This window comes from Pantherophis guttatus, chromosome 4 (assembly GCF_059756535.1).
Source record: "Pantherophis guttatus breed Tessera chromosome 4, ASM5975653v1, whole genome shotgun sequence".
Taxonomy (NCBI): Eukaryota; Metazoa; Chordata; class Lepidosauria; order Squamata; family Colubridae; genus Pantherophis; species Pantherophis guttatus.
The window spans coordinates 159,638,201-159,699,148 of NC_142066.1; the positions used below are offsets into that span (position 1 = coordinate 159,638,201).

Here is a 60,948-nt window from a genome sequence, read left to right on the forward strand (position 1 = left end):
ACTTGCTCAACCTTAGGAGGGGGAGGTCTTCTAAGAGCAGCTTCCAGCTCCTGATGTTCCTTGAGGACCTCCATGGTCAAGGTTAAACTTTTGGTTTCCAGCATCACTAATGAGTCAAATAAATTCTTCATGCTCTCAGTGCTCATTTTCCAGAACATTTCGGCAACAATATTAGGGCTTCCTCCATATTCTCGGGGAGCAAAGAGGGCTGAATGGTTGAGTCTGAAGTGCAGAGGGATTCCCGACTCATTCTGAGTACACGGCAGGTCAGTCTCCTTGAGGGCCTCCAGGACAGGTGGGGTCCCCCCATCCGCAAAGGTGATCAGGAGTTGGATGTTTTCCTTCACGTCTTTTCCCAACATGGAGAGCATGGAGTCAAAGACACATTTTTGGATGTGAGTTGAATGGGCAAGGAAGGCCTGGGCCACCAAGCAGATGGCATCCACGTGGTCAATGCCCCCTGGGGTGGAGAAAAACTCCAGGAGCTGCTTCTCCACCAGTTTGTCTTGCTCTGCATCTCTTGTGCCTCCAAATCCTGGAGTGTCAATGATTGTGAGAGAAAAGGGAATTTGGAAACCCTTCCGATGGTTCACCACAAAGGCTTTGACTTCAGAAGTCCTCCTTCCAGCTTCGCTTCTCTGGGTGGTTTCATGAATGAGTTTGAATCTAAAATTATCTTCCCACTGGACACCCACAATATAATTGATCATCCCGTTGATCAGAGTGGTTTTCCCACACCCTGTTGCTCCCATCACCAGGATCACTTTGTTGGGCACTTCTGGGTTCTCCTTTCCAACCTGGTACATGAAACAGGATCTGGAGGAATCTGAGGGGACTTTCTTCAGAGGCAGGGTGAACATTAATGGCTGTCTGTCCTCCACCAGGGAGCTTTCCTGAAGGAACTGGCGAGCTACATTATCTATACTTCCTTCCTCCAGTGATGTGGAGACCTCCATCTCCTTGCTAGGGACACCCAGAGCTCCATTATCACACATGGCTGACACCCGTATTTTATACACTGTCTGGGGCTTTAGACCTTCAATGGGATAAAATTCTGTTTTTCTTCCAGTCCTTTTTTCAGTCCACTGGACACTCCCAATTCCAGCCTCCACCATTCTGTACTCCACCTTATACTCCTTGACCATAACTCCTGAAGCAACGATGCTGGGACTCATCCAGGCCACAGAGATGACAGAAGGTGCTGCAGTGACCATTCTTAATTTCTCAGGAGGGCTGGTGGGAAGGGTCTTAATGGGTGGGCTCAGGTCACTGGATTTACTAAGGCCTGGCTTGCAACAAGCAGCATACTGGAACTGGTACTCTGTGTTTGGAGGCAGATCTTTCAGCAGGAACATCTCCTTGGTGTCCTCTGTCCTCACAGTCTTCCAGTTTTCGTCCCCTGCAACCTTGTACTTTACCAGATAGTTGGAGATGGAAGCCTTTCCATATTCAGCTGGCTGAAACTTCAGTTGAATGCTGTCGTGTCTCAGTTCACAGATCAGGAAAGGGAGAGGTTTTGAGGGCAACTCAAAGTTCTTGCTGACCAGCTCTCCATCTTCATAAAGGTATATTGAGGCTCCTGGTGTGGCCAGATCTGGGAGAGAGGCCACGACATAGCAGACCTTCTCATTGGATTGGTTGATACTGAAATAGTCTTTAATGGATTTGGCAGCTTGGCGAGCATTGCGGGTCCATCCCTTGTCATCAAACCATGCTGTGTCTTCCTCCTGACCAGAACTGGATCTTGTGGACTTAGCTGATTCTTGCAAGAATTGCTCCCCAAGCCAGTCTTGTAAGCTCAACAGAAATGGCTCATTTTTATATAAAGAAGTGAATATAAAAGAGACCACATATACATTCTGGGGGTCCAGAACTATTTCTTCCAACTTGTTCTGACATGAGATAACTTGCATTTCATTTAGAATAGTCAGATAAGATTTGACAAAGTTAATTTCTCTTTTTTTGCTGTCCAGAAATCCACGGAGTCTTTGGCTGTTGAAAGGCGACTGGTTGATGGACATCAAGAGGTCCACCAGGATCCCTTCCTCCTGCCCTCCTCCCCGGATGGAAGGCAACATTCTAGCCAGCTGTTTCTGGAAAGTCTGCCTGTGTTGCTTGCAGAGATCCTTGAACTGCTGGATCTTCCTCTTGATCTCAGGGAAGGTCTCAGCAATGGGATTCTTGGCTAGATCGTTGCTTTGCATCCGGATTTCATTGAGTTCCTCCAAGATCTTTTCAGCATCAAAGATCAATGCTAGGCTGATTTCTCGGACCATCTTAGCTGCTCTGGTGTCTAGCTTGGTCAGCGGGTAGAGCCAGATCCTCATAGGCACAGCCTTCTCCCCGTGTTCCCCTAACAATTTTGGGAGAGTTTCATAAACTTTCATGGCATCTTGGAAAGTGACTGGATTTTTCTCCAAAGAAAAGTCTCCGTGGAACTTGCAACTAAACTTCAGAGCATTCTCTTTCTCCTTCTCAGTCAGTTTGACCTCTGCTTCTCCTGTGATGGATATCAACTTCTGGACTGTAAGCTGGAGACTTCCTTGAATATGTTTCACTGTCTCTGTTGAAGAAACTTCTCGGTCAAAGACAAAGAAGGCCTGGGCTCCATAGAGGATGGCAGTGACCACATGGGTGGCTGTGCCATGCTCAAAGACAGCTGGGTAAGAGACATTCTGGATTCCTAGGTGGCTCATTGTCAGCTGTTCATACTTGGTGGTGGTTTTGTACTGAACAGTGACTCTGGCCTGTTGCTTGGACTGCTTGGTGTCGTGAAGATACTTGGCCGACCCTCCCACTTCAACCAGCCCTCCCAGGAAACTGGCCTTGAGGGAGGCTGAGATGTCCAGGGTGGAGGCCTTATCATCTATGCTATCAGAAGCAATGATTTCTGATTCTGTCTTTGGTTGAGGTTTGATGGTCAGATCCTTCTGAAGAGAGCTGTAATCCCAAAGGGTGACTCCTGCATGAAACAGAAGAAAACATGAATTGAACACCATCTTCCAAAACATCTGCAGCTGGAAAAAGAAGTTCCAGAGAGGTGAGACAAGTGAGACATTATTGTAGGGTTCCCTCATTTGTTCTGTCTGGGGATCACCAGGGAAGCTTCATTCCCATTTTGCAAAAAACAGCAAAATCTAAAGGCTTTTGACTGAGTAGAGAGGAATGGGAATTGCTCTGCACATCTTGCTCTTGTGGCCTATTTCCAACTCCCTGGAGAAACCACGTCATTCAACAGGGGTTCAGAGGCTTCTTCTCTGTTTAGACCGCCCCCCACCCGCCCAAGAAAAGCACCAGTACCACAACCTGAGAATTTTACCCCTCATTTCAGCCCCTTGGAAATTTCACTCCTTTTTAAAGCCATTTTCCAAATCATTTCACTGACATTGGTTTGGAAACCTACCCTCTGATTGGTAGTCAAGGCCAGCCCTCCTGTCTGCCTGGCCAAGGGATGGATATGCATTCCCAGCTAGAAGGTCCTACTTAGTTAGCTGCTACCAGCAGGGCATGTGCCCAGGAGCTCAACTCTGGGCCTGGGCATTTCTGGCAGCACCCATCTCCCTCCTTCCTTCCCTCCCAAGACCCATCAACCTCTTCGGTAGCTCCTACCTGGGATAAGGGCATCCTTGCGACAGTCGTAAAGCATCCCCAGCTGGAAGGGGCGGCCCAATGCTGGGGTCTCAATGGCATCCTCTGTCTGGGCCATGCTCGGTTCCTGCGTATTGCTGACTCTTCTACTGACCTGCAAGAAACAAGAACCATCCATAGGAGGCCATGACCGACTGATGTCTCTGAGTTGTGCTGGGGACACCTTCTACCCCTTCCTGAAGCCCCTTCCCCAGGTTTCTCCCCCGTCTCCAACACCGAAAGCTGTTCCAAGAAAGGGCCTTTGGGTACAAGACCACCCAAAGACCACCCTTGTAAAGAGTTTGGGGAAGGGCATTCCTGTCAGGGAATTGGGCCACCAAGTCCAAATGGAGTCAGAGAGACTGACATTGAACATGATTTTGTGTAAATGAATATCTTTATGGTCAACAAGAGAGGCAACCAGGAGTATTGTTCGATAAATTAACACAGCAGGAACATCATGAGGTAAATCTCGGAGAGCAGACTGCAGTGGTTCCCAATCTTTTGGACACCGGGGACCAGTTTTGTGGAGGACAATTTTTCCATGGACTCAGGGAGCAAGGGTTGGGGAGGATGGTTTCACACGCTACCTAGATTCCTCATACGCACAAATGAAGCTTTGCTCACTTGCATGGAGCAGTTCTTAACAGGCCACGAATTGGTATCAGCTGGGGACCACTGGCATACAGGACACCCAGGGCATAAAGGTGGGAAACAAGGAAACACCCCCTTTTCACTCAAGGCAACCAATCACAGCTCAGATTGCCTCATGCAGTAGCCAGCTCACTTTAATCCAGGGGTGCCCAGTCTGTGTTGCCTTGAGTCGAACGGGCACTAGAGATGCCATGTCATATCGCCAGGAGCATGACCCCCCAATCGTGCTAGTGTTCCGGTGTCATGCCGGTGCTAGCGATGACATGAGTCATGTAGGCTCTAACGTCGCCCTGAACACACATCCCCCCCCCTCATGCTAGCACTATGGCGTTGCGTGGGCACTATCATTGTCATAAGTGCATGTATCCCCACTCACACTAACATCACAGGGTCCTATGGATGCTATCATCGCTATGAGCACATGCCCCCAGTCATGCTATGGTCATAGTTTCGCACGGGCACTAGCATTGCCCAAACATAGTTGTTAGGAATATGCCTATTATCTAACTTGTTGGGTTGGCAATATATAAATTATCAATGTAGCTTTAAGATTGCATCATACTGTGTCCTGATTGGTTGGCTCTGTTGCTAATGTCCTTAAGAGGGAACTAGAAACATGGCTTGTTCTCTTTGTTGTTCTTGCTCTCTGATATTTCTGTATTCTACGGTTTGCAAATCCAGAAGACCTGTTTACTGTGAATGACTAAGACGACTGGTAAGAAGACTTTGTTATTGGATTATCCCTGGACTGTCCTTTTGGCTATCTCCTGATTAATATGTGTATGACCTGGACTGTTTATTTGACTGTGCTTTACTTTTTCCTGAAAGTAAACTATAACACAACTCAGTGTATCTGTATGGTGACTGTGCTTATTCATAACTACTCTCAACTGCTTTCATGTGCACACCCTTGCTACTCAAGGGTTACACTGCAAATTCCTTAACAACAGTTCAGGCACTAGCGGCCCTATTCTTGTGCACGCTCATGGCCCCATTTGGCCCCATTCTCCATTCTCCTCTTCATGGGCACTCACATGGCCCAAAGGCCCCTCCCCCTCACGCCACCAACCCAGAAAGGATGGGGACCCCTGCTTTAATCAATCAGCAATCACTTTGTGTTGTGACTCTTTACACAACTTTCACTTATAAATTTAAATATCTTGACAATTTCTTTACGTGTGTCTCTTGCAGACCCCCAAATGTGGTGGGCAGCTGAAGGGCCACTGCAGGAGCCAGCAGAACCAGGACTTCCCAAGGGGACTGCGGTGGACACAGGCCTCACTCACTCCACACACTGAAGGTGGTACAGTTTCTGAGTGGGCAGAGTTGCCCATCTATGTTTGGCAGAGCAAGGGCCCATCCGCACAGAGCAGTGGGGCAGGGGCAGCAGTCACCATGGTGGCACTGCTGAAACTGCCTTGAGGTTCCCATATAGAGGGGCCCTTTTTTCTTCAGGTTACAGGCAGGATTGAAATGCTACTGGTTCAGACCATTTCTCCTGAACCGGTAGTAATAAATGCTACCGGTTCACATGAAAAAAAATGCTACCGCTTCGGGTGAACCAGTATTTCGGACGATCAGCTGTCCCGCGTGATTTTTATTCGCTAGCAAGCAGGAAATCCTGCTTTCTAGCGGATCTAAATAGCGCAGCACAGCTGTTCCCCCCTTGTTATTCTACTTACATTTGAAGGCTCAGAAAAGGCTTCTAAATCCTCCTTTTTCAGCACTGCATGGTAGCACCTGCAGTGTGCATGCGCACGAAGTGCACGTTTGGCACACACCACACATGCACACGCAAAGCGAACCGGTAGCGAAGTGAACCGGTAGCAAACTTCAGAACATTTCACCCCTGGTTACAGGTAATCCTTAATTTACAACCACAATTGAGCCACAAATTTATGTTGCTAAATGAGAAATATGATAAGTGAGTCCCCATTTTATGACTTTTCTTGCCACATTTGTTAAGTGGATCACTGCAGTTCTTAAAGTAGTCACAAAGTGAATCCGATATCCCCATTCACTTTGCTTGTCAAAAGGGGATCACATGACCCTGGGACATTGCAACCGTCAAAAATGTGAATCAGTTGTCAAGCCTCCCAATGTAAATCACGGGACCACGGGGATGCTAAACGGTCATAAGTGTGAAAAATGGTCCTAAATCACTTTCTCCATTGCTACTGAATCTCTGAATGGTCACTAAGCAAACCCAAGACAGAAGCTTGTCCACCCCTAAGATAAAACACCCAGACACAAATTGAGCAATGTGGTATATGCAGTACAATGCAGTGAGCCATGTGCAGATCTGTACATTGGGGAAACAAAACAGCCAATTCACAAATGTGTGGCACAACATAGGAGAACAAGCCCATCCGGACTAGATTCAGAAATCCATTTGCATTTGAAAGAGAAAGGCCACTCTTTTCAAGACAGCAAAGTCCACATTTTGGACAGGGAGGACAACTGGTTTGCAAGAGGGGTGCAAGAGGCCATCTATGTCCAAATTGAACAACCCTCTCTCGACAGAGGAGGAGGAATGCGACATCATCCATCTCCAGTCTACAACACAGTCTGTCAGGGTTCCAAGTAACACCCCCAAAGAAATCAAACTCTGAGGCTTGAAGTTCCTCAAAGGTAACTTTTATTAGGGATGCCATATTGGCACATCTGGGGAAACCCGAATCTAAAAGCTTCCGGGTTTTCCTCACGCACAAGAAAGTTCAAGACCTTGCCCACATCTCCCACATGTCCACACAGTTCCAATCAGTTCTTTCCTGAACAGAAGACATCCTCCCATTTCTCCTTTGCACAGCTGCCGGACACCATGGCCTTGAACTTCTCTTAGAGCAGTTTGCTATGCCTATCTCTACTTCAGCCACGCAATCCCCCCTCCCAACGACCCACGGTATGATTGTGGCAGGCCTGGATCCTCAAGGCACACAGGTAATATGGCTTCCAGGCATGACAGGCGCTCCCCCCCCAGAAGAGACACGTGTCCTGTAAAGAAAATAGCATTTAACCACCCCTCCCCCCCCAAGGGGACCCTTTGGCTTATCTGGGTATTTATCATGGAATTGTTTAATAAGTCTATCTGCTTTGACGTTCCATCTTTTTACTCAGGTGGCGTCAGACAAAGGGTACCCTTTCCATTGTATTAGGCATTGCAACTGACCTCTATACGTTCTGGAGTCTAATATCCTCTTTATCTCCTAATGGGTCTCTCCTTCCAACCACAATGGGGGGAGGAGGTGGTTGGGTCTGGGGTCTTATGTTAGATCCAATGGAAACTACAATGAAATAGGGGGTGTATTTTCCCTTATATGCGAGGGGGGCTTAATTGCACTGTCACAGGGTTAATTATTTTTACTGTGGGAAAAGGGCCTAAGAACTTTGGTCCCAATTTTATGTACAATTTAATTAATTAAATTAAATTAAATTAAATTAAATTAAATTAAATTAAATTAAATTAAATTAAATTAAATTAAATTAAATTAAATTTAATTTAATTTAATTTAATTTAATTTAATTTAATTTAATTTAATTTAATTTAATTTAATTTAATTTAATTTAATTTAATTTAATTTAATTTAATTATTTAATTTAATTTAATTTAATTTAATTTGTTCCACCGCCCCTCTCCGAAGACTCAGGGCGGCTCACAATGCATTTAAAAACATTATAAAAAACATTTAAGAATTAAAAACATTAAAAAATTTAGTGGAGAGAAAAACTTTCTTCCGCACCCAAAAGAGGGGCTGAAGCGAGCGGTGCTTATCTGCTTGTTTTTTATATCCAGCCGCTGCTTCGGAGAGCGCTTTTTCTGTATTCTCCCACCCCTTTCTCAATGAATCCATCCATTCCGTCAATGACATGGAGGAGGGGGCTTCTCTCAGCAGTTCAGGCACGGGGGCAAATTCCATGCCGCTGGTAACTTGGAAAGGAGTTAGTCCAGTGCTAGAATGCACGGCTTTGTCATACGCCACTTCTGCGAACGGCAACAAGTCCGCCCAATTTTCAGCACAGTCCTTTCAGCCGCTCCAAGAAGGCCCCACACCCACCTGCCCCACTCAGGTGACCCTGAGGACACAGAGAAAGTGTCCTCCAAGGGGCCTCAATGGCTCCCTAAAACAGGGGCGTCAAACTCAAAGCCCACAGGCCACATCTGGCCCGCGAAGTAGTCGGATCCGGCCGCGGGGCTGTCCTGGTCTACCCAATGTGAGGAGGAAACGTGGGGAGTGGTGGCAAGCTGGCCCCGCCCACCCAGTTGGCCCCGCCCACCCAGTTGGCCATGCCTGCCCAGCCCTCCGAGGTCAACTACAGCCCAGATGTGGCCCTCAATGAAATTGAATTTGTCACCCCTGCTCTAAAAGGATGCAAATGAGCAGCTGTCTGCAAGGAGGATCAATCCTTCCCTTCCCCACCACCCAGTCAGAGCTGAGGAAGCTCCTTGGATGAGAAGCAAAATGTCTTCAGAGAAAGAAAAAACAAGGAAGTCCAGTTGCCTCTTGGGAAAAAAGCATCTTTGGGACAACCATGACCTGGAGGATGGAGAATCTCCATAGACATTCCTTTAGGCGGCAGTTCCTCTCTTGGCCAGCAGAGGGCAATGCAGGATCGGGACTCTGTTTCCCCATAGGGGAAAAGCTGCTTTTTGCTTTTGGTGTTTTGGGAGGGGGGGAGGGACCTTGGAGAGGGTACCCAGAAAAGTTCTTTCCCTCCCCTAAGCACAAGGGTCCCTGGTGAACATCCCCAAATTTTCTTTTAGTTCCCCAGCCGGTCGAAGAATGCGCTCACAAACACATAGGTGCTCAGAGATGCACACGGCTGCAAACTTCCTCCTTTCCCTCTCCTGAAGCCCCCCCCCCAGCACTCAGGTTTCAGCCAAGCCCCCCCCCCCTCCATCGCCTGTGTGTCCACGAGGGGCTTTCAGGGAAGGAGGAAGGAGAGCAAATTCCTACCATTCTCCCCTCCCCCCCCTTTGCACGGAGGGCAAATCCTGATCCCTCCAGGGGTCTTTGAAATCTCACAGGATAAATTCCGGGGGGGGGGATTTGTGGGGGGGGGAAGAAAGGGAGATGGGAGTGAGAGTCCCAAGGGTGTGGGGGCTTTAGAAGGCGGTATCCCTTCCCTGCACCCCGATCCTGTGTCTCCCCACCTTTGGCTGCCTGGAAAGGACTCTTCAGAAAAGGAGCCAGCCCCCTCCCCAAATGATCTGGCCTACCCCCCCCCCCCCCATGACACAAGTGCTTCTGGCTCACCCTTGTTCCACCTTGCACTACATGTCAAAGTTTGCACTGAGTGAAACAGCAACATTGGGGCTTCATCCCTGGAAGCTTTCAAGAAGAGACCGGACTGCCCTCTGTCAGAAATGGCATAGGGTCTCCTGCTTGGGCCACGGGGGTGTGGGGTTGGACTAGATGACCTACAAGGTCCCTTCGAACTCTGTGATTCTGTTCTGTTCTGCTGTTCTTTCCCTCTCCTTCCTCTGCCGCTGCTAACACGGATGACTGACCGATCCAGCCGTCCCGTTCCTAATGTTAGGATCTCGGCTGTTAGATCGGCTATCCAGAGTTGGAAGGGACCCTGTAGGTCATCTAGTCCAACCCCCCCCACCCAAGCAGGAGACCCCACACCTATTTCTGACAGTCGAATCTCTTCTTGAAAGTGTCTGGTGATGAAGCCCCCACAACTTCTGAAAACAAGCGGTTCCATTGGTTGATTGTTCGTCTCTTCCACTCCACCTCCCTCCTCCCTTCTCTGCTTGCTTTTCCTCAGAGGAGGGTCTCAGCTCCCCCCACCCACCCATTTGCTTCCCCCAGAAAGGAAGGACCGCTCGTCCTCGGGTCAAAGGGGCAGCTCCTTGGCTTGCTTCCCACCGGAGGCCCAGAAGAAGCCCTTCCCTTGCCCCACTCCACTCCGCTGCCCCTAACTCTCAGAGCTTCTGGGGAGGGGTCTCACCTGGTTGCAGGGATCAGGAATCCCCAGCGGAGGGTGGATCTGCTGCTCTCCTTCTCTGCTCGATCTCTCCGTCCTTTTAACTGCTGGCAATGGGAACAGAGTCCAATGATTGCACAACAGTGGCTCCAAGATGGCATCGCTCCAAGTCTTCTGGACTTTCGCTTCCTTCAAAAGGTTTCCTGTAAAAAAAGGGGGGGAACAGTGACTCCCCACCCTTTAAGGTCTGCTTCTCCTTCCTTTAACCATGCTCCAACCTGGGGTCCCAGGGGAGAGGAAGGGGGGCTTCCCTTGAAAGATGGGGAAACGGAGCGTTCCTGGTTGAAGAAGACAAAGGGTGCTCTAATCCTCACAACTTTTTGGGTCCTCTGTGCTGTGTGTGTGCGCGTGTGCGTGTGCATGTGTGTAAGGAAAATGAACCTGGAAGAGGGGGTGTCTTCATTGCACTGATGGCACTCGCTGCCAACATTAGCATCCTTTCCACTTCCATCGTCCTCTCCTGGTTATCCCTCGAGGCACTTCGGTGGGTCTGAGGGGTGGGTGTGTGTCCCCAGCTGCACCTCGGACTTCAGAGGGTCTCTCCCGAGATAGGAGGGTGAGTTCCTGAGATTTTCGGACTCGGATCATGGGGGAAATCACCATGATTTTCAGGAGTATCTGCAGGACGTGGTCAAAAGGTTGAGAGGGTGCCACCACAGAGCAGTAGAACCTCTCTCCGTCTTGTAGGCACCTCCGGTCTACTCCATTGCATTTGGTCCAGCCTCTGCTTCCAGCCCTGAGCATGGATTTCACACCAGGACAACGAGATGGTCTAGGACTCCCATTTTCTTAAGGAGGTTCCATAGCTTGAGAAGGTCCAAACAATCCAAGGTCTTTTTAGAACTTCCTTTGGGACATCTTGGCTTGCTCAGAGATCCAGCAGGCATTATTTATTTATTCATTTATTTTATTCAATTTGTATCCCGCCCTACTCCTAGTGGACTCAGGGCGGTGCACAGCCAGAACTAAAACACATACCAATACAAAGTTTAAAATTTTTAAAAGAATTATATAACTGTGGCCCAAAATTTAAAACAAACTAAAACCCATTTGACAATTTAAAAGGCTAAAAAAATAGCTAAAAAGAGGGGCGGGGTTCACACCTGCCCTGCTTGATGGAAGAGAAAAGTTTTTAGGGCACAGTGAAAAGCCCGGAGATCCGATATCCTTCATATCTCCGGGGGCAAATCATTCCAGAGGGCGGGGGCTGCCACAGAGAAGGCCCTCCCCCTGGGGGTCGCCAGCCGACATTGCCTGGCTGACGGCACCCTGAGGAGTCCCTCTCTGTGGGAGCATACCGGTCGGTGGGAGGCTATCGGTGGCAGAAGGCGGTCCCGCAAATACCCAGGTCCTATCCCATGGAGCGCTTTAAAGGTGGTGACCAATACCTTGAAGCGTACCCGGAAGACCACCAGAAACCAATGCAGCTCATGCAGGAGAGGTGTCACATGGGAGTGCCCCCTCGCTCCCATAATCCCCCGCGCAGCCACATTCTGCACCAGTTGAAGCCTCCGGGTGCTCCTCAAGGGGAGCCCCATGTAGAGAGCATTGTAGTAGTTTGGTCAGGAAGTGATGAGCGCCTGAGTGACTGTGCGTAAGGAGTCCCGATCCAGAAAGGGATGCAACTGGCGAATCAGGCGAACCTGATAAAAAGCCCCCCTGGCCATGGCCATCATATGCTCTTCTAAAGTCAGCCATGCATCCAGGAGGACACCCAAGTTGTGAGCCTTATCCATGGAGGCCAATAACTCACCCTCAATAGCCAGCGATGGCACCAGCTGGCTATATCGGGATGCCGGAAGCCACAGCCTCTCGGTCTTGGAAGGGTTGAGTCGAAGCCTGTTACTGCCCATCCAGGCCCGCACGGCCTCCAGTCACTGGGACATCACTTCAAGGGCATTGTTGGGATGGCCTGGGGTGGAGATGTACAGCTGAGTATCATCAGCGTACTGATGGAACTCCACCCCGAAACCACGGATGATCTCACCCAGCGGCTTCACATAAATGTTGAACAGAAGGGGTGAGAGGACCGACCCTTGCGGCACCCCACAAACAAGGCGCCTCAGGGTCGACCTCTGCCCCCCTGACAACATCGACTGCGACTGGTCAGAGAGATAGGAGGAGAACCACCGCAAAATGGTGCCCCCCACTCCCAACTCCTCCAACCGGCGCAGCAGGATCCAATGGTCGATGGTATCAAAAGCCGCTTAGAGATCTAACAGGACCAGGATAGAGGAACAACCCCTATCCCGAGCCCTCCAGAGATCATCCACCAACACAACCAATGCCGTTTCCGTGCTGTGCCCAGGCCTGAAGTTGGATTGGAGCGGATCCAGATAGACAGCTTCATCCAGGTACCCAGGAAGCTGTCGGGCCACCACACTCTCAACAACCTTCGCCAAGAAGGGAAGGTTGGAGACCGGACGGTAGTTAGCCAAAACAGCCGGATCCAGAGCAGGCTTCTTGAGGAGGGGCCTCACCACCGCCTCTTTCAAGGCGGATGGCAAGACACCCTCACTCAAGGAAGCGTTGATAATCCCCTGGAGCCAGCCTCGCGTAACCTCCCGGGAGGCCAGCACCAACCAGGAGGGACACGGGTCCAATAAACATGTGGTCGCGTTCAGCCGTCCCAGTATCCTGTCCACGTCCTCAGGAGCAACAGGGTCGAACTCCTCCCAAATGGCAGTCCCAAGACCGGCACCCATCATCCCGTCTGTACCTACCCAGTCAGAGACCAAGCCTTCCCAAATCTGAGTGATTTTATTGTGCAGATACTGAACAAAATCCTCAGCACGACTCTGCAAGCGATCCTCCCGCGCTCCCAAATGGAGGAGGGAGCGGGTCACCCTAAACAGGGTGGCCAGGCGGTTACCTGCAGAGGCGATAAGAGCAGAAAAACAGTTACATTTTGCCGTTTTTATCGCCACTAGGTAGGTCTCAATATGAGACCTTACCAGTGTTCGATTGGATTCGGAGCGACTAGATCTCCAACTGCTCTCTAGGCATCTTTTCCTCCATCACTTCTTCCTTGATTGTCCAGTTACTGGTGATCTCCTCAAGCCCAGGGAGAAAGAATGGTATGATCATGTCATCCATCTATCTAAACATCCATCTGTGTATCCATCCATCCATCCATCCATCCATCCATGTATTTATCCACCCATCCATGCATCCATCTGTCTGTGTGCCCATCCATCCATCATCTAATCACCCACCCACCCATCCATCTGTCCACCCATCCATCTGTCCATCCATGCATCCATTCATCCATTCCTCTGCATCTCTCCACCCATCCATTCACCTCTCCATCCATCCATTCATCTCTCCACCCATCTATCATTCACCAATCTGTCCATCCATCCATCCACCTACACTCCCACACTCCCTGCAGAAGGATCAATTGCAGAACATTGTTCAAGGGTGAAGTCACACAATCCACAAGGGGTGTGTGTGTGTGAGAGAGAGAGAGAGAGAGAGAAAGAGAGAGGGAGAGAGAGGGGGGGGCTACTTCGAGATTTTGCCGGCTCTGAGGACATTCAGTGTCAAAGTTCTCAGAGAAGTTCAGAAGACCTCCCCAAAAAACAAGCCAATATCTCATTTGACAGAATCACAGGACTCCTCCAGGCTGACCCCTTTCTCTGCTGCCCCTCGGTGGCAGGGACGCTCTGTCCCACAGAGGCAGGATCTATTTGCTGACCCCTCGGTCAAGCCAGCTTCCTTGCTTAACAACGAGCCCTACTTTCGCTTTCCAGGATCTGTGGAGATTTCTCAGAAATGCTTCAGCTGAACTGGAGCTTTCACTTTCCACTTCAACTTCCTCTTTCAGAGTTGCCCTCAGGGGAGGAGAAAAGCCAGTTGCTGAAACTGAGCTGATCCCTTCCAACTCTGGGATTCGGGGATTCTAAAGCCAAGGAAGAGGAAATGTGAGAGGTGAGGCCTGCTGGATCTCTGAGGAAGCTGAGAAGATCCACCTCCATATCTAGAAAGACGTGCAATCAAGCAGAATAGAGCTGGAAGGGACCTTGGAGGTCTTCTAGTCCATCCCCCTGCTTAGGCAGGCAATCCTATACCACCTCAGACAATGAGTTATCGAATCTCCTCTTAAAAGCCTCCAGTGTTGGAGCATTTACAACTTCTGGAGGCAAGTTGTTCCACTGATTTATTGTCCTCACCCTTAGGAGATTCCTCCTTAGTTCCAGGTTGCTTCTCTCCTCGATTAGTTTCCACCCATTGCTTCTTGTCCTGCCTTCAGGTGCTTTGGAGAATAGGTTGACCCCCTCTTCTTTGGGGCAGCCCCTCAAATATTGGAACACTGCCATCATATCCCCTCTAGTCCTTCTTTTCATCAAGCTAGACAGACCCAGTTTCTTTCTATGGTTTAGCCACCTAATGATCTTGGTTGCTCTTCTCTGCACGCTTTCTAGAGCCTCAACATCTCTTTTACATGGTGGCGACCAAAACTGGGTGCAGGATTCCAAGTGTGGCCTTACCAAGGCCTTATAAAGCGGTATTAACACTTCACGTGGTCTTGATTCTATCCCTCTGTTAATGCAATTTAGGATTGTGTCGGCTTGTGTGCAGCTGCTGCACACGGCTGGCTCATATCTAAATGGTTGTCCACTAGGACTCCAAGATCCTCTCACAGTTACTACTGTTGATTGAGGTCCCACCTATACTGTACCCGTGCCTTCGGTTTTTCTGGGGCCTGAGGAAAAAGTAGAGAGGCTGGAGGGAAAGGGAGAGAGAGAGAGAGAGGCCCGAGGCACCATCTCAACTTTCTTTTTTTTGAAAAAAAAATTATTTAAAAACAAAACGTAAAACATCAATCCATCGTTCAATACAATTGCAAACAGTGTGTCTACCGGTTACAAATCTTTTGTGCTTCGTCCCCATATTCAAAGTTTAATAAGTATCTGCTTTCTCATATATCAAACAAATAAGTATCCTCATTTATCCTTTATTTAACTATGGCTTTATTGCTTCATAAAAATTATTTTCAAATATTATATTTATAACATTCATTTCATGTTTCATATTTCATTTCCATGTTTTATTATCTAGCCATAGATAATATTGTTTGTCTTCTTGTCTGCCAATCTCAGTTGTTTCAGAGAGAGTCTCAAAGTCCGAGGTCCCCCTCTGGACCCCTCCCCTCAGACCAATGGGAGGTCCCAGGGGGATAACCATGGGGTGGAGAGTGGGGAGGGTGTCTAACCTTAACAAGGGAAGATAGATGGGGGGGGGCAGTGGGAGGAAGACCTGCCTCCTTCCAGAAGACCCCAACTCTTCTCTCTCTTGGAATACTCCACATTCTGGAGGAATGTCAGTCAAATTCCCTATGAGCAGAAGCAGCTCTACAGAGCAGGGGGGTCTCCACACTTGGCAACTTTAAGGCTTGTGGACTTCAGCTCCCAGGATTCCCCACTCTGCAATGCTGATGGTTTAATTCTGGGAGTTGAAGTCCAGAAATCTTAAAGTTGTGGAGTTTGGAAACATCTGCCTAGAGGAGTGAAGGCCCAAGAGAGGTCTTTGCTGCCCTCTGCTGGACGGTTGTGGAACTCATTTCTCAAACACGTTTCCTGTTTATTTTTTCTTGCAAAGTACAGAGACTTCCACATGAATCATTCAAGAGGAAACGAACTTTTTTGTTTGTTTTTTCCTGGTCTTTTCTCTTTCGTTTTCTGAACGCCCTGAAGAGAAAGCAGAAGACGAGGCTTTCCTTACAATTCCCAGGCTGAGCCTTGAACCCGGGACTGGACGGGCAGAGCGGTGGTCCAGCCTTTGGAGGAAGTGGGCGGCAGCTGCACCCCCTTGCCGGGGTCAGGGGGAAGGGCAGGTAAGGGGCTTCCCAAGGGCAGCGGAGATCCTAATGTTAGCAAAGTCAATGGGGGAGGGGAGGGGGGCTAATGGAAGGACGTTAGTAGATGAGATCCTAACATTGGGAAGGGGATCCTGGGATGTTTAGGATCCCATCTTCCTTGGTAGGAAAGGCAACTTCAGGTTGGAGGGGGGGAAGGAGGAGAAAAGCAGGGAACTTAGCAACAATTGCTCCTTTTCTGAAGGCTGCTGAATTCTCTCCTGGCAGCCAAATAAGGTGAGACCACAAATCGGGAGTAGGGAAGCAACTCCTTCTTCCGACAACCCCCCCCCCAATTATCCTCCTCAATTCCATCTCCCCCGCCCACAATTCCAAATTTTGGTCTCCCTGGAGGGATCACGCTTTGCCCTCTGCGGGTGAGAGGGTGGGGGGGGGTCTCACCTTGGTTCTAGGTTGCTTCTCTCCTTGGATGGTTTCCAAGAATGGACAGAAATTCATCAAGGGGAGAAACAATTTGGGATTAAGGAGAAACTTCCTAACAGTGAGAACAATTCACCAGTGGAACTGCTTTCCACCAGACGTCATGGGTGCTTCATCTCTGGACCTCCAAGGTGCCCTCCAACTCTGTGATTCTATGATTCTGTAAGGGTCTCCTGCTTGAATAGGGGGTTGGACTAGATGACCTCTGAGGTCATCCAAAGATCAACCCATCTTCCTTTTGGGGGAAGTTTCTGGAGAGGGTGGCTGTGTGGCAGCTCCAGAGGTTTCTGGATGAAATGGATTATCCAAAACTTTAGCAGTCTTCATAATTCAGGCTTGGATATAGGACAGAAACGGCATTGGTTGCACTTATGGATGATCTGTGTACAAGATACAAGGTCAACCTCAGGACTGTATTGTCATGTGTGCAAACAGGCGACTAGTTGGCTGGCCATCGAGAAAACGGACTTCCGTTGCCAATTCCACGGCTGAGGCGGAGCTCATAGCATTGTCAGAATTGTGTTCAGAGTTATCACGGTAGACACAATAGTTAAAGGATGTGGATAGTGAAGCAAAGAGCATGAAACCAGTATTTGAAGATAACACAACATGTACACAAATGGCAACAGGTGAGAGAGAAGCAAACATGTTGACCTAAAGTATTTATTACGTCAAGAGAAGCGACGAAAGAAAATGCAATAGACCCAGAGGTTCGCACCGGTTCTGGCAAACCGGTAGTTAAGATTAGGCGCAGTTTGGAGAACCGGCAAATCCCACCACTGGCTGGCCCCTCCCCCTCCTGGTTTTCGGCCTGTTTTTTGGGACAGCCCTAAAAAATGGCCTGAAAATGCCCCCCAAAACAGCCAGAAAACAGGCTGAACAATGGGAAGGGGTGGTGCCATCCAGTGGTGGGATTAGTCCTAACCGGCTGAATCCTACCTCTGCCTTTGAGGCGGGTGGACAGGAGGCGGGGCTGGGTGTGATGAGTGACATCACCCCCCCAGTCACATGATCAACGGGCCACGCCTACCCAGCCAGAGAACCAGTTGTTAAAAAATTTGCAGCCCACCACTGAATAGACCTAATTTATTCTCTCTCAGAAAACAACTTGGCTGATGTCATCACAAAGCCATGGAGCATACAAAGACACAAAGATCTTGCGGGACAACTCGGTGTAAATGCTGTCCAGCTATAAAATTGGAGTAGTTCTAAGACACAGGTGTCAAACTCACGGCCCGAAGCCACCTGCACCCACTGTTTAGCGAAGGGGGGAAAGTCATAATACGTCACGTAACGACGATGTGACAACGTGAGTTTGACACCCCTGTTCTAAGATATTTCCTTTAATAACTCAAACAGCAAAATGTACACTGGGCCAGAGAGCATGGTTGTCGCTGACTGGTTGGAAGGCACCGTGGGCCCCTGCCTGAGGCAATCTATGTTATGATTGGTTGCTGGGGGAGAAGGGGGAGTTTCTCTTTTTCCCGCCTTTTTTCTTCTGTCTCTGCTGTTCTGGGGTTTACCTGATGATTTACCTCACGATGCTCCTGCTCCCCTGGCCGCCTTGTTTGCCGCATCTTATAAATATATATTCCTTGTTATAAAACTTCAAGTTCACGTCAGAGTTTTCTGACTCCCTTTGGACACAGAAGGTGTGGAATTCCCTGACAAAGCAAACCGACATCAGTGGGTGGAGGGTGGCCACATCCTGCGTCCCCTCGGAGAGTCATCGGTCAGTTCTGGCATCCTCCAGAAGTTTCTCCTCTCTTACAGGGAACCAGAAGGACCAGCGGCACTCAGGAGCCAAGCATGGCCCAGGCAGAGGCCCCCATTGAGACCCCAGCCCTGGGCCGCCCCTTCCAGCTGGGGATGCTGTACGACTGCCGCAGGGATACCCTCATCCCAGGTAGGAGCCGGAAGACAAGAAGCGGATGGGCATCTCCTGCGGGAAACTCTGGCAGGAAGAAGACTGGAGCTGCCATCAGTGCATGGGCTCAGCCCAGGGATGCTTCAGAGTGGGACTCCTGGGCCCATGGCCTGCTAATACCCGTATTTCCCCCCAAATAAGACCCGGTCTTATTTTCTTTCGGGCCCTTAAATAAGCACTAGGGCTTATTTTCGGGAGTGTCTTAACTTTTTGAGTGCCACCATGACGAGGCAGGCATGGAAGTGCCCGACATGCACACCGGCTCCCCTTAGGAGCCCCGTGGCTCTACGCTCTGACCACTGCCTCACTGCGTCAGCACCTGCATGCGCAGTAGGAGTCCACGTGGCCACTGGCTCACTTCTTCCCGTACCAGCCCAGCACTGGAGCAGGAGGCCAAGCGACGCAGCCAGCCAAAATGCTCCATTAGCAAGTGATCCATAGGCGCCCAAACACTTTTTGCCCGGACAGAGAAATGAGGGACGCTCAAAGCTTCACCTGCTTGCAAATGGGAGACTTTGAAAAGGAGCAATTAGCTCTGTTTCAAAGTGTCCCATTTGCAAACAGATGAAGCTTCGTCTCCCTCTGGGTGAATAGTGTGGGGTGAAGCCAGGTAAAGCCAGAGGCACGGGGCTGGGGGTGGGGGGGAGGCAGGCAATCCCAATGTGCCACCCGCTCTGTCCCACTGTGACTTGGTTTGTGTGTGGCCCTGCCGGATAGGCGTCTGTGCGGGGCATCAGGATTGGCTGCCCCCACTCTCCTCCTCCACCTCTTGCTGGTGCTGCCGCACAAGCCTCCTACTCTCCTCCTGTGAGCCACGCAGTGTCAGCGTTCCAGAAAACCCCAACTCCAATTAAAAACTCCAAGGCAAGCATTTTCTCAACGTTCCATTTATTAGAATAGATATACTGGCACATCTGGAAAAGCCCAAATCTGAGAGTTCCGGGTTTTCCCTCAGTGACTCAAGACCCCCAAATCCATCCCCTGCACCCATCGGTCCCTCACACGTCCCAATCCCCATCCGTCCCATCTCGAGACATCACTCCGACCACTCCTTCTCCAGATGCAGGACTGTCACGACCTTGACCGAAAGGAAGAATGCTATTTTGTCTAACTACATTCCCTCTACTGAATCCCCCCTCCTACTTTCCCACACATGAGAAGGTGGCAGCGTGGAAACTTCCAGGGCTAATATGGCTTCCAAAGCTGACACGCAGCCATGCAGCCTGTCCAGATCTCTGTTACAGGGTTTATGTCTGCAGCCTTGGCAGGATCTGTTTGAGATGTATTCCTGACTCTCGAGGAGCTGCCTTCAGCTGCGTCTGTGAGGTAGTTATGGTTCCTGCCTTATGTAGATATATACCTGTAATGATGGTTTGTTAAGGGGGGAGAGGGGGCTTTTACTGACGAATAAATCTACCTTGAAACAATCTCCTTCCTCCCCACTGCATCTCCCTCTGCCCTTGGACTTAACAGTATCAGTGCTGTGCCAAGCGGCAAAGGGAAGTCCGGTTTTTCTCTGGGCTTGCTTGTGGCTGCATGGAGTAGGCATCAGGATTGTTCCCCCACCCCCCATGCCTCCATCTCCACCCTCTGCCCGTGATGCTGCATAAGCCTCCCACGAGCCTCCTGGGAGCCAGGCAACTGTGCGGCACATCTGGATCACCTCTCTCTCCCCCCACTCTGCCTCTGCGGCCAGAATTAGCAGTATCTGCACTGCACCAAGGGGCCGGTGGGCCACACCCAACAACCGGGTTTATTTTGGGGGAAGAGTTATATTAAGCCCACCACCACCCCAACAAAATCAGGGTGGGGCTTTTTTGGGGGAAATATGGTAGCAGCTAGGCAAGTAGGGACTTCTGCCTAGGAATGCATATCCACCCTTTGGCCAGGCACACAGCGGGGCACCCTTGACTGCCAATCATGGGATGAATTTTCCTCTCCCGAACCAAAGTCACTGAAATGGTTTGGTAAATGATTTTAAAAAGGAGTTCAGATCTCACAGAGTGGTGAAGTGAGGGATGTGCCTTTCCTGAGGGGGGTCTGAACAGAGAAATCATGTCAGAACATGTGATGAAAATCATAGTTTCTCCAGGGAGTGGAGATCAAGAGGTGCATAGCAGTTCCCATTCCCCTCTACTCAGTCAAAAGCCTTTGGAGTTTGTGGTATTTTGCAAAACATGCAGGTGATGGTCAGACAGAACAAATGAAGGAGCCCACTAGAGGAAATGATGTCTCCCTTGTCCCATCTCTCTGGAGCTCCTCTGTCCAGCTGCAGGTGTTTTGGAAGACAGTGTTCAATTCATGTCCCTGTTTTCTTCTGTTCCATGCAGGAGTCACCCTTTGGGATTACGACTCTCTTCAGAAGGACCTGACCATCAAGCCTCAGCCCAAAACTGAATCTGAAATCATTGCATCCGACAGCATAGATGATAAAGCCTCTGCCCTGGACATCTCAGCCTCCCTCACGGCCAGTTTCCTGGGAGGGCTGGTTGAAGTGGGAGGGTCAGCCAAGTATCTTCATGACAAAAAGAAGTCCAAGAAACAGGCCAGAGTCACCGTTCAGTACAAAACCACCACCAGGTATGAACAGCTGACAATGAACCACCTAGGAATCCAGAATATCTCTCACAAAGCCGTCTTTGAGCATGGCACAGCCACCCATGTGGTCACCGCCATCCTCTATGGAGCCCAGGCCTTTTTTGTCTTTGACCGAGAAGTTTCTTCAAAGGAGATGGTAAAAAATACAGAAGGAAGACTCCGGGCTACACTCACGAAGGAAATATCTATTGGAGGAGAAGCAGAGGTCCAACTGACTGCGAAGGAGAAAGAGGATGCTCTGAAGTTCAGGTGCAAATTCCATGGAGACTTTTCTTTGGAGAAAAATCCAGTCACTTTCCAAGATGCCATGAAAGTTTATGAAACTCTCCCAAAAATGTTAGGGAAAGATGGGGAGAAGGCTGTGCCTATGAGGGTCTGGCTCTACCCTCTGACCAAGCTGGACACCACAGCAGCTAAGATGGTCCGTGAGATCAGCCTAACGTTGATCTTTGATGCTAAAATGATCTTGGAGGATCTCAATGAAATCCATATGCAAAGCAACGATCTAGCCAAGAATCCCATTGCTGAGACCTTCCCTGAGATCCAGAGGAAGATCCAGCAGTTCAAGGATCTCTGCAAGCAACACAGGCAGACTTTCCAGAAAGAGCTGGCCAGAATGTTGCCTTCCATCCGGGGAGGAGGGCAGGAGGAAGGGACCCTGGTGGACCTCTTGATGTCCGTCAACCAGTCGCCCTTCAACAGCCAAAGACTCCATCAATTTCTGGACAGCAAAAAAAGAGAAATTAACTTTGTCAAATCTTATCTGACTATTCTAAATAATATAGAAGTTATCTCATCTCAGAACAAGCTGGAAGAAATAGTTCTGGACCCCCAGAATGTACATGTGGTCTCCTTTACATTCACTTCTTTACGTGAAGAGGAGCCATTTCTGTTGAGCTTACAGAAGTGGCTTCAGGAGCAATTCTTGCAAGAATCAACCAAGTCCACAAGATCCAGTCCTGGGGTGAAGGAAGGCATGGCCTGGTTTGAAGACAAGGAGAGGACCCGCAATTCTCGCCAAGCTGCAAAATCCATCAAAGACTTTTTCAGTATCAATCAATCCAATGAGAAGGTCCGCTTTGTTGTGGCCTCAAAACCAGATGTGGACACCCCAGGAGCCTCAGTACACTTTTATGAGGATGGAGAGCTGGTCAGCAAGAACTATGAGTTGCCCTCAAAACCACTCCAATTCCTGATCAGTGAACTGAGACACGACAGCATTCAACTGAAGTTTCAGCCAGCTGAATATGGAAAGGCTTCCATCTCCAACTATCTGGTAAAGTACAAGGTTGCAGGGGAAAATAACTGGAAGACCATGAGGACAGAGGACAACAGGGAGATGTTCCTGCTGAAAGATCTACCTCCAAACACAGAGTACCAGTTCCAGTATGCTGCTTGTTGCAAGGTAGGCCATGGTAGAACCAGTGACCTGAGCCCACCCATAAAGACCCTTCCCACCAGCCCTCCTGGGGAATTAAGAATGGTCACTGCAGCATCTTCTGTCATCTCTGTGGCCTGGATGAGTCCCAGCATCGTTGCCTCAGGAATTGTGGTCAAGGAGTACAAGGTGGAGTACAGAACGGTGGAGGCTGGAGTTGGGAAGGACCAATGGGCTGAAAAAAGGACTGGGAGAAAAACAGAATTTTACTCTATCGAAGGTCTGAATCCCCAGACAGTGTACAGAATACGGGTGTTGGCCGTGTGTGATAATGGAACTCTGGGTGTCCCCAGTGAGGAGTTGGAGGTCTCCACATCACTGGAAAAAGAAGGCAGAGACAACATAGCCCAACAGTTCCTTCAGAAAAGGTTCCTGGTGGAGGACAGCCAGCCATTAGTGTTTGCACTTACTCTGGAGGAAGTCCCCTCAGTTGCCTCCACCTCCTGTCTCATGTACCAGCTTGGAAAGGAGAGCCTGGAAGTGCCCAACAAAGTCATCCTGGTGATGGGAGCAACCCTGTCTGGGAAAACCACTCTGATCAACGGGATGATCAATTATATTCTGGGTGTCCAGTGGGAAGATAATTTCAGATTCAAACTCATTCATGAAATCACCCAAAGAAGTAAAGCTGGAAGCAGGACGTCTGAAGTGACAGCCTACATGGTGAACCATCAGAAATGTTTCCGAATTCCCTATTCTCTCACAATCATTGACACGCCAGGATTTGGCGATGCAGAGCAAGACAAACTGGTTGAGAAACAGCTCCTGGAGTTTTTCTCCACCCCAGGGGGCATTGACCACGTGGATGCCATCTGCTTGGTGGCCCAAGCCTTCCTTTCCCATTCAACTCATGCCCAGAAATGTGTCTTTGATTCCATGCTCTCCATGTTGGGAAAAGATGTGAAGGATAACATCCAACTCCTGATCACCTTTGCGGATGGGGGGACCCCACCTGTCCTGGAGGCCCTCAAGGAGGCTGACCTGCCGTGTGCTCAGGATGAGTCAGGAACCCCTCTGCACTTCAGATTCAACCATTCAGCTCTCTTTGCTCCCACCCAAAATGGAGGAAGCCGTAATGCGGTTGCTGAAATGTTCTGGAAAATGAGCACTGAGAGCATGAAGGATTTCTTTGACTCTTTAAAGATGGTGGAGACCAAAAGTTTAACCTTGACCATGGACATCCTCAAGGAACGTCAGGAGCTGGAAGCTGCTCTTAGAAGTCCTCCCTCTCTTAAGGTTCAGCCTGTCAAACCAAATAGTTTCCTGATCACTATTAATCCAATGGCCGAAGCGATGGGTTCAATCTCTGGGTACCAAGTGGCATATCGGGCTGCAGGAGAGGAGAACTGGAAAAGTCTCCATGTAGAAGGTTCTAAGAATGAATTCACCCTAGAAAATGTGCACCTCACTACTCAGTACCAATTCCGATGTGCTGCTGTGACACATCTTGAGATCAGCCGATGGAGTGAGGAGACCACTTGCATCTATCCTGCAGAGAAGACTGAACAGGTAATTCTCTTCTGGGTGAATGTGAGGAGGAGAGCAGAGAGAATTCCCTGGCATCTCCTACAGTGTTTGGAACCTCTGGTACCGCTTCCCACATTCCGACTGTAAAAGAGAGATTCTTAGAATCCCTGCTTTGTCCTGTTTCTCTTGCTTCTCTTTTGGATTAATTCCCAGCCATTGTTTCTTGCTCTGCCTTCTGGTCAGTGGTGAAATCCGAACCAGTTTGCTACCAGTTCTTTTTTTTCCTTTTCTTTCTTTTTTTATTAAAAAGTTTTACAAAAAAGAAAAAAAATTCAAATATTTCCCCTTCCCCCCCCTTCCTTCCCCCCCTCCCCGCCCCCCTTGCCCCCCCCGGACTTCCCATAACAAAATACAGGGTAAAACAATTAACAATCATATGCTAAGCTAAACTAACTAACTACAGATTCCTATCCCCCCCTCGACACTTTAACTCGCCTTTTACTTAACTAAATATACATACTCTTAACTTTTCTATTCATTCATTAGCTATTTGATACTTTTCCGATATTTGTTTTGAATATAATCAATCCATCTTCTCCATTCCGATATATATCTTTCTTGTGAATGATCTTTCAAATATGCTGAAATTTTCACCATTTCTGCCAAATTGGCCACTTTTAATGTCCATTCTTCAATAGTAGGCAAATCTTCCTTCTTCCAATATTGTGCTACCAAAAGTCTAGCTGCAGTTATTAAATTTAAAATCAATTTAGTCTCTATAACTGTATAATCTGTGATTATACCCAACAAAACAATTGTGGAGTAAACTTTATCTTCTTTTTAAGAATATTTTGGATAATTCACCATATTTTAATCTAAAATGCTTTAACTTTTTTACAAGTCCACCATATGTGATAATAAGTAGCATCATCACAATCACATCTCCAACACTTAGATTGCAAATTTGGATACATACAAGCCAACTTTTTAGGATCTAAATGCCATCTATAGAACATTTTATAAACATTTTCTCTTAAATTTTGTGCTTGCGTAAATTTTACATTTCTAACCCATATTTTTTCCCAAGTTTCCATCATTATTGGTTCCTGAATGTTTTGTACCCCATTTATCATGCAATCCTTAACTAATTCCGTTTCTGAGTCTATTTCTATCAATATATTATATAATCTTTTTATATGCATTTGGCTTTGATCTCTAATTTGTTTTACCAAATTTTCCTCCTTCTGCATGATACCAATTCTCTGGTCTTCTTTCCATCTAGCTTGCAACTGTCCATACTGAAACCAAGTTTGAATTATTTTTTCTTCTTTTAATGCCTTTATAGATTTTTAACTGCAATATACCGCCTTCCATTTTAAGAAGCTCTTTATAGGTAATCACCTCTTGCTTTTGTTCTACACTTATATTCTCTACCTCATGTCTGGGTATTGCCCATATAGGTATCTTATAATTTAACTTATATTGATACTTCTTCCAAGCTCGTAACAAGGCATTCCTTAGTATATGGCTTTTAAAGGTCTTATCCACCTTTTTGTCATATAATAAATAAGCATGCCAGCCATATAACAAATCATATCCTTCAATATTCAATATTCTTTCTTCTGTTGAATTAATCCACTCACTAATTATTATTAAAACAGCTGCTTCATAGTATAATCTTAGATTAGGCATTTTAAGACCTTCTCTTTCACATATATCTTGCATTATCTCGGTCTTTTCCCTGCCCAAACAAAATTATTAATACCCTTCTGCCATTCCCTCAAATTATCATCTTTCTTAAGTATTGGTATCATTTGAAACAAAAATAAAAACCTAGGTAAAACATTCATTTTTATTGCTGCTATTCTCCCCAACAGAGATAATTGTAGTTTTCCCCAATTCTCCATCTCTTTCTGTATTTTTTGCCATAGCAATTCATAATCATTTTTATATAATTTTACATTTGAGGCTGTAATATATACCCCTAAATATTTAACCTTTTTTACTATTTCAAATCCTGTTAGTCTTTCTAGTTCTTCTTTTTGCTTTACCGTCATATTTTTAGCTATTATCTTTGTTTTTTGTTTATTTATTTTAAATCCAGACATTTGACCGTATTGGCTAATTATAACCAGTAAGCCTGTAACTGATTGTACTGGTTGGGTTAAAGTAACAAACAAGTCATCCGCAAATGCTCTTAATCTATAGTCATGATGTCTAATTTTAATTCCCTTTATTTTATTTGACCCTCGTATTTTATTCAGTAAAGGTTCCAAAGTTAAAATAAGCAATAATGGTGATAAGGGGCATCCCTGTCTTGTTCCTTTTTCAATTTTAAAAGTTTCTGTTAAACCACCATTAATTATTATTTGTGCTGTTTGTCTCTGATATATTGCCCTAATAGATTGTGTAAAGTATTCTCCACACTGCATCTTTTCTATTATTTTCAATAAAAATTGCCAATTCAATTAATCAAATGCCTTCTCCGCATCCAAAAAGATAAGTGCTGCAGGGACTTGGTTGTTCCTTTCCAAATATTCCAATAAGTTTACAATTTGTCTTACATTACCTTTCATTTGTCTCCCACTTATAAATCCAGATTGGTCATTATGAATCATTTTTCGCATAATTACCATTAACCTATTTGCTAGTATTTCAGCAAAAATCTTATAATCAGTATTTAAAAGCAATATTGGCCTATAATTCTTAGGTTGACTATGATCTTTTTTATTATTATTATTATTATTATTATTATTATTATTATTATTATTATTATTATTATTATTATTTATTGAATTTATATACCGCCCTTCTCCCTGAAGGGACTCAGGTCGGTGAACAGCCGAAAATTAAAATAACATACAATATGAAAGTTAAGATAACTAAAAATAAATTAAATTAATCGGCCTCCTAATTTAAAACCCCAAGCTACACAATTAAAAACTAACCCATAAAACCTATTCAGGCCAGGCTGGCTTGCTGAAATAAAAACGTCTTCAGGGCCTTACGGAAAGTGCGGAGATCCGGTATCAACCGTATTCCAGGAGGTAGCTCATTCCAGAGGGCGGGTGCTCCCACACAAAAGGCTCTCCCCCTGGGGGACGCCAGCCGACATTGCCTGACCGACGGCACCCTGAGGAGGCCCTCTCTGTGAGAGCGTATTGGCCAGTGGGAGGTTATCGGTAGCAGAAGGCGGTCTCGTAAATACCCTGGCCCTAAGCCATGGAGTGCTTTAAAGGTGAGAACCAACACCTTGAAGCGCTCCTGGAAGACCACTGGGAGCCAGTGCAGCTCGCGCAGGAGAGGTCTTATATGGGAGCGCCATGTCGCTCCCGTAATCACCTGCGCGGCCACATTCTGGACCAGTTGGAGCCTCTGGGTGCTCCTCAAGGGGAGCCCCATGTAGAGAGCGTTGCAGTAGTCCAGGCGAGAAGTGACGAGAGCATGAGTGACTGTGCATAAGGAATCCCGACTCAGAAAGGGGTACAACTGGCGTATCAGGCGAATCTGATAAAAAGCCCCTCTGGCAACGGCCATTGTGTGCTCTTCTAAAGACAGCCGTGTGTCCAGGAGGATCCCAAGTTGCGAGCACCCTCTGTGGGGGTCAATGACTCGCCCCCAATAGCCAGCGATGGCATCAGCTGGCTATATCGGGATGCCGGCATCCACAGCCACTCGGTCTTGGAAGGGTTGAGTCGAAGCCTGTTCCTCCCCATCCAGACCTGCACGGCCTCCAGACACTGGGACATCACTTCAAGGGCATCGTTGGGGTGGTTTGGGGTGGAGATGTACAGCTGAGTGTCATCAGCGTACAGATGGCACCGCACCCCGAATCCACGGATGATCTCACCCAGTGGCTTCACATAAATGTTGAACAGGAGTGGCGAGAGGACCGACCCTTGTGGCACCCCACAAACAAGGCACCTCGAGGTCGACCTCTGCCCCTCTGCCAACACAGACTGTGACCGGTCAGAGAGATAGGAGGAGAACCACCGCAACACAGTGCCTCCCACCCCAATCCCTCCAGCTGGTGCAGCATGATACCATGGTTGATGGTATCAAAAACTGTTGAGAGATCTAATAGGACCAGAACAGAGGAACAACCCCTGTCCCGAGCCCTCCAGAGATCATCAACCAATGTGACCAATGCCGTTTCCGTGCTGTATCCAGGCCTGAAGCTGAACCGGCATGGGTCTAGATACACGGTTTCATCCAGGTACTGCGGAGGCTGTTGCGCAACCACACTCTCAACAACCTTCGCAATAAATCTTCTTCAATAAGCGAGGTCTCTCCTGCAGCTTGTGGCTGTTTACTTTCCTTCTGTCCCTGTATTGCCAGCTCTTCTTTTCTTCTCCTCATTTCCTGAGATGGTGGGCATCCAGCCTTTAATACATTAGTATAAAAATTTCTTGCCTTCCAAATTGTGTTAAGGCGATACCTTTCTCCCATATAATTCACCATTAGTCCAACTGGAACATCCCATCTAAACTGAATCTGTCGTTTTCTAAGTTCATCCACCAAGAAAGCAAACTCCTTTCTGCTTCTCAACATTTTTGGGGAAATTTCTTTCAGCACTAAAACCTCTTGTCCTGCAATTTGAAGTTTATTTTTATAGAAAGCTTGTAAAATTTCATTTCGGGTCCTCCTCGTTGTAAAATAAATCACAATGTCTCTTGGCAATTGATTCTGTCTGGCAAACCAGGAATTAGCACGATATATTTTGTCAATTTGCAATGAGAGATCTGCTTGTTGCTCCCCATTATCTATGCAAAAGCCTCTGCAAAGATCTCTCTCAAGTTCTCTCGATTGTGTTCTCTCAAACCTCTTACTCTCAGGGCAAATTCCATCGCGCTATACTGTAACATCACCACTTCATCGTCTGCCCTTTCCACCTTGGTCTGAACTTCATCCATTTTATTTTCCAAATTCAGATTGGACTGGTTAATTTCTTCTACTCTTTCATCCAACAATTCAATGTGTTTTGCCAGACCCTGAAATGCCATTACTATGTCTTCTCTTATTTCCTTATTCCGAATTTGTATAACTTCTTTAATTTCAGCCATTTCTTCAGACATTCCCTTAATTTTCTCCTCTAAAAAAGAGGTTTGTTGCTTCAAAGCGTCCTGCAGAGATTCCTGTAGAACTTCCAAAGTCAATATTTGTGGGTTTGAAGTAGACAAAGATTGTAGTTTTGATGGTTGTGCTGGCGATCCTCCAGCACTTTTAAAGCCAGATTTTATCTGCTTAGAAGCCATTTTTAGCTTTCAATTTATACTTCCTACAGCAACCAAATCAATAAATCCAAATATTTTAAAATCTTTTTAAAGTATTATAGTTTATTTAAAGTCCAAAGTGTAGCCTTTCCACTTTAAATCTTTCTTTCTTTGTTGTAGAACCCAGCAATCTTAAACAGCCTCAGAAGCGCTAACGATGTTAACTATCACTTTCACTATCACTTTCACTTTCATGCCCTGTTACAGTTCAGGCGCCATTTTTGCTTTCATTTTAAAAGTCTTAGAAGGAAGAAATATAGACACAGAGTTAAAGTTCAGTACTTGCAGTTGCTAGGACTCCTGTTTTTGTTCTGCCTGCTTTAAGCTTATTTTGAATCTGAATGTTGATTGCATTGTTGAGGGGAAGGTTTCCAAGCCGCCAGACAGCTGATTTGCACTGTCTTGGCGGTTTTAACAAAATCGCGGGGCTGACGGTCCAAAAGGAGCATCTGTCAGCGCCTGCGATGCCACTGGAAGTCCTCCCGGTAGCTTTTTCTTTTACTACCGGTTTGCTCGAATCGGAGCAAACCGGTAGCATTTCGCCCCTGCCTATGGTGCTCTGGAGAATAATTTGAACCCATTTGACTTCATGGTGGGATTCAAAAATTTATGGCTGCAGTTGGGGTGTGTAGGTGTAATTGGGGACCCTCATGCTCTGGCTTTGTGAAGGGGTGCCTGGAAGTTCATTCTGGGAGCTGGAGACATATGAGATGTTGGCCAAGGTTTACTCTCCAAGCTTGTTTCAATTTCATTTCTGAACATTTCATTACCAGGCTAGGTAACGTCATCAGCAGGATTTTCTTGTCCTATTTTTCTTAGCTTATCAATGTCTTGTGGGTCAGTAGGTCAGTAGGTCGTGTGATTGGTTGTTCGTTTGGAGCTATATTTGAATTCTGAGCAGCTGATTGGTTCGCTTGTTGATTGGTCGTTCGAATAGTCTGGTTTCTTATGTATTCATATCCTGGATCTAGATCCATATGCTTGTGAATTGCTCCTTTGGTAGAATAAGAAGGTAAAGGTTCCCCTCGCACATATGTGCTAGTCGTTCCCGACTCTAGGGGGCGGTGCTCATCTCCGTTTCAAAGCCAAAAAGCCAGTGCTGTCCGAAGACGTCTCCGTGGTCATGTGACCGGCATGACTGAATGCCAAAGGCGCACGGAACGCTGTAACCTTTCCACCAAAGGTGGTCCGGTTTTCTACTTGCATTTTTTACCTACTTTCGAACTGCTAGGTTGGCAGAAGCTGTGACAAGTAATGGGAAATCACCCCGTTACGCGGCACTAGGGATTCGAACCGCTGAACTGCCAACCTTTTGATCGACAAGCTCAGTGTCTTAGCCACTGAGCCACTGCATCCCTTTTGATAGAATACCAGACTTCAATAAATTCATGTGTGTGGTGGGTGCTGATATGGCCGATGATTTTTGTTCCTTCCCAATCGAACTGCTGTTGTTCATTGTCAATGTGGGTCGAGATCAGGGATTTTTGGTTGTGCTGTTTAAGTTCTAGTTGATATTCACAAACCCTTGTTTTTAATTGCCTTCCTGTTTGTCCCACATAGGAGATGTAAAAGTCAAAGCGAGAGAAAAAATACTCACCACACCAAAATACCAAAGAGAGAATGTCGCTCTGTCTCTACTCGATCCTCCAAATCTTTAGGCTCCCAAGAATCAAAAGCAGCTCCTCTTCCTCCTCTTAGTCCAACAACGAGGCTCTTTGGGGCCTGATCCATCTGTGGGTTCAATCATTGGGCTGTGGGAGCTGAGCAGGAGAGGCAGGTCTCTGAGCTGATGGAGACTTTGCAGAGAACTGTTTCCGAGAATTGGGGGAGATACATCAACCAGCTGTAGTTGGAGCCCAACTTATGGGACAAGCACATCAGAGTGTCCCAAGGCTGAGTGGGACCTGGCAGGGCTACTTGGGAGAAACTCCTAGGGGGGGCCAGGCCTGATCCAAGTCACCTATGCTTGGGATGAGGGAGCATCAGAGTTGCTTGAATTCGACAAGATTGCTGGAGGGATGGGCCCTTGAGGTCTTGAACAGAGACTGTCAGGCTTGTCCCGACTGGATCATTTAGGAAAGAAAGACCCTCGATTCCATCGTTGAATTGAAGGGGTTGGTTTTACTAAAGTCAAGTGGTTACAGCCAGTGGTGGGATTCAAGTAATTTAACAACCGGTTCTGTGCCCTAATGATTTCTTCCAACAACCAGTTTGCCAAACTGTTCAGAAAGTTAACCACCGGTTCTCCCGAAGTGGTGCGAACTGGTTGAATCCCATCACTGGTGACAGCACAAGCAAGGCCTGCATTTTTTTACATCTCCCATTGCATTCCATCTTCCCAGCACTGTCCTTGATCAGCTGGACTGTTCCAGACTAACACCTCTGGTTCCTGACACCCTGTCATTCCCCCCTCCTATCACCCTGACTTCTCCCTACATTTCATGGCAAAATGCCAGCAAAGCTGCATATGTTGGAGATGGCAGACCTGACAGGAGTGCCAAAGGGCAGGGAAGTATCCTAGGAGGCAGCATCAGGTGAGGGCAGGCATGCATGGGTGCAATCAGCATTTCCAGCAAACGTTGCTTGCCCAGGATGGAAGGGGTTGGAACAAAGAGCCTCCACCACAGAGCTTCCCCTCAACCCCCGGGAAGGATTCCTACCAGCAAAGAGACAGGTGGGAGAGGAACCCGGAGGACGAGGGTCTGGGGAGCACTTGGTGTCATTCTGGAATTGCAGCTGAAGGCCCAGAGAACAGGATCCCTTCAGCATCGCATTGGCTGCGGGGAACTGCCAGCCATTTGGGGCATCAATGCCCACTGTTCCCGAAAGCCCCAAAGTGCAGAATCCAAAAGTTTGAAGGGTTGCATAAAAAGGGGGGAAGGGATCCGATGACTGCCTCAAGGGCAGTGAGGAGGGGGTGACCCTCTTTTAAGGCCCCTTCAAGTCCTGCCTGTTTGTTCTGGGAGAGGACACTTCCTGGCCACTTCTGAGCAAGGCAGCTTCTCCTTTGGCTGATTCTTATTTTTTATTTTATTTTATTTTTGAATTTGTATACCGCCCTTCTCCCTGAGGACTCAGGGCGGTGAACAGCCAAGTAAAAACATCAAATACAAATATTAAAATACAGTTAAAATATACATATATAAATTTGGCCCCATTAATTAAAAACAATAAACAAAACACTTAAAAACACTTAAAAAAAATTAGGCCAGCCTGGCTTGCTGGAAAAGGAAGGTTTTAAGGGCACGGCGGAAGGCACCGAGGTCTTGGATTCTCCTTATCTCTGGAGGCAATTGATTCTAGAGGGTAGGTGCCCCCACAGAGAAGGGCCTCCCCCTGGGGGTCACCAGCCTGCACTGTTTGGCTGATGGCACCCCGAGGAGGCCCTCTCTGTGGGAGCGCACGGGTCAATGGGAGATCGTCGGTGGCAGCAGGCGGTCTCGAAGATAGCTAGGCCCTATGCCATGGAGCGCTTTAAAGGTGATAACCAACACCTTGAAGCGCACCCAGAAGACCACTGGGAGCCAGTGCAGCTCGCGCAGGAGCGGTGTTACATGGGAGCGCCAGGCTGCTCCCATCACTACCCGCGCTGCTGCATTCTGGACCAGTTGGAGCCTCCGGGTGCTCCTCAAGGGGAGCCCCATGTAGAGAGCGTTGCAGTAGTCAAGGCGAGAGGTGACGAGGGCATGAGTGACTGTGCCCAGGGAATCCCGATCAAGAAAAGGCTGCAACTGGCGGATCAGGCGAACCTGACAAAAGGTCCCCCTGGTTACAGCCGTCAGATGTTCCTCCAAGGACAGCTGCCTATCCAGGAGGACTCCCAGATTGCGAGCCCTCTCTCTGGGGGCCAACGACTCGCCCCCAATAGTCAGTGATGGAGTCAACTGACTATATCGGGATGCCGGGAGCCACAGCCACTCAGTCTTGGAAGGGTTGAGCCTGAGCCTGTTCCTCCCCATCCAGATCCGCACAGCCTCCAGGCACTGGGACATCACTTCAAGGGCATCGTTGGGGTGGCCTGGGGTGGAGATGTACAGCTGGGTGTCATCAGCGTACTGGTGGTATCTCACCCCAAAGCCACGGATGATCTCGCCCAGCGGCTTCACATAAATGTTGAACAGGAGGGGCGAGAGGACCGACCCCTGAGGCACTCCACATATAAGAGGCCTTGAGGTCGACCTCTGCCCCCCTGCCAACATGAACTGCGACCGGTCGGAGAGAAAGGAGGAGAACCATCAAAATACGGTGCCCCCCATCCCCAACTCTTCCAACCGGTGCAGCATGATACCATGGTCGATGGTATCAAAAGCCGCTGAGAGGTCTAACAGGACCAGAACAGAGGAACAACCCCTGTCCCGAGCCCTCCAGAGATCATCAACCAATGTGACCAATGCCGTTTCCGTGCTGTGTCCAGGCCTGAAACCCGACTGGAACAGATCTAGATAGGATGTTTCCTCCAAGAATTGTGGAAACTGTCGCGCGACCACACTCTCAACAACCTTCGCCAGGAAGCGAAGGTTGGAGACAGGACAATAGTTGGCCAATATTGCTGGATCCAGGGACGGCTTCTTGAGGAGAGGCCTCACCACCGCTTCTTTCAAGGTGGCGGGGAAGTGACCCTCACTCAACGAAGCGTTGATAACACCCTGGAGCCAGCCTCGTGTAACCTCCCGGGAGGCCAGTACCAACCAGGAGGGACACGGGTCCAGTAAACATGTGGCCGCACTAAGTCTCCCCAAAATCCTGTCCACATCATCCGGAGTCACAGCATCAAACTCCTCCCAGGTAACATTCTCAAGACTATTCCTCGTCACCCTGCCCTGATCTACCCAGTCAGAGTCCAAATCCCCCCGGATCTGAGCGATTTTGTCATACAGGTATTGTCCGAAATCCTCCGCCCTGCCTTCCAAGGGATCCTCCTGCGCTCCCAGATGGAGCAGGGAGCGGGTTACCCTGAACAGGGCGGCCGGACGATTCCCTGATGACGCAATAGAGGCGGAAAAGTAGTTAAACTTTGCCGTCTTTATCGCCACTAGGTAGGTCTTAATATGCGACCTTACCAGTGTTCGGTCAGATTCAGCGAGACTGACCCTCCAACCGCTCTCTAGGCGTCTTTTCCGGCGTTTCATCTCCCTCAGCTCCTCGGTGAACCAAGGAGCCGCGAGGGATTGACACCGGGTCAGAGGCCGCAAAGGCACGACTCGATCCAAGGCCCCACCAGCTGCCCGATCCCAGGCAGCTACCAGGTCCTCGGCCGAGTCGTGTGCCAGATCTTCAGGAATTGGCCCAAGCTCCATCTGGAACCTATCAGGATCCATCAGGCACCTGGGGCGGATCCATCTAATTGGGTCCGCCTCCCTGCGGCGGGGTGTAGCGGTTCGAAGGTCCAGATGAAGGAGTGAGTGATCTGACCATGACAAGGGTTTCATGTCTATATCCCCTATAATAAGACCACTCAACCACTGGCCAGAGACAAAAATCAGGTCCAGCGTGTGTCCCCCCCTGTGAGTGGGGCCATGAACTAACTGGGTCAGGTCCATGGCCGTCATGGAAGCCATGAACTCCTGAGCCATCTCTGACGTTTCACCAACGGACGGCAGATTGAAATCACCCATGACCATAAGCCTGGGTGTATCAACTGCCACCGTGGCTATCACGTCGAGTAGCTTGGGCAGGGCCGTTGCCACGCGGCAGGGAGCCAGGTACGTAAGCAGCAAGCCCATCTGAACCCCATGATCCCATCTCACAAAGAGGGACTCACATCCGGCAATCTGTGGCACAGTGGTCTCCCTCGGACCCAGACCTTTGTTAATAATAACTGCCACCCCCCCGCCCCTCCCCTGGGCCCTCGGCTGATGGAATGCTCTGAAGCCTGGTGGACACATCTCAACCAGAGGGACCCCTCCCTCCGGGCCCAACCAGGTCTCCGTAATACCCGCCAGGTCCGCTCCCCCCTCTTGAATAAGATTGTAAATGAGGGGGGCCTTATTTACCACGGACCTGGCGTTGCACAGCATCAGCCGGAGGCCCAGGTCCTGAGTATCTGTACCACCTAGTATCTGAGGGGAGCCTTGAGGACCGGGGTGTGCAATCGCTCTCAAGTAGCGAGTGCGCACCCCCGGCACAAGATAAGGTCCTCTGCTCCCGCCATATCTGCCCCTCCCATCCACCGTGCTGATGACATCCCCAATCCCTCGTCCTGCGCCCTCCCGACCATTACCCTGTGCCAGGCTGGGCCCTGACCTAGGTGGATTACCCCCCCCCCATCCCCTTTGGTCACCCTCCCAGTTCCCCTTAAAAGATTATTAAAAACCCTAATTAAAAAACCCCTCAATCCCCGCTTTAAAACATGCCACCTCTTGGGGCTCCAAAGCCCGTCCTTAAGGTAGGCCTTCGATAGAGTGGAAGGCCATTGCCGCGAGAGGGGGGCATCTCGCAGCGCAAGCAAATCTGCTGAGGTATAAGCCATACAAGTATGATGAGATGGAAAAGGGGAACCTTGGATGTCAGCGAAATTTAAAGATAGTCATTGAGGTGAGAGATGGCAAAAGAGGCTGGCCAGGATGAAGCTGGGGCCCCTTCACTCTCTCACAGTGATGGGGCGACCAGATCAGATGGTTGCAGTGCAGGCGGATGGCCACAGCCGTTCTCTCACCGCGGCTGGATGTAAAAGGCCAACAATAGTCACTCTCTCCCTGCAGATGGAGCAGCAGTCCTTGACCTAGACTCTCAGCTTCTCCCTCCAGCCTGCAATCTCTCCTCCCCGAGCCAAGGCCTCCTACAGTCAGTCCGTAGGATGAAATGCCCGATCTCCGGGGCTCCGCAGCTGTGGAGTCATCGTGGAGGCTGCCATCGCCGCCGCCGCCCTCCTTACAGCGCTCCGATTACGTCTCCTCGCTGTAGCTCTGCCATCCCAGGGCCAATCCCGATAAGGGATGGCACATCCAAACCGTCAGACCATCGGCATGCTGAACGTGGGGCTCAAGATCACTAAAACAGCCTCCGACGTTTCCAAAGTTCTCCTTTTCCCCATCAACCTCAACAGCGAGCCCCTCGGAGGTCCGCCATCTTACGCATGCGCTGTTTCTCTTTTCATGCAGAAACCGCCAGATCTGTCCTGGGCGACTCCTCTGGGTAGGACTGCAAACTTCGGAGGTAAAGCCATGAGCCCTGGGGGCTGGCAGGGTGGGGGTGGGGTGGGAAAAATGATGGAGCTGCTGACCACGTCTCCTTCTTGTTTCCCCGTTTGGTAGGACCTGAGCGGAGGATCGTCCTTGTGGGCAAAACCGGAAACGGGAAAACTGCAACAGGAAACACAATTCTGGGAAGAAAAGCCTTTGAGTCTGGGATGTCACTTAGACTACTGACCAAAACTTGCCAAAGAGAAGAGGCACAGCTGAATGGCAGGAAAGTTGTGGTGGTCAATACACCTGGCATCTTTGACACTGGCTATCCCATGAGAGAAACTGTTGTCGAAGTGAGCAAGTGTATGAAGTTTTGCTCCCCGGGTCCACATGTCATTCTGCGCATCATGCGTCCTGGCCGTTTCTCCCATGAGGAGAGGGAAGTGGCTCAGCTGATCAGAGAGATGTTCAGCTTTAGGGCCCTGAATTACATGATCCTCTTGTTCACCCGGAAAAAGGACCTGGACGGAATGTCTCTGGAGGAATACATATCTGGGGAAGATGTCTGTTTTAGGGAAGAGGCATACCATTGTGGGAACCGGTTCTTGGCTTTCGACAACAAGGCCACAGGAGAAGAACGAGAGGCTCAGGTGGCCCAGCTGATGACCATGATTGATCAACTGGTGCAGAAGAATGGGGATGCTCCTTATTACACGGAAGACATGCTGATGGCGGAGAAGTTCAAGGAAAAATTCAAGTCCTGGTTGTTTTCATAGAGACTGATTGATCCTCTGCTCCGCAGTGGCAACTCTCCCAAAGCCCCTCCATTTCCTTCCTTCTGTTCTGTGTTCTAATCCAGCCCTCGCCAGGTGACTTCCAAAGTACCTGAGACTCATGGCTGAGTCTCCCTGAGCCAATTCCTTCTCCTGAGAACCCAGTTTCTCCCCTTGGATGACAGGACTTTCTTCAAAGCCACGTGAAAATCCTGCCCCCCACCCCACCCCAGTATCAACCGGCCCCACAGCCTAATTCTCTCCCATCCTGGACCCCTGTCCCTTTGGAAGCACAGACACTCCCGGGCTTCCCATCTGTCAATCATTTGAGGTATATCAGGCTGAGAAGCCACCAACGCAAGAAATATTAGAAGAAAAGAAGTCGAAAGTAGAAATTGGGAAAATAGTATTATGTATCCTGAAATATAATAGCCTATTATAATTACTATGTATACACAAATATTCAAAATTGAAAGATTATGATTATGTATATTTAAATGGTAATATCATTATCAGAATTGTATGCAAAGTATATTAACCCAGACAATACACGGTTCCCCAAGCACGTTTGGATGTTAAAGAAAAAAATCATAAATAAAATTGAAGCCCCCACAACTTCTGAAAACAAGCAGTTGATTGTTCGTCTCTTCCACTCCACCTCCCTCCTCCCTTCTCTGCTTGCTTTTCCTCAGAGGAGGGTCTCAGCTCCCCCCACCCACCCATTTGCTTCCCCCAGAAAGGAAGGACCGCTCGTCCTCGGGTCAAAGGGGCAGCTCCTTGGCTTGCTTCCCACCGGAGGCCCAGAAGAAGCCCTTCCCTCGCCCCACTCCACTCCACTGCCCCTAACTCTCAGAGCTTCTGGGGAGGGGTCTCACCTGGTTGCAGGGATCAGGAATCCCCGGCGGAGGGTGGATCTGCTGCTCTCCTTCTCTGCTTCGCCGCTCGATCTCTCCGTCCTTTTCAAAAAAAGGGGGGAACAGTGACTCCCCTCACTTTAAGGTCTGCTTCTCCTTCCTTTAACCGTGCTCCAACCTGGGGTCCCAGGGGAGAGGAGGGGGGGCTTCCCTTAAAAGATGTCAGACTGGGGGAACGGAGCGTTCCTGGTTGAAGAAATCAAAGGATGTGATTGTGTGCATTGTGTGTTTGCATGTGTAAGGAAGATGGACCTGGAAGGGGGGATGTCTTCATTGCACTGATGGCACTCACTGCCAACATTAGCATCCTTTCCACTTCCATTGTCCTCTCCTGGTTATCCCTCGGGGCACTTCGGTGGGTCTGAGGGGTGGGTGTGTGTCCCCAGCTGCACCTCGGACTTCAGAGGGTCTCTCCCGAGATAGGAGGGTGAGTTCCTGAGATTTTCGGACTCGGATCATGGGGGAAATCACCATGATTTTCAGGAGTATCTGCAGGACGTGGTCAAAAGGTTGAGAGGGTGCCACCACGGAGCAGTAGAACCTCTCTCCGTCTTGTAGGCACCTCCGGTCTACTCCATTGCATTTGGTCCAGCCTCTGCTTCCAGCCCTGAGCATGGATTTCACACCAGGACAACGAGATGGTCTAGGACTCCCATTTTCTTAAGGAGGTTCCATAGCTTGAGAACGTCCAAACAATCCAAGGTCTTTTTAGAACTTCCTTTGGGACATCTTGGCTTGCTCAGAGATCCAGCAGGCATCCTCCATCACTTCTTCCTTGATTGTCCAGTCACTGGTGATCTCCTCAAGCCCAGGGAGAAAGAATGGTATGATCATGTCATCCATCTATCTAAACATCCATCTGTGTATCCATCCATCCATCCATCCATCCATCCATCCATCCATCCATCCATCCATCCATCCTTCCATCCATCCATGTATTTATCCACCCACCCATCCACCCACCCACCCACCCATCCATCTGTCCATCCATCTCTCCATCCCTGCATCCATCCATCCATGCATCTATTCATCCATCCCTCTCCATCACTCCATCCATCCATTCATCTCTCCACCCATCTATCATTCACCAATCTGTCCATCCATCCATCCAACTACACTCCCACACTCCCTGCAGAAGGATCAATTGCAGAACATTGTTCAAGGGTGAAGTCACACAATCCACAAGGGGTGTGTGTGTGTGAGAGAGAGAGAGAGAGAGAGAAAGAGAGAGGGAGAGAGGGGGGGGCTACTTCGAGACTTTGCCGGCTCTGAGGACATTCAGTGTCAAAGTTCTCAGAGAAGTTCAGAAGACCTCCCCAAAAAACAAGCCAATATCTCATTTGACAGAACCACAGGACTCCTCCAGGCTGACCCCTTTCTCTGCTGCCCCTCGGTGGCAGGGACGCTCTGTCCCACAGAGGCAGGATCTATTTGCTGACCCCTCGGTCAAGCCAGCTTCCTTGCTTAACAACGAGCCCTACTTTCGCTTTCCAGGATCTGTGGAGATTTCTCAGAAATGCTTCAGCTGAACTGGAGCTTTCACTTTCCACTTCAACTTCCTCTTTCAGAGTTGCCCTCAGGGGAGGAGAAAAGCCAGTTGCTGAAACTGAGCTGATCCCTTCCAACTCTGGGATTCGGGGATTCTAAAGCCAAGGAAGAGGAAATGTGAGAGGTGAGGCCTGCTGGATCTCTGAGGAAGCTGAGAAGATCCACCTCCATATCTAGAAAGACGTCCAATCAAGCAGAATAGAGCTGGAAGGGACCTTGGAGGTCTTCTAGTCCATCCCCCTGCTTAGGCAGGCAATCCTATACCACCTCAGACAATGAGTTATCGAATCTCCTCTTAAAAGCCTCCAGTGTTGGAGCATTTACAACTTCTGGAGGCAAGTTGTTCCACTGATTTATTGTCCTCACCCTTAGGAGATTCCTCCTTAGTTCCAGGTTGCTTCTCTCCTCGATTAGTTTCCACCCATTGCTTCTTGTCCTGCCTTCAGGTGCTTTGGAGAATAGGTTGACCCCCTCTTCTTTGGGGCAGCCCCTCAAATATTGGAACACTGCCATCATATCCCCTCTAGTCCTTCTTTTCATCAAGCTAGACAGACCCAGTTTCTTTCTATGGTTTAGCCACCTAATGATCTTGGTTGCTCTTCTCTGCACGCTTTCTAGAGCCTCAACATCTCTTTTACATGGTGGCGACCAAAACTGGGTGCAGGATTCCAAGTGTGGCCTTACCAAGGCCTTATAAAGCGGTATTAACACTTCACGTGGTCTTGATTCTATCCCTCTGTTAATGCAATTTAGGATTGTGTCGGCTTGTGTGCAGCTGCTGCACACGGCTGGCTCATATCTAAATGGTTGTCCACTAGGACTCCAAGATCCTCTCACAGTTACTACTGTTGATTGAGGTCCCACCTATACTGTACCCGTGCCTTCGGTTTTTCTGGGGCCTGAGGAAAAAATAGAGAGGCTGGAGGGAAAGGGAGAGAGAGAGAGAGGCCCGAGGCACCATCTCAACTTTCTTTTTTTTGAAAAAAAAAAATTATTTAAAAACAAAACGTAAAACATCAATCCATCATTCAATACAATTGCAAACAGTGTGTCTACCGGTTACAAATCTTTTGTGCTTCGTCCCCATTTTCAAAGTTTAATAAGTATCTGCTTTCTCATATATCAAACAAATCAGTATCCTCATTTATCCTTTATTTAACTGTGGCTTTATTGCTTCATAAAAATTATTTTCAAATATTATATTTATAACATTCATTTCATGTTTCATATTTCATTTCCATGTTTTATTATCTAGCCATAGATAAAATAAATCCCATATTTTATAATATTGTTTGTCTTCTTGTTCTCTAATTTCAAATGTCAATCTACTCATTTCAGCACATTCCATAATCTTCCTGATCACTTCGTCTTGAGTTGGTACTTTCTCATTTTTCCAATTTTTAGCAAACACAATTCTAGCCACTGTTAAAACTTTCACAATCAAATATCTCAATTCTCTATTGTATGTTTCTGGCACCATCCCTAATAAAAAAAAAAAATCTGGGTTAAAGTCTATGTGTCTTTTTGTCATTTTTTCCAACGTGTGTGGATTTTAGTCCAGTATCTTTTAGCTTCTACATATGTCCACCACATATGGTAATATGAGCCCGGTGTCTGATGACGTTTCCAACACTTTTCGGATTTATTCTTGAACATTCTGGCTATTCTCGTCAGGGGTAAATGCCACCTGTAAAACATCTTATACAAATTTTCCTTATATGCAGTTGACATTATTATTTTATAATTTTGCAACCACAGTTTTTGCCCTTTCTCTAAATCAAATCAACTTTTGACGACATCTGACGGACACTCCTGAAAATCAATGCGATTTCTGAGAGCATCATCGGAGTCTGCCAATCTCAGTTGTTTCAGAGAGAGCCTCAAAGTCCGAGGTCCCCCTCTGGACCCCTCCCCTCAGACCAATGGGAGGTCCCAGGGGGATAACCATGGGGTGGAGAGTGGGGAGGGTCTCTAACCTTAACAAGGGAAGATAGACGGGGGGGCAGTGGGAGGAAGACCTGCCTCCTTCCAGAAGACCCCAACTCTTCTCTCTCTTGGAATACTCCACATTCTGGAGGAATGTCAGTCAAATTCCCTATGAGCAGAAGCAGCTCTACAGAGCAGGGGGGTCTCCACACTTGGCAACTTTAAGGCTTGTGGACTTCAGCTCCCAGGATTCCCCACTCTGCAATGCTGATGGTTTAATTCTGGGAGTTGAAGTCCAGAAATCTTAAAGTTGTGGAGTTTGGAAACATCTGCCTAGAGGAGTGAAGGCCCAAGAGAGGTCTTTGCTGCCCTCTGCTGGACGGTTGTGGAACTCATTTCTCAAACACGTTTCCTGTTTATTTTTTCTTGCAAAGTACAGAGACTTCCACATGAATCATTCAAGAGGAAACGAACTTTTTTGTTTGTTTTTTCCTGGTCTTTTCTCTTTCGTTTTCTGAACGCCCTGAAGAGAAAGCAGAAGACGAGGCTTTCCTTACAATTCCCAGGCTGAGCCTTGAACCCGGGACTGGACGGGCAGAGCGGTGGTCCAGCCTTTGGAGGAAGTGGGCGGCAGCTGCACCCCCTTGCCGGGGTCAGGGGGAAGGGCAGGTAAGGGGCTTCCCAAGGGCAGCGGAGATCCTAATGTTAGCAAAGTCAATGGGGGAGGAGAGGGGGGGCTAATGGAAGGACGTTAGTAGATGAGATCCTAACATTGGGAAGGGGATCCTGGGATGTTTAGGATCCCATCTTCCTTGGTAGGAAAGGCAACTTCAGGTTGGAGGGGGGGAAGGAGGAGAAAAGCAGGGAACTTAGCAACAATTGCTCCTTTTCTGAAGGCTGCTGAATTCTCTCCTGGCAGCCAAATAAGGTGAGACCACAAATCGGGAGTAGGGAAGCAACTCCTTCTTCCGACAACCCTCCTCCCCCAATTATCCTCCTCAATTCCATCTCCCCCGCCCACAATTCCAAATTTTGGTCTCCCTGGAGGGATCACGCTTTGCCCTCTGCGGGTGAGAGGGTGGGGGGGGTCTCACCTTGGTTCTAAGTTGCTTCTCTCCTTGGATGGTTTCCAAGAATGGACAGAAATTCATCAAGGGGAGAAACAATTTGGGATTAAGGAGAAACTTCCTAACAGTGAGAACAATTCACCAGTGGAACTGCTTTCCACCAGACGTCATGGGTGCTTCATCTCTGGACCTCCAAGGTGCCCTCCAACTCTGTGATTCTATGATTCTGTAAGGGTCTCATCCATGAGCAGGGGGTTGGACTAGATGACCTCTGAGGTCATCCAAAGATCAACCCATCTTCCTTTTGGGGGAAGTTTCTGGAGAGGGTGGCTGTGTGGCAGCTCCAGAGGTTTCTGGATGAAATGGATTATCCAAAACTTTAGCAGTCTTCATAATTCAGGCTTGGATATAGGACAGAAACGGCATTGGTTGCACTTATGGATGATCTGTGTACAAGATACAAGGTCAACCTCAGGACTGTATTGTCATGTGTGCAAACAGGCGACTAGTTGGCTGGCCATCGAGAAAACTGACTTCCGTTGCCAATTCCACGGCTGAGGCGGAGCTCATAGCATTGTCAGAATTGTGTTCAGAGTTATCACGGTAGACACAATAGTTAAAGGATGTGGATAGTGAAGCAAAGAGCATGAAACCAGTGTTTGAAGATAACACAACATGTACACAAATGGCAACAGGTGAGAGAGAAGCAAACATGTTGACCTAAAGTATTTATTACGTCAAGAGAAGCAATGAAAGAAAATGCAATAGACCCAGAGGTTCGCACCGGTTCTGGCAAACCGGTAGTTAAGATTAGGCGCAGTTTGGAGAACCGGCAATTCCCACCACTGGCTGGCCCCTCCCCCTCCTGGTTTTCGGCCTGTTTTTTGGGACAGCCCTAAAAAATGGCCTGAAAACGCCCCCCAAAACGGCCAAAAAACAGGCTGAACAATGGGAAGGGGCGGGGCCATCCAGTGGTGGGATTAGTCCTAACCGGCTGAATCCTACCTCTGCCTTTGAGGCAGGTGGACAGGAGGCGGGCTGGGTGTGATGAGTGACATCACCCCCCAGTCACATGATCAACTGGCCACGCCTACCCAGCCAGAGAACCAGTTGTTAAAAAATTTGCAGCCCACCACTGAATAGACCTAATTTATTCTCCACCAGAAAACAACTTGGCTGATGTCATCACAAAGCCATGGAGCATACAAAGACACAAAGATCTTGCGGGACAACTCGGTTTAAATGCTACCCAGCTATAAAATTGGAGTAGTTCTAAGACACGGGTGTCAAACTCACGGCCCGAAGCCACCCGCACCCACTGTTTAGCGAAGGGGGGAAAGTCCCAATACGTCACGTAACGACGATGTGACAACGTGAGTTTGACACCCCTGTTCTAAGATATTTCCTTTAATAACTCAAACAGCAAAGTGTACACTGGGCCAGAGAGCATGGTTGTCGCTGATTGGTTGGAAGGCACCGTGGGCCCCTGCCTGAGGCAATCTATGTTATGATTGGTTGCTGGGGGAGAAGGGGGAGTTTCTCTTTTTCCCGCCTTTTTTCTTCTGTCTCTGCTGTTCTGGGGTTTACCTGATGATTTACCTCACGATGCTCCTGCTCCCCTGGCCGCCTTGTTTGCCGCATCTTATAAATATATATTCGTTGTTATAAAACTTCAAGTTCACGTCAGAGTTTTCTGACTCCCTTTGGACACAGAAGGTGTGGAATTCCCTGACAAAGCAAACCGACATCAGTGGGTGGAGGGTGGCCACATCCTGCGTCCCCTCGGAGAGTCATCGGTCAGTTCTGGCATCCTCCAGAAGTTTCTCCTCTCTTACAGGGAACCAGAAGGACCAGCGGCACTCAGGAGCCAAGCATGGCCCAGGCAGAGGCCCCCATTGAGACCCCAGCCCTGGGCCGCCCCTTCCAGCTGGGGATGCTGTACGACTGCCGCAGGGATACCCTCATCCCAGGTAGGAGCCGGAAGACAAGAAGCGGATGGGCATCTCCTGCGGGAAACTCTGGCAGGAAGAAGACTGGAGCTGCCATCAGTGCATGGGCTCAGCCCAGCGATGCTTCAGAGTGGGACTCCTGGGCCCATGGCCTGCTAATACCCGTATTTCCCCCAAAATAAGACCCGGTCTTATTTTCTTTTGGGCCCTTAAATAAGCACTAGGGCTTATTTTCGGGAGTGTCTTAACTTTTTGAGTGCCACCATGACGAGGCAGGCATGGAAGTGCCCGACATGCACACCGGCTCCCCTTAGGAGCCCCGTGGCTCTACGCTCTGACCACTGCCTCACTGCGTCAGCACCTGCATGCGCAGTAGGAGTCCACGTGGCCACTGGCTCACTTCTTCCCGTACCAGCCCAGCACTGGAGCAGGAGGCCAAGCGACGCAGCCAGCCAAAATGCTCCATTAGCAAGTGATCCATAGGCGCCCAAACACTTTTTGCCCGGACAGAGAAATGAGGGACGCTCAAAGCTTCACCTGCTTGCAAATGGGAGACTTTGAAAAGGAGCAATTAGCTCTGTTTCAAAGTGTCCCATTTGCAAACAGATGAAGCTTCGTCTCCCTCTGGGTGAATAGTGTGGGGTGAAGCCAGGTAAAGCCAGAGGCACGGGGCTGGGGGTGGGGGGGAGGCAGGCAATCCCAATGTGCCACCCGCTCTGTCCCACTGTGACTTGGTTTGTGTGTGGCCCTGCCGGATAGGCGTCTGTGCGGGGCATCAGGATTGGCTGCCCCCACTCTCCTCCTCCACCTCTTGCTGGTGCTGCCGCACAAGCCTCCTACTCTCCTCCTGTGAGCCACGCAGTGTCAGCGTTCCAGAAAACCCCAACTCCAATTAAAAACTCCAAGGCAAGCATTTTCTCAACGTTCCATTTATTAGAATAGATATACTGGCACATCTGGAAAAGCCCAAATCTGAGAGTTCCGGGTTTTCCCTCAGTGACTCAAGACCCCCAAATCCATCCCCTGCACCCATCGGTCCCTCACACGTCCCAATCCCCATCCGTCCCATCTCGAGACATCACTCCGACCACTCCTTCTCCAGATGCAGGACTGTCACGACCTTGACCGAAAGGAAGAATGCTATTTTGTCTAACTACATTCCCTCTACTGAATCCCCCCTCCTACTTTCCCACACATGAGAAGGTGGCAGCGTGGAAACTTCCAGGGCTAATATGGCTTCCAAAGCTGACACGCAGCCATGCAGCCTGTCCAGATCTCTGTTACAGGGTTTATGTCTGCAGCCTTGGCAGGATCTGTTTGAGATGTATTCCTGACTCTCGAGGAGCTGCCTTCAGCTGCGTCTGTGAGGTAGTTATGGTTCCTGCCTTATGTAGATATATACCTGTAATGATGGTTTGTTAAGGGGGGAGAGGGGGCTTTTACTGACGAATAAATCTACCTTGAAACAATCTCCTTCCTCCCCACTGCATCTCCCTCTGCCCTTGGACTTAACAGTATCAGTGCTGTGCCAAGCGGCAAAGGGAAGTCCGGTTTTTCTCTGGGCTTGCTTGTGGCTGCATGGAGTAGGCATCAGGATTGTTCCCCCACCCCCCATGCCTCCATCTCCACCCTCTGCCCGTGATGCTGCATAAGCCTCCCACGAGCCTCCTGGGAGCCAGGCAACTGTGCGGCACATCTGGATCACCTCTCTCTCCCCCCACTCTGCCTCTGCGGCCAGAATTAGCAGTATCTGCACTGCACCAAGGGGCCGGTGGGCCACACCCAACAACCGGGTTTATTTTGGGGGAAGAGTTATATTAAGCCCACCACCACCCCAACAAAATCAGGGTGGGGCTTTTTGGGGGAAAATATGGTAGCAGCTAGGCAAGTAGGGACTTCTGCCTAGGAATGCATATCCACCCTTTGGCCAGGCACACAGCGGGGCACCCTTGACTGCCAATCGTGGGATGAATTTTCCTCTCCCGAACCAAAGTCACTGAAATGGTTTGGTAAATGATTTTAAAAAGGAGTTCAGATCTCACAGAGTGGTGAAGTGAGGGATGTGCCTTTCCTGAGGGGGGTCTGAACAGAGAAATCACGTCAGAACATGTGATGAAAATCACAGTTTCTCCAGGGAGTGGAGATCAAGAGGTGCATAGCAGTTCCCATTCCCCTCTACTCAGTCAAAAGCCTTTGGAGTTTGTGGTATTTTGCAAAACATGCAGGTGATGGTCAGACAGAACAAATGAAGGAGCCCACTAGAGGAAATGATGTCTCCCTTGTCCCATCTCTCTGGAGCTCCTCTGTCCAGCTGCAGGTGTTTTGGAAGACAGTGTTCAATTCATGTCCCTGTTTTCTTCTGTTCCATGCAGGAGTCACCCTTTGGGATTACGACTCTCTTCAGAAGGACCTGACCATCAAGCCTCAGCCCAAAACTGAATCTGAAATCATTGCATCCGACAGCATAGATGATAAGAGCTCTGCCCTGGACATCTCAGCCTCCCTCACGGCCAGTTTCCTGGGAGGGCTGGTTGAAGTGGGAGGGTCAGCCAAGTATCTTCATGACAAAAAGAAGTCCAAGAAACAGGCCAGAGTCACCGTTCAGTACAAAACCACCACCAGGTATGAACAGCTGACAATGAACCACCTAGGAATCCAGAATATCTCTCACAAAGCCGTCTTTGAGCATGGCACAGCCACCCATGTGGTCACCGCCATCCTCTATGGAGCCCAGGCCTTTTTTGTCTTTGACCGAGAAGTTTCTTCAAAGGAGATGGTAAAAAATATAGAGGGAAACCTCCGGGCTACACTCACGAAGGAAATATCTATTGGAGGAGAAGCAGAGGTCCAACTGACTGCGAAGGAGAAAGAGGATGCTCTGAAGTTCAGGTGCAAATTCCATGGAGACTTTTCTTTGGAGAAAAATCCAGTCACTTTCCAAGATGCCATGAAAGTTTATGAAACTCTCCCAAAAATGTTAGGGAAAGATGGGGAGAAGGCTGTGCCTATGAGGGTCTGGCTCTACCCTCTGACCAAGCTGGACACCACAGCAGCTAAGATGGTCCGTGAGATCAGCCTAACGTTGATCTTTGATGCTAAAATGATCTTGGAGGATCTCAATGAAATCCATATGCAAAGCAACGATCTAGCCAAGAATCCCATTGCTGAGACCTTCCCTGAGATCCAGAGGAAGATCCAGCAGTTCAAGGATCTCTGCAAGCAACACAGGCAGACTTTCCAGAAAGAGCTGGCCAGAATGTTGCCTTCCATCCGGGGAGGAGGGCAGGAGGAAGGGACCCTGGTGGACCTCTTGATGTCCGTCAACCAGTCGCCCTTCAACAGCCAAAGACTCCATCAATTTCTGGACAGCAAAAAAAGAGAAATTAACTTTGTCAAATCTTATCTGACTATTCTAAATAATATAGAAGTTATCTCATCTCAGAACAAGCTGGAAGAAATAGTTCTGGACCCCCAGAATGTACATGTGGTCTCCTTTACATTCATTTCTTTACGTGAAGAGGAGCCATTTCTGTTGAGCTTACAGAAGTGGCTTCAGGAGCAATTCTTGCAAGAATCAACCAAGTCCACAAGATCCAGTCCTGGGGTGAAGGAAGGCATGGCCTGGTTTGAAGACAAGGAGAGGACCCGCAATTCTCGCCAAGCTGCAAAATCCATCAAAGACTTTTTCAGTATCAATCAATCCAATGAGAAGGTCCGCTTTGTTGTGGCCTCAAAACCAGATGTGGACACCCCAGGAGCCTCAATACACTTTTATGAGGATGGAGAGCTGGTCAGCAAGAACTATGAGTTGCCCTCAAAACCACTCCAATTCCTGATCAGTGAACTGAGACACGACAGCATTCAACTGAAGTTTCAGCCAGCTGAATATGGAAAGGCTTCCATCTCCAACTATCTGGTAAAGTACAAGGTTGCAGGGGAAGATAACTGGAAGACCATGAGGACAGAGGACAACAGGGAGATGTTCCTGCTGAAAGATCTACCTCCAAACACAGAGTACCAGTTCCAGTATGCTGCTTGTTGCAAGGTAGGCCATGGTAGAACCAGTGACCTGAGCCCACCCATAAAGACCCTTCCCACCAGCCCTCCTGAGGAATTAAGAATGGTCACTGCAGCATCTTCTGTCATGTCTGTGGCCTGGATGAGTCCCAGCATCGTTGCCTCAGGAATTGTGGTCAAGGAGTACAAGGTGGAGTACAGAACGGTGGAGGCTGGAGTTGGGAAGGACCAATGGGCTGAAAAAAGGACTGGGAGAAAAACAGAATTTTACTCTATCGAAGGTCTGAATCCCCAGACAGTGTACAGAATACGAGTGTTGGCCGTGTGTGATAATGGAACTCTGGGTGTCCCCAGTGAGGAGTTGGAGGTCTCCACATCACTGGAAAAAGAAGGCAGAGACAACATAGCCCAACAGTTCCTTCAGAAAAGGTTCCTGGTGGAGGACAGCCAGCCATTAGTGTTTGCACTTACTCTGGAGGAAGTCCCCTCAGTTGCCTCCACCTCCTGTCTCATGTACCAGCTTGGAAAGGAGAGCCTGGAAGTGCCCAACAAAGTCATCCTGGTGATGGGAGCAACCCTGTCTGGGAAAACCACTCTGATCAACGGGATGATCAATTATATTCTGGGTGTCCAGTGGGAAGATAATTTCAGATTCAAACTCATTCATGAAATCACCCAAAGAAGTAAAGCTGGAAGCAGGACGTCTGAAGTGACAGCCTACATGGTGAACCATCAGAAATGTTTCCGAATTCCCTATTCTCTCACAATCATTGACACGCCAGGATTTGGCGATGCAGAGCAAGACAAACTGGTTGAGAAACAGCTCCTGGAGTTTTTCTCCACCCCAGGGGGCATTGACCACGTGGATGCCATCTGCTTGGTGGCCCAAGCCTTCCTTTCCCATTCAACTCATGCCCAGAAATGTGTCTTTGATTCCATGCTCTCCATGTTGGGAAAAGATGTGAAGGATAACATCCAACTCCTGATCACCTTTGCGGATGGGGGGACCCCACCTGTCCTGGAGGCCCTCAAGGAGGCTGACCTGCCGTGTGCTCAGGATGAGTCAGGAACCCCTCTGCACTTCAGATTCAACCATTCAGCTCTCTTTGCTCCCACCCAAAATGGAGGAAGCCGTAATGCGGTTGCTGAAATGTTCTGGAAAATGAGCACTGAGAGCATGAAGGATTTCTTTGACTCTTTAAAGATGGTGGAGACCAAAAGTTTAACCTTGACCATGGACATCCTCAAGGAACGTCAGGAGCTGGAAGCTGCTCTTAGAAGTCCTCCCTCTCTTAAGGTTCAGCCTGTCAAACCAAATAGTTTCCTGATCACTATTAATCCAATGGCCGAAGCGATGGCTTCAATCTCTGGGTACCAAGTGGCATATCGGGCTGCAGGAGAGGAGAACTGGAAAAGTCTCCATGTAGAAGGTTCTAAGAATGAATTCACCCTAGAAAATGTGCACCTCACTACTCAGTACCAATTCCGATGTGCTGCTGTGACACATCTTGAGATCAGCCGATGGAGTGAGGAGACCACTTGCATCTATCCTGCAGAGAAGACTGAACAGGTAATTCTCTTCTGGGTGAATGTGAGGAGGAGAGCAGAGAGAATTCCCTGGCATCTCCTACAGTGTTTGGAACCTCTGGTACCGCTTCCCACATTCCGACTGTAAAAGAGAGATTCTTAGAATCCCTGCTTTGTCCTGTTTCTCTTGCTTCTCTTTTGGATTAATTCCCAGCCATTGTTTCTTGCTCTGCCTTCTGGTCAGTGGTGAAATCCGAACCAGTTTGCTACCAGTTCTTTTTTTTCCTTTTCTTTCTTTTTTTATTAAAAAGTTTTACAAAAAAGAAAAAAAATTCAAATATTTCCCCTTCCCCCCCTTCCTTCCCCCCCTCCCCGCCCCCCTTGCCCCCCCCGGACTTCCCAGAACAAAATACAGGGTAAAACAATTAACAATCATATGCTAAGCTAAACTAACTAACTACAGATTCCTATCCCCCCCTCGACACTTTAACTCGCCTTTTACTTAACTAAATATACATACTCTTAACTTTTCTATTCATTCATTAGCTATTTGATACTTTTCCGATATTTGTTTTGAATATAATCAATCCATCTTCTCCATTCCGATATATATCTTTCTTGTGAATGATCTTTCAAATATGCTGAAATTTTCACCATTTCTGCCAAATTGGCCACTTTTAATGTCCATTCTTCAATAGTAGGCAAATCTTCCTTCTTCCAATATTGTGCTACCAAAAGTCTAGCTGCAGTTATTAAATTTAAAATCAATTTAGTCTCTATAACCGTATAATCTGTGATTATACCCAACAAAAACAATTGTGGAGTAAACTTTATCTTCTTTTTAAGAATATTTTGGATAATTCACCATATTTTAATCTAAAATACTTTAACTTTTTTACAAGTCCACCATATGTGATAATAAGTAGCATCATCACAATCACATCTCCAACACTTAGATTGCAAATTTGGATACATACAAGCCAACTTTTTAGGATCTAAATGCCATCTATAGAACATTTTATAAACATTTTCTCTTAAATTTTGTGCTTGCGTAAATTTTAAATTTCTAACCCATATTTTCTCCCAAGTTTCCATCATTATTGGTTCCTGAATGTTTTGTGCCCCATTTATCATGCAATCCTTAACTAATTCCGTTTCTGAGTCTATTTCTATCAATATATTATATAATCTTTTTATATGCATTTGGCTTTGATCTCTAATTTGTTTTACCAAATTTTCCTCCTTCTGCATGATACCAATTCTCTGGTCTTCTTTCCATCTAGCTTGCAACTGTCCATACTGAAACCAAGTTTGAATTATTTTTTCTTCTTTTAATGCCTTTATAGATTTTTAACTGCAATATACCGCCTTCCATTTTAAGAAGCTCTTTATAGGTAATCACCTCTTGCTTTTGTTCTACACTTATATTCTCTACCTCATGTCTGGGTATTGCCCATATAGGTATCTTATAATTTAACTTATATTGATACTTCTTCCAAGCTCGTAACAAGGCATTCCTTAGTATATGGCTTTTAAAGGTCTTATCCACCTTTTTGTCATATAATAAATAAGCATGCCAGCCATATAACAAATCATATCCTTCAATATTCAATATTCTTTCTTCTGTTGAATTAATCCACTCACTAATTATTATTAAAACAGCTGCTTCATAGTATAATCTTAGATTAGGCATTTTAAGACCTTCTCTTTCACATATATCTTGCATTATCTCGGTCTTTTCCCTGCCCAAACAAAATTATTAATACCCTTCTGCCATTCCCTCAAATTATCATCTTTCTTAAGTATTGGTATCATTTGAAACAAAAATAAAAACCTAGGTAAAACATTCATTTTTATTGCTGCTATTCTCCCCAACAGAGATAATTGTAGTTTTCCCCAATTCTCCATCTCTTTCTGTATTTTTTGCCATAGCAATTCATAATCATTTTTATATAATTTTACATTTGAGGCTGTAATATATACCCCTAAATATTTAACCTTTTTTACTATTTCAAATCCTGTTAGTCTTTCTAGTTCTTCTTTTTGCTTTACCGTCATATTTTTAGCTATTATCTTTGTTTTTTGTTTATTTATTTTAAATCCAGACATTTGACCGTATTGGCTAATTATATCCAGTAAGCCTGTAACTGATTGTACTGGTTGGGTTAAAGTAACAACCAAGTCATCCGCAAATGCTCTTAATCTATAGTCATGATGTCTAATTTTAATTCCCTTTATTTTATTTGACCCTCGTATTTTATTCAGTAAAGGTTCCAAAGTTAAAATAAGCAATAATGGTGATAAGGGGCATCCCTGTCTTGTTCCTTTTTCAATTTTAAAAGTTTCTGTTAAACCACCATTAATTATTTGTGCTGTTTGTCTCTGATATATTGCCCTAATAGATTGTGTAAAGTATTCTCCACACTGCATCTTTTCTATTATTTTCAATAAAAATTGCCAATTCAATTAATCAAATGCCTTCTCCGCATCCAAAAAGATAAGTGCTGCAGGGACTTGGTTGTTCCTTTCCAAATATTCCAATAAGTTTACAATTTGTCTTACATTACCTTTCATTTGTCTCCCACTTATAAATCCAGATTGGTCATTATGAATCATTTGTCACATAATTACCATTAACCTATTTGCTAGTATTTCAGCAAAAATCTTATAATCAGTATTTAAAAGCAATATTGGCCTATAATTCTTAGGTTGACTATGATCTTTTTTATTATTATTATTATTATTATTATTATTATTATTATTATTATTATTATTATTATTATTATTATTATTATTATTATTATTATTATTATTATTTATTGAATTTATATACCGCCCTTCTCCCTGAAGGGACTCAGGTCAGTGAACAGCCGAAAATTAAAATAACATACAATATAAAAGTTAAGATAACTAAAAATAAATTAAATTAATCGGCCTCCTAATTTAAAACCCCAAGCTATACAATTAAAAACTAACCCATAAAACCTATTCAGGCCAGGCTGGCTTGCCGAAATAAAAACGTCTTCAGGGCCTTACGGAAAGTGCGGAGATCCGGTATCAACCGTATTCCAGGAGGTAGCTCATTCCAGAGGGCGGGTGCTCCCACACAAAAGGCTCTCCCCCTGGGGGACGCCAGCAGACATTGCCTGACCGACGGCACCCTGAGGAGGCCCTCTCTGTGAGAGCGTATTGGCCAGTGGGAGGTTATCGGTAGCAGAAGGCGGTCTCGTAAATACCCTGGCCCTAAGCCATGGAGTGCTTTAAAGGTGAGAACCAACACCTTGAAGCGCTCCTGGAAGACCACTGGGAGCCAGTGCAGCTCGCGCAGGAGAGGTCTTATATGGGAGCGCCATGTCGCTCCCGTAATCACCTGTGCGGCCGCATTCTGGACCAGTTGGAGCCTCTGGGTGCTCCTCAAGGGGAGCCCCATGTAGAGAGCGTTGCAGTAGTCCAGGCGAGAAGTGATGAGAGCATGAGTGACTGTGCATAAGGAATCCCGACTCAGAAAGGGGTACAACTGGCGTATCAGGCGAATTTGATAAAAAGCCCATCTGGCAACGGCCATTGTGTGCTCTTCTAAAGACAGCCGTGTGTCCAGGAGGATCCCAAGTTGCGAGCACCCTCTGTGGGGGTCAATGACTCGCCCCCAATAGCCAGCGATGGCATCAGCTGGCTATATCGGGATGCCGGCATCCACAGCCACTCGGTCTTGGAAGGGTTGAGTCGAAGCCTGTTCCTCCCCATCCAGACCTGCACGGCCTCCAGACACTGGGACATCACTTCAAGGGCATCGTTGGGGTGATTTGGGGTGGAGATGTACAGCTGAGTGTCATCAGCGTACAGATGGCACCGCACCCCAAATCCACGGATGATCTCACCCAGTGGCTTCACATAAATGTTGAACAGGAGTGGCGAGAGGACCGACCCTTGTGGCACCCCACAAACAAGGCACCTCGAGGTCGACCTCTGCCCCTCTGCCAACACAGACTGTGACCGGTCAGAGAGATAGGAGGAGAACCACCGCAACACAGTGCCTCCTACCCCAATCCCTCCAGCTGGTGCAGCATGATACCATGGTTGATGGTATCAAAAACTGTTGAGAGATCTAATAGGACCAGAACAGAGGAACAACCCCTGTCCCGAGCCCTCCAGAGATCATCAACCAACGCGACCAATGCCATTTCCGTGCTGTATCCAGGCCTGAAGCTGAACCGGCATGGGTCTAGATACACGGTTTCATCCAGGTACTGCGGAGGCTGTTGCGCAACCACACTCTCAACAACCTTCGCAATAAATCTTCTTCAATAAGCGAGGTCTCTCCTGCAGCTTGTGGCTGTTTACTTTCCTTCTGTCCCTGTATTGCCAGCTCTTCTTTTCTTCTCCTCATTTCCTGAGATGGTGGGCATCCAGCCTTTAATACATTAGTATAAAAATTTCTTGCCTTCCAAATTGTGTTAAGGCGATACCTTTCTCCCATATAATTCACCATCAGTCCAACTGGAACATCCCATCTAAACTGAATCTGTCGTTTTCTAAGTTCATCCACCAAGAAAGCAAACTCCTTTCTGCTTCTCAACATTTTTGGGGAAATTTCTTTCAGCACTAAAACCTCTTGTCCTGCAATTTGAAGTATATTTTTACAGAAAGCTTGTAAAATTTCATTTCGGGTCCTCCTCGTTGTAAAATAAATCACAATGTCTCTTGGCAATTGATTCTGTCTGGCAAACCAGGAATTAGCACGATATATTTTGTCAATTTGCAATGAGAGATCTGCTTGTTGCTCCCCATTATCTATGCAAAAGCCTCTGCAAAGATCTCTCTCAAGTTCTCTCGATTGTGTTCTCTCAAACCTCTTACTCTCAGGGCAAATTCCATCGCGCTATACTGTAACATCACCACTTCATCGTCTGCCCTTTCCACCTTGGTCTGAACTTCATCCATTTTATTTTCCAAATTCAGATTGGACTGGTTAATTTCTTCTACTCTTTCATCCAACAATTCAATGTGTTTTGCCAGACCCTGAAATGCCATTACTATGTCTTCTCTTATTTCCTTATTCCGAATTTGTATAACTTCTTTAATTTCAGCCATTTCTTCAGACACTCCCTTAATTTTCTCCTCTAAAAAAGAGGTTTGTTGCTTCAAAGCGTCCTGCAGAGATTCCTGTAGAACTTCCAAAGTCAATATTTGTGGGTTTGAAGTAGACAAAGATTGTAGTTTTGATGGTTGTGCTGGCGATCCTCCAGCACTTTTAAAGCCAGATTTTATCTGCTTAGAAGCCATTTTTAGCTTTCAATTTATACTTCCTACAGCAACCAAATCAATAAATCCAAATATTTTAAAATCTTTTTAAAGTATTATAGTTTATTTAAAGTCCAAAGTGTAGCCTTTCCACTTTAAATCTTTCTTTCTTTGTTGTAGAACCCAGCAATCTTAAACAGCCTCAGAAGCGCTAACGATGTTAACTATCACTTTCACTATCACTTTCACTTTCATGCCCTGTTACAGTTCAGGCGCCATTTTTGCTTTCATTTTAAAAGTCTTAGAAGGAAGAAATATAGACACAGAGTTAAAGTTCAGTACTTGCAGTTGCTAGGACTCCTGTTTTTGTTCTGCCTGCTTTAAGCTTATTTTGAATCTGAATGTTGATTGCATTGTTGAGGGGAAGGTTTCCAAGCCGCCAGACAGCTGATTTGCACTGTCTTGGCGGTTTTAACAAAATCGCGGGGCTGACGGTCCGAAAGGAGCATCTGTCAGCGCCTGCGATGCCACTGGAAGTCCTCCCGGTAGCTTTTTCTTTTACTACCGGTTTGCTCGAACTGGAGCAAACCGGTAGCATTTCGCCCCTGCCTATGGTGCTCTGGAGAATAATTTGATCCCATTTGACTTCATGGTGGGATTCAAAAATTTATGGCTGCAGTTCGGGTGTGTAGGTGTAATTGGGGACCCTCATGCTCTGGCTTGTGTGAAGGGGTGCCTGGAAGTCCATTCTGGAAGCTGGAGACATATGAGATGTTGGCCAAGGTTTACTCTCCAAGCTTGTTTCAATTTCATTTCTGAACATTTCATTACCAGGCTAGGTAACGTCATCAGCAGGATTTTCTTGTCCTATTTTTCTTAGCTTATCAATGTCTTGTGGGTCAGTAGGTCAGTAGGTCGTGTGATTGGTTGTTCCTTTGGAGCTATATTTGAATTCTGAGCAGCTGATTGGTTCGCTTGTTGATTGGTCGTTCGAATAGTCTGGTTTCTTATGTATTCATATCCTGGATCTAGATCCATATGCTTGTGAATTGCTCCTTTGGTAGAATAAGAAGGTAAAGGTTCCCCTCGCACATATGTGCTAGTCGTTCCCGACTCTAGGGGGCGGTGCTCATCTCCGTTTCAAAGCCAAAAAGCCAGCGCTGTCCGAAGACGTCTCCGTGGTCATGTGACCGGCATGACTGAATGCCAAAGGCGCACGGAACGCTGTAACCTTTCCACCAAAGGTGGTCCCTATTTTTCTACTTGCATTTTTTACCTACTTTCGAACTGCTAGGTTGGCAGAAGCTGTGACAAGTAATGGGAAATCACCCCGTTACGCGGCACTAGGGATTCGAACCGCTGAACTGCCAACCTTTTGATCGACAAGCTCAGTGTCTTAGCCACTGAGCCACTGCATCCCTTTTGATAGAATACCAGACTTCAATAAATTCATGTGTGTGGTGGGTGCTGATATGGCCGATGATTTTTGTTCCTTCCCAATCGAACTGCTGTTGTTCATTGTCAATGTGGGTCGAGATCAGGGATTTTTGGTTGTGCTGTTTAAGTTCTAGTTGATATTCACAAACCCTTGTTTTTAATTGCCTTCCTGTTTGTCCCACATAGGAGATGTAAAAGTCAAAGCGAGAGAAAAAATACTCACCACACCAAAATACCAAAGAGAGAATGTCGCTCTGTCTCTACTCGATCCTCCAAATCTTTAGGCTCCCAAGAATCAAAAGCAGCTCCTCTTCCTCCTCTTAGTCCAACAACGAGGCTCTGTGGGGCCTGATCCGTCTGTGGGTTCAATCATTGGGCTGTGGGAGCTGAGCAGGAGAGGCAGGTCTCTGAGCTGATGGAGACTTTGCAGAGAACTGTTTCCGAGAATTGGGGGAGATACGTCAACCGGCTGTAGTTGGAGCCCAACTTACGGGACAAGCACATCAGAGTGTCCCAAGGCTGAGTGGGACCTGGCAGGGCTACTTGGGGGAAACTCCTAGGGGGGGCCAGGCCTGATCCAAGTCACCTATGCTTGGGATGAGGGAGCATCAGAGTTGCTTGAATTCAGCAAGATTGCTGGAGGGATGGGCCCTTGAGGTCTTGAACATAGACTGTCAGGCTTGTCCCGACTGGATCATTTAGGAAAGAAAGACCCTCGATTCCATCGTTGAATTGAAGGTGTTGGTTTTAGTGGTCAAAGTCAAGTGGTTACAGCCAGTGGTGGGATTCAAGTAATTTAACAACCGGTTCTGTGCCCTAATGATTTCTTCCAACAACCAGTTTGCCAAACTGTTCAGAAAGTTAACCACCGGTTCTCCCGAAGTGGTGCGAACTGGTTGAATCCCATCACTGGTGACAGCACAAGCAAGGCCTGCATTTTTTACATCTCCCATTGCATTCCATCTTCCCAGCACTGTCCTTGATCAGCTGGACTGTTCCAGACTAACACCTCTGGTTCCTGACACCCTGTCATTCCCCCCTCCTATCACCCTGACTTCTCCCTACATTTCATGGCAAAATGCCAGCAAAGCTGCATATGTTGGAGATGGCAGACCTGACAGGAGTGCCAAAGGGCAGGGAAGTATCCTAGGAGGCAGCATCAGGTGGGGGCAGGCATGCATGGGTGCAATCAGCATTTCCAGCAAACGTTGCTTGCCCAGGATGGAAGGGGTTGGAACAAAGAGCCTCCACCACAGAGCTTCCCCTCAACCCCCGGGAAGGATTCCTACCAGCAAAGAGACAGGTGGGAGAGGAACCCGGAGGACGAGGGTCTGGGGAGCACTTGGTGTCATTCTGGAATTGCAGCTGAAGGCCCAGAGAACAGGATCCCTTCAGCATCGCATTGGCTGCGGGGAACTGCCAGCCATTTGGGGCATCAATGCCCACTGTTCCCGAAAGCCCCAAAGTGCAGAATCCAAAAGTTTGAAGGGTTGCATAAAAAGGGGGGAAGGGATCCGATGACTGCCTCAAGGGCAGTGAGGAGGGGGTGACCCTCTTTTAAGGCCCCTTCAGGTCCTGCCTGTTCGTTCTGGGAGAGGACACTTCCTGGCCACTTCTGAGCAAGGCAGCTTCTCCTTTGGCTGATTCTGTTTCTCTTTTCATGCAGAAACCGCCAGATCTGTCCTGGGCGACTCCTCTGGGTAGGACTGCAAACTTCGGAGGTAAAGCCATGAGCCCTGGGGGCTGGCAGGGTGGGGGTGGGGTGGGAAAAATGATGGAGCTGCTGACCACGTCTCCTTCTTGTTTCCCCGTTTGGTAGGACCTGAGCGGAGGATCGTCCTTGTGGGCAAAGGCGGAAACGGGAAAAGTGCAACAGGAAACACAATTCTGGGAAGAAAAGCCTTTGTGTCTGGGATGTCACTTAGACTACTGACCAAAACTTGCCAAAGAGAAGAGGCACAGCTGAATGGCAGGAAGGTTGTGGTGGTCGATACACCTGGCATCTTGGACACTGGCTATCCCATGAGAGAAACTCTTCCCGAAGTGAGCAAGTGTATGAAGTTTTGCTCCCCGGGTCCACATGTCATTCTGCGCATCGTGCGTCCTGGCCGTTTCTCCCATGAGGAGAGGGAAGTGGCTCAGCTGATCAGAGAGATGTTCAGCTTTAGGGCCCTGAATTACATGATCCTCTTGTTCACCCGGAAAGAGGACCTGGACGGAAGGTCTCTGGAGGAATACATATCTGGGGAAGGTGTCTGTTTTAGGGAAGAGGCATACCATTGTGGGAACCGGTTCTTGGCTTTCGACAACAAGGCCACAGGAGAAGAACGAGAGGCTCAGGTGGCCCAGCTGATGACCATGATTGATCAACTGGTGCAGAAGAATGGGGATGCTCCTTATTACACGGAAGACATGCTGATGGCGGAGAAGTTCAAGGAAAAACTCAAGTCCTGGTTGTTTTGTAGAGACTGATTGATCCTCTGCTCCACAGTGGCAACTCTCCCAAAGGCCCTCCATTTCCTTCCTTCTGTTCTGTGTTCTAATCCAGCCCTCGCCAGGTGACTTCCAAAGTACCTGAGACTCATGGCTGAGTCTCCCTGAGCCAATTCCTTCTCCTGAGAACCCAGTTTCTCCCCTTGGATGACAGGACTTTCTTCAAAGCCACGTGAAAATCCTGCCCCCCACCCCACCCCAGTATCAACCGGCCCCACAGCCTAATTCTCTCCCATCCTGGACCCCTGTCCCTTTGGAAGCACAGACACTCCCGGGCTTCCCATCTGTCAATCATTTGAGGTATATCAGGCTGAGAAGCCACCAACGCAAGAAATATTAGAAGAAAAGAAGTCGAAAGTAGAAATTGGGAAAATAGTATTATGTATCCTGAAATATAATAGCCTATTATAATTACTATGTATACACAAATATTCAAAATTGAAAGATTATGATTATGTATATTTAAATGGTAATATCATTATCAGAATTGTATGCAAAGTATATTAACCCAGACAATACACGGTTCCCCAAGCACGTTTGGATGTTAAAGAAAAAAATCATAAATAAAATTGAAGCCCCCACAACTTCTGAAAACAAGCAGTTGATTGTTCGTCTCTTCCACTCCACCTCCCTCCTCCCTTCTCTGCTTGCTTTTCCTCAGAGGAGGGTCTCAGCTCCCCCCACCCACCCATTTGCTTCCCCCAGAAAGGAAGGACCGCTCGTCCTCGGGTCAAAGGGGCAGCTCCTTGGCTTGCTTCCCACCGGAGGCCCAGAAGAAGCCCTTCCCTCGCCCCACTCCACTCCACTGCCCCTAACTCTCAGAGCTTCTGGGGAGGGGTCTCACCTGGTTGCAGGGATCAGGAATCCCCGGCGGAGGGTGGATCTGCTGCTCTCCTTCTCTGCTTCGCCGCTCGATCTCTCCGTCCTTTTCAAAAAAAGGGGGGAACAGTGACTCCCCTCACTTTAAGGTCTGCTTCTCCTTCCTTTAACCGTGCTCCAACCTGGGGTCCCAGGGGAGAGGAGGGGGGGCTTCCCTTAAAAGATGTCAGACTGGGGGAACGGAGAGTTCCTGGTTGAAGAAATCAAAGGATGTGATTGTGTGCATTGTGTGTTTGCATGTGTAAGGAAGATGGACCTGGAAGGGGGGATGTCTTCATTGCACTGATGGCACTCACTGCCAACATTAGCATCCTTTCCACTTCCATTGTCCTCTCCTGGTTATCCCTCGGGGCACTTCGGTGGGTCTGAGGGGTGGGTGTGTGTCCCCAGCTGCACCTCGGACTTCAGAGGGTCTCTCCCGAGATAGGAGGGTGAGTTCCTGAGATTTTCGGACTCGGATCATGGGGGAAATCACCATGATTTTCAGGAGTATCTGCAGGACGTGGTCAAAAGGTTGAGAGGGTGCCACCACGGAGCAGTAGAACCTCTCTCCGTCTTGTAGGCACCTCCGGTCTACTCCATTGCATTTGGTCCAGCCTCTGCTTCCAGCCCTGAGCATGGATTTCACACCAGGACAACGAGATGGTCTAGGACTCCCATTTTCTTAAGGAGGTTCCATAGCTTGAGAAGGTCCAAACAATCCAAGGTCTTTTTAGAACTTCCTTTGGGACATCTTGGCTTGCTCAGAGATCCAGCAGGCATCCTCCATCACTTCTTCCT

General features: G+C 47.8%; 3 protein-coding genes across 3 annotated transcripts in view; 2 read left to right on the top strand and 1 right to left on the bottom strand.

Moving 5' to 3' along the window:
* Positions 1-3,736, bottom strand: part of LOC117657948 (uncharacterized) — a 5,722-nt gene extending 1,986 nt beyond the window's left edge. Inside the window, exons 1-2 of the mRNA XM_060683212.2 lie at positions 3,610-3,736; positions 1-2,962 (exon numbers count right to left, since the gene is read on the bottom strand). The exon at positions 1-2,962 is cut by the window's left edge and continues 259 nt beyond it. Coding sequence (XP_060539195.2) covers positions 1-2,962; positions 3,610-3,706 — 3,059 coding nt within the window. The 5' untranslated portion in view covers positions 3,707-3,736. The remainder of the gene's footprint in view (positions 2,963-3,609) is intronic.
* A 12,020-nt stretch (positions 3,737-15,756) lies between these two features.
* LOC148114439 (uncharacterized) lies at positions 15,757-37,798 on the top strand. The gene is made up of 5 exons (XM_087894315.1): positions 15,757-16,108; positions 18,344-18,476; positions 20,828-24,042; positions 36,374-36,428; positions 36,527-37,798. Exons 2-5 carry the CDS (start codon positions 18,380-18,382, stop codon positions 37,171-37,173), a joined length of 4,014 nt encoding a protein of 1,337 aa, XP_087750441.1. The 5' UTR covers positions 15,757-16,108; positions 18,344-18,379; the 3' UTR covers positions 37,174-37,798.
* Positions 37,799-41,875: 4,077 nt separating this feature from the next.
* LOC132712429 (uncharacterized) lies at positions 41,876-59,886 on the top strand. Its single transcript, XM_087894314.1, has 5 exons — positions 41,876-42,227; positions 44,463-44,595; positions 46,947-50,161; positions 58,463-58,517; positions 58,616-59,886. The coding sequence occupies exons 2-5, from the start codon at positions 44,499-44,501 to the stop codon at positions 59,266-59,268; spliced, it is 4,020 nt and encodes a 1,339-aa protein (XP_087750440.1). The 5' UTR covers positions 41,876-42,227; positions 44,463-44,498; the 3' UTR covers positions 59,269-59,886.
* The last annotated feature ends 1,062 nt before the right edge of the window (positions 59,887-60,948 follow it).

Coding starts and splice junctions, on each gene's coding strand:
- LOC132712429 (XM_087894314.1), top strand. CDS start 44,499: ATGGCCCAGGCAGAGGCCCCCATTGAGACCCCAGCCCTGGGCCGCCCC. Junction 44,596..46,946: donor CAGGGATACCCTCATCCCAG/GTAGGAGCCGGA, acceptor TGTTCCATGCAG/GAGTCACCCTTTGGGATTAC. Junction 50,162..58,462: donor CTGCAGAGAAGACTGAACAG/GTAATTCTCTTC, acceptor CTTTTCATGCAG/AAACCGCCAGATCTGTCCTG.
- LOC148114439 (XM_087894315.1), top strand. CDS start 18,380: ATGGCCCAGGCAGAGGCCCCCATTGAGACCCCAGCCCTGGGCCGCCCC. Junction 18,477..20,827: donor CAGGGATACCCTCATCCCAG/GTAGGAGCCGGA, acceptor TGTTCCATGCAG/GAGTCACCCTTTGGGATTAC. Junction 24,043..36,373: donor CTGCAGAGAAGACTGAACAG/GTAATTCTCTTC, acceptor CTTTTCATGCAG/AAACCGCCAGATCTGTCCTG.